This window comes from Solanum dulcamara, chromosome 6, assembly GCF_947179165.1.
Source record: "Solanum dulcamara chromosome 6, daSolDulc1.2, whole genome shotgun sequence".
NCBI classification, from domain to species: Eukaryota; Viridiplantae; Streptophyta; class Magnoliopsida; order Solanales; family Solanaceae; genus Solanum; species Solanum dulcamara.
Genome location: NC_077242.1, coordinates 1,670,187 through 1,742,275, shown reverse-complemented (window position 1 = coordinate 1,742,275; position 72,089 = coordinate 1,670,187). Strand labels below are relative to the sequence as shown.

General features: G+C 32.6%; 7 protein-coding genes across 7 annotated transcripts; 5 read left to right on the top strand and 2 right to left on the bottom strand.

The window, feature by feature from the left end:
* The first annotated feature begins 9,607 nt into the window (after positions 1 to 9,607).
* Positions 9,608 to 15,276, top strand: LOC129892171 (calcium/calmodulin-regulated receptor-like kinase 1). Its single transcript, XM_055967729.1, has 8 exons — positions 9,608 to 9,794; positions 10,561 to 10,930; positions 11,563 to 11,716; positions 12,350 to 12,476; positions 13,193 to 13,278; positions 13,503 to 13,574; positions 13,788 to 13,991; positions 14,703 to 15,276. Exons 2-8 carry the CDS (start codon positions 10,617 to 10,619, stop codon positions 15,036 to 15,038), a joined length of 1,293 nt encoding a protein of 430 aa, XP_055823704.1. The 5' UTR covers positions 9,608 to 9,794; positions 10,561 to 10,616; the 3' UTR covers positions 15,039 to 15,276.
* Positions 15,277 to 18,831: 3,555 nt separating this feature from the next.
* LOC129893213 (50S ribosomal protein L24, chloroplastic) lies at positions 18,832 to 21,263 on the top strand. The gene is made up of 4 exons (XM_055968708.1): positions 18,832 to 19,057; positions 20,225 to 20,263; positions 20,575 to 20,805; positions 20,934 to 21,263. Exons 1-4 carry the CDS (start codon positions 18,965 to 18,967, stop codon positions 21,138 to 21,140), a joined length of 570 nt encoding a protein of 189 aa, XP_055824683.1. The 5' UTR covers positions 18,832 to 18,964; the 3' UTR covers positions 21,141 to 21,263.
* Positions 21,264 to 26,844: 5,581 nt separating this feature from the next.
* Positions 26,845 to 29,588, bottom strand: LOC129893320 (uncharacterized). Its single transcript, XM_055968828.1, has 2 exons — positions 28,375 to 29,588; positions 26,845 to 27,671 (listed from the first exon to the last, which is right to left on the bottom strand). The coding sequence occupies exons 1-2, from the start codon at positions 29,048 to 29,050 to the stop codon at positions 27,040 to 27,042; spliced, it is 1,308 nt and encodes a 435-aa protein (XP_055824803.1). The 5' UTR covers positions 29,051 to 29,588; the 3' UTR covers positions 26,845 to 27,039.
* Positions 29,589 to 41,790: 12,202 nt separating this feature from the next.
* On the top strand, positions 41,791 to 42,306 carry LOC129891803 (probable histone H2A.3). Its single transcript, XM_055967285.1, has 2 exons — positions 41,791 to 41,979; positions 42,073 to 42,306. The coding sequence occupies exons 1-2, from the start codon at positions 41,791 to 41,793 to the stop codon at positions 42,304 to 42,306; spliced, it is 423 nt and encodes a 140-aa protein (XP_055823260.1).
* Positions 42,307 to 45,320: 3,014 nt separating this feature from the next.
* LOC129892153 (F-box protein CPR1-like) lies at positions 45,321 to 47,217 on the bottom strand. The gene has a single exon (XM_055967705.1). It carries the CDS (start codon positions 47,184 to 47,186, stop codon positions 45,903 to 45,905), a length of 1,284 nt encoding a protein of 427 aa, XP_055823680.1. The 5' UTR covers positions 47,187 to 47,217; the 3' UTR covers positions 45,321 to 45,902.
* Positions 47,218 to 50,834: 3,617 nt separating this feature from the next.
* On the top strand, positions 50,835 to 51,345 carry LOC129891802 (probable histone H2A.3). The gene is made up of 2 exons (XM_055967284.1): positions 50,835 to 51,023; positions 51,115 to 51,345. Exons 1-2 carry the CDS (start codon positions 50,835 to 50,837, stop codon positions 51,343 to 51,345), a joined length of 420 nt encoding a protein of 139 aa, XP_055823259.1.
* A 1,787-nt stretch (positions 51,346 to 53,132) lies between these two features.
* Positions 53,133 to 53,649, top strand: LOC129891800 (histone H2A.6-like). Its single transcript, XM_055967283.1, has 2 exons — positions 53,133 to 53,321; positions 53,416 to 53,649. Exons 1-2 carry the CDS (start codon positions 53,133 to 53,135, stop codon positions 53,647 to 53,649), a joined length of 423 nt encoding a protein of 140 aa, XP_055823258.1.
* Positions 53,650 to 72,089: the final 18,440 nt, after the last annotated feature.

Sequence of the window (72,089 nt, the reverse complement as noted above, 5' to 3'; positions counted from 1 at the left end):
TTCTTGGCGTGCAAAGAAGCAACCAACTGTTTCTAAGTCTTCCACAGAGGTCGAATACAGAGCAATTTCTTACACAGTTGTTGAGACTACTTGGATTTGTCATCTTCTCTGTGAGCTTGGAATTTATCTTCGTCAACCGGTTCGTGTATTTTGTGACAATGTCAGTTATACATATATATGTCGAAATTCGGTGTTCCATGATCGCTCCAAGCATATTGATGTTGATTTTCATTATGTTCGTAACAAAGTATCTAAAGGAAATCTTGTTGTTAAATATATCCCGACGCGATTACAAGTTGCTGACATTTTTACGAAAGGCTTGTCCTCCTCTCAATTTTGTTTTTCACGTGACAATCTGTCCGTCACTATATCTCGTCCAGATTGAAGGGGCGTATTAGGACTCTTATATTGATCAGATTAAGACTCTTAGGATTGTCCATTATATTGATGTATAAATAGGACTCGTAGACTTTATCATGTACATCTAGGATTCTTATATCTTTGTATAAATATATGACATCGGGCTCTTGATCAAGAATGAGCCATTATTAAAACTCTCTCACCTTTCAGAGAAAATGAAGCTCCAAAAGTCATCATAAATTACAATTTTTTCAATCAAGACTTTGGAATACTGAAAGTGATCTAGGTTCGTAATTTTACACGTGCAAATTAATAAAAAAATTATAAAATAAATCATGAATTTTCATGTCATCACGTGTCGGAGTTACGTATTCAATGATCATTAATTGAATCCCCTTCATTAAAAAATCAAATTATGTACTGATGAATTTTATATGTACGTAAATAATTTATCGTCTCATTAACAGAAAAATAAAGTTCTTTGTTTATCATATTATCGTTATAAGTTTGATTTCAAATTATGATCAGTGGTGGAGTTAAGAATTCAAATAAGGAGTCTCTAAAAAAAAACACTCTTATGACAAAGAGATTTAACAATTATGATATGCAAGATGCAAATGAAACTCACATTTACCTTATATACATAATATAATTTTTAAACTAATCTCTCTAAAGCTTTCATCTTTTTTGCTTTTTTAATAATTCAAATTTAAGATCTCAAAAGTAGAAGGTACTTACCACCAACCAGGCGACAACCCTTTTGGCTATGAGATATTAGCATTTCTCTTGATCACCTTATCTATTATTTTGTATCCGTCATAAACTTTATCCATAGCACATAAGCTTAGAATAAAAAGGCAAAAAAGAGTTCATGTTGAATATTTACCTAACTAAGGTCATGCCTTTGAAGCCAAAGATTACATGGTAATACAATATGGTACTGTTATAATGGTGGCTTGAGGAATGACATATTTGTATTATTATTTTGATTTAGGACCATGTAATAATAATTAATATACATTATGAACCAGACAAAGATACATGTTTTTTTTTTAAAAAAATATTCTTAGACTTAATATATGGTACTAATTAGGGGGGAAAAACACATAGAACACGTGGGTAACAAAAGACGGTAGCTATAATTAGCAGCATATGTTCTCACTTTGCATCATTATGGTCCCTCTAAGATATTATAGTACCCCTTAGACCCCACTAATTTTATGTTCCCACCTACATTTAAATTCTTAAGAGTAGTTTATTTGCATAAGTCCATTCAAACATACTTTTAGAAGTTTATTATGGAAAAAAATATCATTAATTTTTTTTTAACTATGAGTAATGAAAGCAAGAAACATTCTTTTACGGCTTATCAGTTCTATAAGAGAACGGTTCAACTGGTTAGGTGGTTTGGCACATTATTCACTGTGCTTTACTTAAAGCAATGTGCGTCATCCGGGTGATAAAAAAGAACCATACCCTATTGAAAGTGTCCCTGTCCTTGAATCATCAGGCTACCCTCGGATTCTTCCCTCTAGATATGTTTGAGGTGGGCGGGAAGGATAGAGCCCAACTTATTATATACGGATACGGAAAGTCTAGTAAAGTTAGGGTTTTGTTTGATCCAATAAAAAAATGATACATAATAAATATTTAGAAAAAATACAAAATAAAGAGAGGGTTGTTAGTTTTAAGCGTAAAAGAGTGAGCTAAAAAGGTGAACAGAAGAGTATTATTAGACCAAACAAAAGAGTAAAAGGTTGTTTTTAGACCAAAAGATGGATAAAGAATATGTTTAGACTTTTTTCTAGATTTATATTTTATATGTCAAAAGTTAAAAATTTTAAGTACCTAAAATCCTGTATATATAGGTGGAGTTATAACAACTACAATATAACGATGTAAAATATAAAATCGAAAACAAGTGATAATAATTTTATTGAATTAGATATATCAATCAATACTTCTTACATGAGGGCGAGTCCAATCTCTTTAGTAGTTCTTTACAAGCTCAATAAAGCACAATCTCTTTATTTAAAGTGAAGGGAAAAAAGTTATCTTTAACAAATGATGAAACTCTTATTTTTGCGATATTAAACATAACTTTATTTCTAAAAAAATCCTATCACCACCCCTCGATCGAATGCAAAGGTGAATTCATAATTTAATTTTACCTATTTTAACTATTAAAATTGGAATTTGTGTAATATTCTTAAACTTGAAACAATACCGTACAAGTATTTTTTTTTTGTGGCCTTTACCATTGCATATATATATACACACACTCACACTCACACTCTCAAGGTGTAAATAAAATTATGTGAAGGTGGAATGGAATTAACCAGTTTCTTGGGTAATATCAACAATATGATTCAAGGAAAAGAGTATTCTCCAAATTTAAGCAATTACCACGATGGGTTTTATTATTTCCACTAAAGGTGACAATTGGACGGATTGAACGAAAATGTGTCAGGTCAAGATGGGTTAAATTATCGAATGAGTGGGTTATTGATTCACCTAAATTTTAATTGGGCTAAAATGGATGGGTCGAAATAGATTAAACAATGGATCATAGCTCAACTCACTAAACTTGACCCATTTTTTATTAAGATATCAATAAATATTATCAACCAATCTATTAGTTTAATCAATAAAACAATTTGATTTTATTTTTTCGATTTCTCAAAATGATACAATTCAATGTTTCGAAATGATATTTAGTTTTCTAAAGGATGGGCATTTATACAGGTCAATGTGGGCTGTTATTTTCTAATGGGTCACTTTGGACATAACTCAACTAGTAAATATATATTGCCCAACCCATTCAAATTTGGAAAGATTACATAAATACACAACTTATTTTATCATATTGTTTAAAATTCCCTATCATTTGAAAAAATTACAAAAATCTCTACTCTCTCATATTCTCTGATACATCAATGTACGTGATGTATCGGTCGGATACATCACATATCAGGACGTACGTGATGTATTCGGAAGTAACCAAAAAGAAGGGATTTTGGGTAATTTATAAAAGAGTAGGGACATAATGTAATTGGGAAGCATCACTACGAAATTTAGGTAAAATTTACTTAAAATTTGGACGTGTTGTACTGGTCATTTGGGCTTAAGGCTGATTAATCTCCACAAATAAGTTGGGCCCAAGAGTTTTCAGACCCAACATAAAGCTTACTGGGTGTTCAAACTATAAAGGCCTAATTTGAGCCCAGAAGCTATAATCAATAGAGCAGGCCCAAATATTAATTTCATTATTAAACAGATAGACCAAGATAGATAGCACTGCGTCTCCATTAGAAAGTATATTATAAAAAAATAAGTTTAAAAAATTTAAACTCTTAAATGGAATGATTTTTCACAAAACCAAATGATTCAAATATTAGTTATCTGTTGTGTGTCCGAGTAGCTAACCTAGAAATTAAAGATGATAGGTAACCTGCAAGAGAAAATCGCAACAATATTTATATATTATCAGCATATACACGTATATATATAATTTAAATCTGCAAAAATTCGACGAAAATTCTCTCTAATACTTAGGAAGAGGGAAAATGGAGATCTATGGAGGGGAAAATAGAGTCGTGAAATTCCTTGTTTAATGTGGAATGGTTGAGATTCCGTTAGGTTCTACTCTTAATCACAGATCTTGTGTTTGAGTCTCTAGGAATGAAAAGAAATTATTCTAGATTTACAGTATCGTCCCTAGAAATGAGCTCACAATGCGCAAATTCAAATTTAATCAATTTCTAATACCTCCAAAAGAGAGAAAAATTGCACGTGTTTGCATGTGTTGATAACATGTTTCTTGGATCACAAAGTTATGATAATTTGATAGTATAAAGAAAAAAATTATAATTCAAACCCATATCCATTATCCAATGATGGAACTATTAAAGCAAAATAAAATCAGAACAACCGTTATAACTAAAACTAATAAAACTAACGTGTTCAATTTAATTCGATTTGCACGCTTAGTAAATTAACTTAATTAATTTCAAATAAACAACTTAAACCGAGAAACATAAATTTTATTTTCCATCCCCCTTAGCGGATTATCACTCCGAGTAAAATGAAGTACTCCCTTCATTTCATATATCTCCAGGTCAATTAGTGGAGTAGTCATATATATAGTGAAGGACAACCAATCAAGCATCTTTCATTGTTACATATAAAAAAATTATATAACATATATAAGTTAAAAATTATTTTTCATACGTATATTAATAAATGGTACGCAAGAATCCGCGTTACGGCTTTTAAGGGTATGCGGCGGAATTTTGGGCGTTGGCTCTCATTTTGGTCCCTTCTTTACGAAACAGTCATGAGTCATGACATTTCCCTAATTCCCCTTTTTTTAAAATTATATTTTCTGCTTTTGTTGCTTTATTTTGCTTTTGTTGCTTTAACATATCAATATTATTATATTTATTTATATGATAGAGGAACATATCCCGTCAAAAACATTCTGCTGTTTTATTAGCATTCTTTTCTGTAACCATTAATGACCTAATTTTCCTTACCTAGTTGACGTTTATACCCCCACCTCTCTATTTAGCTTGAAGTTACCAACCTACCCTCCCTTTTCATTTTTTTTTTTTATTTAGAAAGTGTTTGACTATGAAAAAAATTTATTTTCTTTTTTCCGAATTGAATTTTGGAAAACATATTTGGGCATTCAACTTGAAGTTGAATCTCAGATTTTTCAAGTATTTGAGAAATAACACAAAAGTATTTTCACTCTAAATTACTCACAAAAGTCAAAAACAACTTTAACTTGTATTATGGCTAAATACAATTAATTTTCAAGTATTTTTTTCCACTTTAAGCATAAAAATTACTTCTTTTCTAATTTAACAATGAAACATGGTTAAACGTCCACTTATACACTTTTTGTTTCAATTTATCTATTCTATTTTTTTTAATTCTTTTTAAAAAAGAATAGCTTCTTCCTTTTCGACAATTCTTAATTTCAAATTTTCACGTGACATATTTAAAACCACAAGACTAAGAAATATTTTGATATATTTGACATATGTTATATCTGACATATGTTTAATTTAATATCATAAGATTTTATATTTTTTTTTTTTCTTAAACTAGATGTTAAGTTAAAACAATACAAACAAATTAAAATAGACAGAACTAAGATATTGTAGTTGGACATTTTTAGAGGTAGATGTTGAATTCGTGAATCTTGAGGAATGGGAGTATGTATGTGATGTGACTTTCCTGCACGTCTTTAGATCCAAAGAGATATTATCATCAACCACGTTTTCTTCTCTACTCAAAATTATTAATGTTAAAATTAAAGGGTAAACAAAAAGTTCCAATATATCCACATGCATTATGTTCACACATCTACACAATATGTTATAAAAGACTATCGGAGATCATGAAAAGACACGATCATATACATATATTATTCACAAAGGAAATTTTGTTTTGTACAATTACAAAACGAACGAATCAATTAATAATCACCCATTAGTTACGTATCGAATATTTTGACATTACATTTTTAAAATCACAAGTTTCAAAAGTCTTATAATCACACAAATAGTATGATGACATGTTATTTAAGAACACAAATTCCAAATTAAAATCTTTGTTTATTTTTAAACTTTGTGTTCACTCAAATAGATTCATATCGCTTAAAACGTATAATTGGAAATATATATATAATTTCTAGGTCATTTTTGAATTTCTTTTTTTCTAGGTTAAAACTAATCTCCTAGTCAACTTCTTAGTTTAGACAATTAGAATTAGAAAAAAAAAATCAATCAATAAACACACATATGACGTATATAGCTAGAAAAACTAGAATAATAAAATAAAGCTATCATTTAAGTCTGTCTACTTACGTTTGTTTACATTGTTGATCTTAAATTTAAATAAAAAAGAAGGATTTGAAGATCAATCGAAAATAACATCACTATCCTAAAAACCTAAAAACAAGATTGCGTAAATCTTATCCTTCTCATATTCATTTGTAAAATTAGTACTCAAACATGGTCCAACGTGGGAGCTGGGAATGGATGTCATATCTTGTCAGTGTTTGAAATTAGTGTGTTTCAACTTTTATATATCAAATTCAACTTGGTTGGGTTAGGTTGACAGTTGATTACTGCCATTGCTATTTCTTCCAAAACTCATAAACCGTCTATATCTACACTTTATTTATTTATTTTTCGTATATCATTTCCAAACTTTAAAAAAAGAAAGGAATATAGTACTAATTCATTGGCAATGCAGATTAAGAGTCCTAATAAGTCCGACCAAACACTTATCACTCTCTAATAGTACCATTAAATGGCTATATTATTAATCAACCTTCGGCCTCCTAAAGATTCTGACTAATTAAGCATTCATACTTTAGTCAAATCAGCTTATAATAAATATCAAAGGGCTTGTAAGTTAAAATAGTCAAAAGGTATGCAGGATCGGTGCTCTAGTTGTTCTTGTACAAGTGGAATCAATTGATATTTCTTCATGAATTCACTTTTTTATATTTTTGAATTTTATAGTATAATTCTTGGCTTCGACATTAATACAGTTTTGAGATAGTACTACATCTAGAAGTGAAAATTTCAACCAAAATGACTTATCGATCTAATCCAACCGTATTGAATTTACCATTTATAATATGGGTAAAAAATGAGTCTATTCACTTTCAGTTTGTCCAAATTCAATCCAAATCGTCCATTTGTCACCGATATCTAAAATGAATAGCTGAGTTGCCCTTTATGGTTATTAATGTGCAGCATGAAATACAACCATAACATACACGAACTTTTACCAGATTAATTAGAATTAAACCTTGTCGGTTCATGTTGATTGGTAGATTAATTTTGTACTTTATTAGTACGGCTTTGATACTTCATATTTTGAACTTATGTACTAATTATTTACAGATATTTTAAGGGGGACTTATGGTATGATGTTTGATAATTTAGATAAATGGGTTGGTGAGGGTTGATATGACTTAATGTAATTTTGTTAGTAAGGTTTACTTTACCAAAAAAAAAATAGACAAGATTATTCATAGTAAATTTGGTAAACGGAAGTCATTTCCGGCCAGAATAGATATACATTAAAGTTTAATAATAATATTAGAAAGTTTGGAGATATTTTTATGAAGCCAAGAACGGAGTTGAGGTTACGGGTACTATACCTTAGTTTTGATTAAGTCTAATATTGTCTTTAAAAATTGTTAAATATGTACAAATAATTAAACTTAGAATTTAGTAATTTAAAAGAACTAAAATCTCAAACACATAGGTTTCAAATTCTAATTTTGTCCATGTATGCTAGTATATATGATACATTTAATGCTGAATTTAATTAATAATATTTAAGTTTGAGCTAATTAGTAACCTGAAGTTAAGAGTTAATTAAGATGATCATAATGAATAATACTTTTTCTCTCGCAAGTGAGGATAGTCCATTTTTTTTTCTTTCTCTTTTTAATAAAAAAAAATTGTGCGAAAACCTTCTCAAACTGTTTCTTTTTAAGAACCAAAAAAAATACATTTTCTGATATCTAACAATAAAAAATGACTTTATTATAAGAAATATTTATGTAGAAAATAAATTATATGACAAAATCAACATATGATAGAAAGAAAAATAACATAATACGAACCATTGCCACCAGCATTATTCAGTTTGAAAAAAAAAGTGGAAAGAATAGAAAAGAACAAAAATAAAATAAAATAATCAAACATCATTTTGAATTTCTCTAATTCATATATTTACGTAAATATTTTTTGAATTCCATTAGCGCTAGCTCTATGTCCTTTAATTTTCAATTTAGCTTTTCTATTTTGTTTATTCAACTGGGGCCATAAGATGTAATGTCAATCTTTTTGAACTTCAAAATAAGTTGCAACAATGTCTTATGAAATAAAATAAAATGTAGATAAAACTATCCGTTATTACTGTTACTAATTGGTAATCAGTAAAAAATATATAATGTAATATCTAATCATATTAATTTATCATAGTTTAATAAAGTAACGAGCTAGTTAAAAATGTATATAAACTAACTAATCATAATTAAGTAAAATAAATTTATAAGCACGCACATATTATATGTATATATTGATTTGATTATAATTTTTACCTTGGTAATCTCTGTGTCATTTGATGGAGTAAAATCTTGAGACAAAAATTGGATAAGCATTATTCAATAAAGGGAGGTTATGTACTTGTAAAAGTTAAAATGAGTTGCATGCTTAGCTAGATTAAACCCAAATAATGGTAAACGTGGATTCACTTTATCATGTAACAATGATAGTAGTAATTACACAGTTTTTAACCAAGAAAATAACAAAAAATAGCAAGAAGTGTACTAATGAATTCCAAACGAAGAAAAAAAAGCATATAAAGGTGTAAAAACGATTCAAAGATAAAATAAATTCAAACTTCGATAAATTTGATTTTTATTGACCATATTATCCACAGATCAATTACTCTATACATAGTTAGTTAGAAAATAGTAGTAAAGTTACATAAACAACCTTTATATAGTGACATCTTTTGGTATGGATATTTTGAAGGTTATTTCTTAAGTATTAGACATCTAACTTCTGTCCAAAATGTATCTCTCAATATCAAAGGTTAAAACCTTATCATGATAAATCATCAAAATCAAAGGTTATGAAAAATTTGTCAATTAAAACTTTTTATAAAATGAAAAAAGAAAAATACTTTTTCTTAGTAAATTGTATACGATATGATTCAGATTAATCCCATCAGTAAATTTAGTATACAAATTAAAAAAGAGAAAAGTTTGTCTCTCTCTCTCTCAATTTCTTTTTCCTAGTAACACAAGAAAAATAATTCACATTTATTTAAGGGTCCCAAAAGTAGCTAGACCATCATTAATTCTATATTTAATTCACCCCAAGAAGAAAAATACATGTTAATTTCAAAATAATTGAATTGTTTAAAGATGAATATTTAAATTTTTTTTCATATTTATTCTTTTATTTATTGAAGTTTTATATTTTCTAAGAGATAGATTACACTATTTTCAAAGTTCTATTTATAATTTTACAAAAAAAAATAGTAAAAAATATGATTCAAATTATCTGTTTTTCTTAATATATGTGCATTGCCTCACAAATAGAAGGAGTATTATATAAACTAAAAGGGCATTATGGGAATGTAAAATAATAATCATCATCTGTCACGCGCGTTTTAAAGTCTGTCAACGTAAAAAAAATGTCAGAACAAGTCCAGTTGCCAGAAACAACACTCTGCTCTCTTGCCTCTTGCAATTGAATTTTCCTGAATTTTCATTTTTCTCTCTTTCGGCAAATTCCAAACACGGTCTTAACCAGATTCCTTCCTTTTTTGTTGCTTCTCAACGTGGCTAGATCCTTCTTCATCACGCTTTGTTAACTGCTTCACTCAAGGTACAACAATGGAGGAATGAATATGCACTTTACAGTTTTTCGCCTGAAAAATTGCTCTTTCTGAGTATCCTTTTTTTACTTTTTCTCACTAGTTTTTAATCTGTACTAGTCTACTTTATGAAATTTGGCTTTTGTACGAATCATGATGTGTGTTTTCATTTGATTTGTTGTTTGGAACATGTATTCGTAGATTTTTCCTTTTGGCTGCTGGTGGAATAAGCTTAGTCGTAAGTTTTAGTGATTTTTTTTCATCATCTTTTTGTTGAATTTGAAACTGTCAAGTTTTCCGGCGTGTTTTGACCAAATCTGGATTTTCGAACTTCTTCTTATACGGTGCTCTGTTTGGAAAATAGATTTGTGAAAACTGATAAATACGTATTGTATTGCTGTTTATTGCTTCGGTTGGAGAATTAGCGGGAGGCATGTTCGAAATTTTTTAAGCTTTGAGCTGGATTATCTTTTGCAATTATGGTTTCATATATTACTTTTAATTAGCAAGCAAGCTTAATCTCTCAAGGCATGTTTTTGTTTTCATCTCGAAAATGGAGATTATTTTGATTAAAATTTTGTTTTATTATTTTTCTTGACTCTTGTATTGGGATGAAATTAGTCCGAATGGAGCTAAATTGATATAGAGGATTCATATGGTTGATCTCAACTAGTTTGGGATTGTTGGAAAATGTTGTATTAGCGTTTTTTTTTTCTCCTTGACTTTTGATGCTTGAGCCACCAAGTGCAGGATTTAACTATTTTTAATTTCTTACAGTTATTTCTCGATGGGACCAATGAATAGGTAGCTGAGAATCGAGGAACACGGAAGAGATGGAGAAGGAGTCATCTGGATTAATCATAGGCATCTCAATCGGAGTGGTGATAGGAGTGCTTTTAGCTATAGCTGCATTTTTCTGCTTTAGGAGGTACCATAGGAGACGTCCTCAGATAGGGAATAGCAGTTCTAGGAGAGCTGCCACCGTTCCTATTCGTGTAAATGGTGTTGATACATGTACAGTGTTATCAGACTCCTCAATGGGTACTGAATCACCAAAGTCTATCCAGAATGGCATGTCATTGTGGTTGGGGAACGTCAGGAAGTCGAATGTGGTTTCTGCATCCGGTATACTCGAGTACTCCTACAAGTATGTATCTTTGACAAAATGGAAAGAGTATTGCAACTCCTTAGTATGGTCTCCAATCTACTGCACTCTTATTGTTTGTGAAAAGGGATATTGAACTTGAGCAGTTTTGCTAAGACTATTATTTTATCACTGGAGAGGTTGTTTAAAATCAGTATTTATACTATTATAGTTGTTTCGATCACCGGAAGTAGAATAAAATAGAAGGATCCTACGAAATCCAAAACTGTCACTTTTATAGTAGCACTTGTCCCTACAGAACTTGCCAAAGCAGAAATGAGCCATTCTTTTTTATTCTCTCTATCACAGAAACTGTCTTAGACCATACAACTTCAAAGGTCGTCCATCCACTGTCAGGCTACTTTTAGATTTTCCCATTTCAGAATTCCGAACATTGTACTGTTTGGATCTCGTGCAAAAGTAGGAACATTATCCAGTAGCAAGACTTTGCATTTCTGTCTCATGGCAATATCCTATTAATGTATTTGATTCATGACTTTGCAATTCCGTTCGTACTAGTTAACATAAAAATTGCAGTCTTCAATAAATAGACCTTGCATCTTAGGGCCATGACTACATGCTGTAATGCTTTCGATTCTTAATTAAGACGATGATCATACACTACTCATGGGCAGGGATTTGCAGAGAGCAACCTACAACTTCACCACATTGATTGGTCAAGGGGCCTATGGTCCTGTTTATAAAGCTCAGATGTCTACTGGTGAGACGGTTGCTGTCAAAGTGCTTGCAACTGATTCTAAACAAGGGGAGAAAGAATTCCAAACAGAGGTACTCTAAACATTACAGAAGAATTCTTTTCAGGACGATATCCCGTGTGTTTGACAAGTCAACTTGTTCAAACATTTTGTAAATTTTGACATGAACACATGGAAAGGCCAGTTCACCAAATAACCAGTTGATAAAATATGGTGTAGTTGTGGAAAATGCATAATAAATTTACTTACTTTTTGTACCTCGTAAAATGTTTACCTTAAATCATGAGATATCACTTAGACAACATGGCAGTGGTACAAGCCCAAGTGATCTTTAATAAACATCTGGTTTTCAGATAAAAAGAGAAGGGTATATTTACTTCCACTTCCCTCATATTTTGATTCAGTAGCTGGTGAAGTGCTTCTGTGCTTGCAACTGATCATAAGCAAGAGGGGACAGGAAAATTGATGTACCCTCCAAACATGAACAATGCTTTCTCCAAATTTCACAGCACACTAAAAAAAGTTGAGGCAAATCCTAGCATTAGTAAGCTAACAAAACTTTTCATCAAGATATCCTCTGAGCCTCATCCTTTTATTCATATTTTGTGCTAAACCGTATGTATGCTGTAATAGCTGAACTACATTGTATGATGTAAATGTTTTTTTTTAAAACTAAATTGACTTCCTGCTTCTTTTGTTTCCACAGGTCATGTTACTGGGAAGGCTACACCATAGAAACCTGGTGAATTTAGTTGGATACTGCGCAGAGAAGGGTCAGCATATGCTTATCTATGTTTACATGAGCCGAGGCAGTTTGGCTTCTCACTTGTACGGTATGCTATTGAGAACTCTGTTTCATGATCTTAGTGGCAAGAGAAAAAGATTTCTTAGAGAGGCAGTTGTGTGCAAGGCATTTTCCTGCAACATTCTAAAATTTCAAAACATTTCTCTGATTGGATGATGCCGAGGTTGCCAAATATTGCATGCTTGTATGTGTACTTTTCACCTCAATTATGTGCATTGAGTAACATATATCAGTCATCCATTAATCAAGGCAAGAATTTCAAGAAGTCAGTTTGCAGTAATTGGAACTAAATTTATATGGGTAAACTAGATTAGTCTGTTTAGAAGTGTACTGCCACCAAAAGCAAGTTTTGGGTGTAGTCAGTCTTGTGCTAACCCACTGTATGATCTAGGAGTGTAGAATTGAGCTCCTTTCTGAACAATATTAGTTTATAGCAAGGCTCTCTATTGTCCAGTTTAGCGCTGCTGGTTCCTGACACTTGTGGTTGCACATTCACTGAATGCTAGGGATTGTTTATGTGACTATTAGAAGATATCCCACCACCTCAAATTGGAAATTTCCATTGTGTTCTGTGAGATTCATGATACACTGACATTTGTCTTTTGACTAGCATATGTACTCATATAATCAAAAGTTTTCATAGCATTTTAAAATATGGTAGTGTAGCCAGATATTTGTATCCAAGATAACCTCTCACATGCATGATAATATGTTAGTGTTTTAACAACGGAACGACATTGACAGATGAAAAGCTTGAACCATTGCTCTGGGAGTTGAGAGTCCAAATTGCTCTGGATGTGGCTAGGGGCTTAGAGTATCTTCATGACGGGGTAATCTTTTCCCGTAATTCGCATTTAATTGTGGACACGTGATTAATAACCAATCTCTCTTCTGTATCAAGGATCCTTGAAATAAGCACAAAATACCATTCACATACAAAATACATTTTGGGGGAACTCAATTTCTGAATCATGTGTATCCTAGTGGCAACTCTCCTGCTACCATATATTGCTGATTCACTCACCTCTTTCTACTTTGTTATTTCCTTTTTCAGGCAGTTCCTCCAGTTGTACACCGGGATATTAAATCATCCAATATATTGTTGGATCAGTCAATGAGAGCCAGGGTATGTGCAGTTGCTAAACTATATTTATTTTTTTCTCTCCAAAAGTAAAGTAAATGAAATAGATTTCTTTAGTTTTGATAATAATGAAATGGCAGACGTTGAGGTGGTCATACTGAAGATTATGACCATTCTGAGTTTATCATAATGAAAATGTAAATGTCATTTTGGGCTAATGGTACTAAACATAATTGCAATCTTGGGTTTAATACATAGGTTGCTGATTTTGGGCTGTCAAGGGAAGAAATGGTCAGTAAACATGTATCCAACATCCGTGGAACATTCGGATATCTTGATCCTGAATATATATCAACTAGATCCTTCACTAAGAAAAGCGATGTTTACAGCTTTGGGGTCTTACTATTCGAACTTATTGCTGGTAAAAACCCTCTTCAGGGGCTTATCGAGTATATTGAACTAGTAAGATCTCTCTCTCTTTCTCCTCATTATGTGATGTGAAACTTCTGTATTTTTTTTGTGAAAAAAGAACAATGATATGGTGACAACTAAGGGGGCCATAATTTCTTGAGCATATAGCTTTATGAGATTGCCTATGCCTTTGTTATTTAGTGTCTTTGCGCAATTTTTTGTCTTCCCCAGGTTGTACTTGGATGACTTAATCATATGTATGATGTATAGTGTTTACTTTCAAAAGAATGTTGCTTCTAGGTAGATGTTACCCTCTTTGATCTTGTACTACAAAATACAGTTAAACCTTCAGAGTACCATATTTCTGGGCGGACAAGTTCTTGGTGGAAAAGTTTGCAAGGACCTTGTTAGCCAATTGGTGATAATCTGGTGGTGGGTTATGAAGGGCGTTAGACTAAAACTTCACTAGGTGTTCCTTTCTACAAATAAGAGAAAATAGTATAACTGAAGAACGCACTGGAGTATGAGTCTTCAAGTTTCCTGCATCCTGTAGTCCATATCTGTGGTTGGCTTATCACTCTCCAAATGTATGTCACTACTCCTAACGTTAGGCACACATGTATAGCGAGCACTGATTTCGAGTAACTTTTGAAACCCCCTCCACTCCTCTCCTCTTCCCCTACAACCTCTTTTATCGTCCATATGTTTCTGAAGCCTATTCAATCTTATCGAAACTAAGATCCAAATGATTGATGATTGTAGGCCGCCATGACTACAGATGGAAAAGGTGGATGGGAGGAAATTGCAGATTCCCGTTTTGATGGGAAGTATGATCTGCAAGAACTTAATGATGTAGCAGCACTGGCATACAAATGTGTGAATCGTGCCCCCAAGAAACGGCCTTCCATGAGGGACACTGTGCAGATTCTGTCAAGAATACTCAAGTCTAGACACGAAAGAAAGCACCACAAGCGGTCTGCCTCTGCCACAGCAGAGGAGATTACCATCAATGTTGAACAACTAGATCATCGGAGTCCACTCTCTGGACATCGACGTGTGGAATCTATAGATAGCACAGCTGACTCATATGAAGTTTAACTCAGTTCTTCCATTTGTTTATTTTTTGTTTACTTCTTTTCATCTTGTAAAATTGGTCAGGTTGTTAGGTTCTTTATTTACAACACACTTTGTCTTGGTGAGTTCGATTGGGATACGTAGGGGTATGTTATAGTTTGAGTGTATGATAATTGATAGCCTTTGTTCCCAATTTTGTTCAACTTTTTGTAAATTTTTGTGGAAGGTAAATGAATGGTAGAAGAGGGACAATCCCACATCAGCCTTTTTCACTTCTATGAAAGTTCATATCATCCTCAACAGTAATTCTGTATGTCTTAATCTAATTAGTTAGGTGATTCTTCTCATCTGTTTTAGCTTTAGTAGACATAGTTATAAATATTTGCGTTGGCAAAAAGTAGTACCTGATAGAATAATCATGAGCGGAAATTAGCTTGGTCATCATTACTTTTTTTTTAAAGTACTCATTTTATCTTAATTTATGTGGTGTATTTGATTTAGCACAAAATTTAATCAGAAGACAAATAACCACTAGATTCCACAAAGAACTGGTGAACTAAATGGTCCATTTAAGAACACTTACATCTACATTAATATCCTGTTCAATCTAATCTATACTATATTAAAAGTATGAAGATTCTTAAAACGTTGATTGAACTTTTCGCCTTTCATTAAAATATTCTGCTTTAGACAAAATCGTTTTTTCATCCTTTTTCTTTAATTATTATATCATTATTTTAATAATATTAAATATTGAATAAAATATAAATTCTAAAATAATTGATCTAACTCCTAAATATTTGGTAAACCAAAATCAATCCTATCTAATTATGAAGTTGTTATATGTACTCCTAATCATGTAAAAACTAATAGGATACTTTAAAATATAATAACTAATGGTTGGGAAGTTCTAATTTGCCCTTTTTTCCTTTATTGAATTAAGTAATATTTTTTATGATTAAATATTGCATCTTCAATAAGATACACTTTTATTTTATAATTCAAACTCAATTTTTAAATATTATGTGATTACTCTTAAAAAAATATTTATTGAGACAAGGCATACGTGCAATACACAGTAAATTGTATCTCTTAAATTTTTCCTTATCTAAACTAATCTGTTAGGTTAAAAAGTTACATGCATTTAAGACTCCTTTTAGGTTTAGACTTATTAATATTATTTGGACGAGTAAAAGTAAATTATAAAATAAACCTATTAACATATAGAACGCTTGATTTTTTATATATATGGCGTGCCACTCCCTTATTTTTTACCTTTGTTTTTGTTATTTTTGATTACAGGTTTGTAATTTTCACACTCAAAAGAGAGTGTGGTTTGTTCTATGGCAGCAGATCGGAGAACAAAGTGATTTCTGGTGATCAATGCTGGTAAAGTTCACTCTTTCAATGCTTTATTTGGTTTTTTAGAATATGAATTTGATAAGAAATTTATAAGTCGTTTGGTTTGAATACGAGATTAGTTATAATGAGATAAGTTATACTGAGATTAGTTATGATGAGATAAGTTATCCTGAAATTATTTTGTATTGATTGTTTGGTTTGTTGTATTCAAAATAATATGCACGGCTTAAATTTGAAGAACAAATTGTTAGTTTACAAAAATACCCTTCACTTTATTTAATTTTTTTTATATTTTCTTTGCAAGCTTTAATTATTCATTCTTAAAAATAAAGCTTTCATCTTATTTAACTAAAATATTTTTGGGTGTGCATTCTTATTATAGTACCGTATGTATTTAAAAATAATTTTCATCATATTTAACTTTAAAATAGAACTTCTATCTTAAGTTTGTTAAAGTAAAAAAGAGAATTTATTATTTATATCACTTCATTTAAGCACATATCTCTCTTAAATTGTAAAATATTAAAGTTATCTTTAATTAATTGATATATAAAATACAAACTTTCAGGTGACTAAAAGAATATATATAATTAAAAATATGTAATCCAGTAGTAGATAAATCAAAATTTAATAAACATAAAAATTAGTCAAATAAATTCATAAATAAAAAATATATTTATATAGTTTAATATAGAAAAATATGAAGAATTATAATAAAAATAAGGAGTTGTGAAGGTTATTATATGTGGTATTAAAAATAATGTGAATATACGTGAAAAATGAGGTATAAAAAGATTTAAAGGGATATATTTGTCATATTACCTATTTTATCCCGGTACTAATTATTAATTCTGGGATAAGTTATTCCAAACTTGTCAACCAAACAACAAATTGAGTGACACTATAATTTTATCTCATGACTATTTGATGTTATCCTTCACACCAAAAGATTCCTTAATGGATTATTTTCTTTTAACTCTTTTTGATGATGGGATGAATAGCATTTTCTTCGTCTCAATTTATGTGGTACGCCATTTATTGAATTTTGAATTAATAGTACTAACATTGTCTTTTCTTTGTTTAGATTTAGAATCCACTTTAGGTTTAGCACACTCGGAGAAATAAGGTTATATACCTTGTGGCTGACTATAAATTTTTGTAATGCAAATTACAGTTGAAGATTTTAGTCAAACAACAAAATTTATACATACATGAATTTATCCAACAAATCGTAGCTTATTAGAGACTCAAAATTTATTTTCAATTTTGATTAATTTGTACTAATAGCTATTAGGATTAATATTATTTTCATATTTTGATTTTTCAGAATTTAAAATTGTAAACTTTACAAGACTTTACTATTCTTTATCAATACTTAAGACACTTTTTTAACGATTGATTCTCACAATTGTTTTCGAATATCAGCTGTATATATCAAAGTCAAGGTCATCGAAATAGGCTCTGTGAATTTGGTTGCTTCCTCAAAGGATTTCCACTATTAATGCTTAATTTTGTACGTTTGTTCTTTATTTTCTGACTTCAATTGCATGATAAATTTTGGTTGTTGAAGTTTATGCACTTCAAATATAAATAATTCTTTCAATCGGATATCTATTATATAGATAGGATAATTCCATCCTTAATCAAATATCTTAAGTTAGAACATACAAAATAAAGTCTTCGGTGATAACTATTTTACCCCAAATTGGGACTTTCATGTGAGAATCCAAATTAAATTAGACATGGGGTAAGAATTCAGTTTTTCGCCACTTCAAATTGTCATCTTCTGTTTTACATCCTTCATGTTATTGTTAATTTATTATAAGTATTTTTTTTATATCTTATCATATAGAGTGTGTTTTCGTATATCAATACTAACATAATTTTCACGTTTGATGTCAATGACAAAATTTTGTTTATTGCATGTAATTTTGCTTCTTAATTGTTATTGGATGGGGAGTTATCATGTTCCTATTTAAGTACACTTTTTATTTTAAAAAAGTGTACCTGATTTTTTAAAAATCTTTTGTATTAATATTATAACGTACATGCAATATTTTTTTATTATATAATATTTATTATTATTTAACGCTATGTACACGTGCACGTACACTTAACTAATTTTTTTAAAAAGAATCAATATTTTTATTTTATTTTTTAAATGGGAGCATTAGGGGCATGAGAAATATGAGAGAAAATTACAACATGGGAATCTAACTCTCAACAATAAGATAAAAAATCATATAATCAATCAGCTAATCTACTAATATTTCCAAAAAAATAATCAAGATATATTTTTGTTCAATTCACTTTTTATCTGTTTTGTCAAATTATAAAACTTGATCATTTCCCTTTTTAAATTAATTAGGATTACAAAAGCACTATTCCCCAATTTCCCCAAAGGAGCTTTATAATTGGGCCGGAGTCGACCCGTCATAGTCCAAATCACTTGGGTCGGGTGTCTGGACAGAGAGATAGAGAGAGAAGCTGAAGAAGGAAGGGGTTCTGGTTTTTATTATCCTATCCAAAAACTCTGCTCAGTGTTGTTTCTTCCTTCACTAAAGGATTTTGCAGAAGGGCTTTGGGTAATGGCGGCTTTGCAGAGCTCCTTCACTGGTCTCTCCATCTCCTCTACCTCTTTCTTTGGCCAACGCTTCTCTCCTCCTCTGTCCCTTCCTCTGGTATGCTTTATCATAACTTCCACAATTTGGTTTTGAAATAGAATTATCTCAAATGTCAATTTTTTTGTTTATATAACTGTCATCTGGTCCAGCTCGCTCACAACTTGACTAATTTCATTGGATACCTGTGTGCAACTAACTTTGTCCATCGAGTCTTAGACAAATGGGAAGAAATAAGCTAGTGATTTTGTCCTTGTGATTTGAACCGAGACCTCATAGTTGTCCAGCACTTCATTGACCACTAGGCTATGTCCTGTATTGCCTTGCTGGACAGAATTACTTGTTGCTTGTGGCAGTGATAATTATCTCGTGGAATTAGTCAAAGGTGTGTAATAGCTGACCCGGACACTAAGGTTATAAAAAATATATGTATTAGGGATCATTGGAACAAAGGTATCCATCTTCATTGCACTATTGATTAGAAATTAATTTTCTATTATTTGATTACAATACATTGTGGAATTTTTCTCCACTTAGTAGTCATTGCTAGCTGAATCCTTTCTCATATCATATGTTTTTTCGCCATTCTAAGTTTTGATTTTTAGTGTATTTCTAGCTGCAAGAGAATAATTTGATAGATAAAGACATCTACAATATGCTGCAATAGTTTCTCAAAAGGTCTTCAAAAAGTCAAGAATATTAAGCATATCCTAATTGGCTAACTTAAACTTACCCCCTCTGTTGCAATTGATGCTCTTCCAACATAGGTTGAACCCTGGATTTGACTTTATGGGTTCGGGATGTCACTGAACCCATTGACCATTGGGTTCAAAATTTTAATATTTGGACATATTTAGTAAATTTTCTTAATACATATACAGGGTCTTAGTTAAAGTTACTAGGTTCTACTAAACCCATATTATATATTTTCCCCTATGTTCCTCGATAATATAAATCGTTCTCAGATTATAGTTATCTGTTAAACATGTTTACAATGAGGGATCACATACAATGGTGAATTTGTTGTCAGTGCCCATATAATCACAAGCAATAGGAAGCAAAATATGGAATTAGATCTGTCTCCAGAAAATGCCCTTACTGTTATTCGGCTAATACTCTTTGGATGGATATCATGCTTTACACAGTTTGTCGGTATTTGGTGTGTCAATTGTAAATTTGGATAATCTTTAGCCACTTTAATGACAATCTCCATATGATGCCGTGCAGGTTACATCAACAGAAGGTCCATGTTTGATTACAGCAAAGGTTGGTATCTTGATTCATTTTTTGGTCCTTTAATATGTGTCTTCGAGAATAACATTTGCTGCAACTACTTTTATAGGGTTGCTGCTATGTGGTCATGCACTTCTTTTATAACTTATGACGTAATGAAGGAAGTACTCAAACTAACTCGTCAACAGCTTTTAAAAATGGCCACAAATGTTTGTATTGCTAATCTTCAGGACTAATTGTTACGAGTATGATATTCTTGTAGCTGAAACAACCGTATCTGAGAATTGTGATTAGAATTTGCTTTATCATTGAATGAGAGCTTCTTTTTAATGTCTATTTTGCAGCTTAAGCGATGGGAGCGGAAAGAGTGCAAGTCAAACAGCCTTCCAGTACTGCACAAAATGCATGTGAAGCTAGGCGATACAGTAAAGGTAATATCAGGTCATGATAAAGGTAAGATCGGAGAGATCACCGAGATCATCAAGCACAACAGCAAAGTAGTAGTAAAAGAAGTGAACTTGAAAACCAAACATGTGAAGAGTCGGAGTGAGGATGAACCAGGCCAGATAGTCAAGGTTTTATCTCAACTTCTCTCTTCTCTAACTTGCCTGAAAATTGTTATCTTGAGCTTTCCATTTCGTCGAGGCTGCATTGAATTCATCTTTGCCCTACCAAGAAGTAAAATTTTGTGTTAACGTTTCAGATTGAAGCTCCTATTCACAGCTCAAACGTGATGCTTTACTCTAAAGAGCAGAAGGTAGCCAGTCGAGTGGGCCATAAAACGCTTGACAACGGAAAAAGGGTCCGCTACCTCGTAAAAACTGGGGAAATCATCGATAGTGCCGAGAACTGGAAGAAAGCTGTCAAAGAAAAGGAAAAAACAACAGAAGCAGTAGCTGCTGCTTCCTAGGAGATCACTGGTCTGTAAATTCTAGTTTGATTTTGCTAATTTTGAACCTTCTCTCATTGATGTATTATGATTCTGTTATCACCTTCACCTTTTTTAAATCAGTAACAGAAGTATTTATATTAATGTGCAGAAACCAACATTAAGATTTTTCCTTCGAGTTATACGAATTAGTAAAACATATTTATTTTATGTTAGATATGACATCTTTTGTTGCACTTGAGCCGAGGGTCTTTCAAAAACAACCTCTCCATCTCCACGAAGTAATGGTAAGGTCTACATATACTCTACCCTCCCCAAACCCCACTTGTGGGATTCCACTGGGTATGTTGTTGTATGACATCTTTTAAATGATTAGTCGATTTTGGTACAATGGAACTCATATTCTTTTGCTCTTCAACAATAGCCCTCGAGGAGTGACATTGTATATCCTCCTCAGTGATAAGCTTGACTGTGAATAAGCAGTTTGTTTCTACTTCTTTCTAAGATGTGATGATATGCTTGAAGATATAAGAATCAAATTAATGCAATGCAAACGAAAATGGAAATGTCTTGTTAGGATGGAGGTAACAAAGTCCTAATATGGCAGATATGATAGAAAGTTTTATCTATATGCATCGAACCAATTATCATATGTCATGTACAAATTCAAGTCATATAGATATGTTGGCTAATAGGTATTTTTGTGCAACCATAAAGACCCTTCATAAGTAGGCTTTTGCTCAAATTCCCAAAATACATTTACTCAAGTTTTGTTTGCCTGTTTAATTAGTACAGTATTCAAGTTCCAAGTATTTCAATTTTGAAATTAGAACCCAATAAGAAGTGTCCAAAAAAGTACTAGTATTTCTTCACTTCTTTTGTTGTGTCTTTGCAACTTGAATACAACTCTGTTCAAGCAAATAGTAGCATAACAGTCTGCAGTGCATGACACATTGGGACCTTGAAAGTTTGAAAGTAACTCCACTAAAAATAATTTACTGTAATTTCAGAGTATAGTCACTCAAAACTTTTATTTTATTATATCAAAGTCATTAAATTATTTTGGAATTAGACATAAAAACACACTCAACAATGAGAATATTTTCGACTACACACCTAAACTACGTGAGGGTTCGATAATCCCCCTGAACTTATTCTCTTATATTATTTACCCCCCTTGAACATTATTTTGTATTATTTACCTCCTCCACTAATTATTTGATAAAAAAGAAGTTAAAACACAGTATGTACAAACATACTTGAGTAAAATTCTTTCAGACCCAAGTGATTGTACCTTCACTCAAACCCTTCGTCATCCATTGATAAAGTGAAGGTGAGCTTGTTCGGAAGGCTAGCCATTATTGGCAAGCAAGTTTCTGGTTTCTTTGTCATCATAACCGTCCTCGTCTTCATCGTTTTCTTCTCCACCTCGATCATCACTCCCTCAGTCGTAACCACTAAGATTCTTGCTTCTCGTCTTCACTCAACCTCATTTTCTTCCATACTAGAGTCTCAACACCCACAAAGTTCCCAAGAAAATCTTGGATTTATGTTGCCATTGAAGAGGACACTTCTTGTGATATTTACAGTGATCTTCAGACGCTTTATAATTCAGGTTCTTGTCCATTTATATATTGATGATTTTTTCAACTATTTGAACATGAACATGTGGGAATATTTGGTGTGCATGACAAGGTAATTCTTTGAACAGGAACATGAAAGCGCCCTCCACATCCCACTCTAAAATTATTAGTTCGAGTCATCAAGAAAGCAAATAGGTGAAAGATCCTAGAAAGAGATTAAAAAAAAGAGAAATTTTTTGAACCAATTTGATCATGATTTGCATTGAAGGGGATCAGTTGATGATGATGACGACGACCTCATTATCGTGTTTGTTAATCGAGGCTAGCCTTCTGAATAAACTCATCATCATTTTTTTAAAAAAAATAAAATAATCTACAATTGAAGAATCACACAAAAACCAAAACTGGATTAAATCACCAAAGTCGCTATCCCCACACGCAAAAAAAAAAAAAGAAAAAAAAAAGAAGGAACAGTCTAAATCAGCATTAATGAAATGCCAACTGAAATTCTCCCCAATTGCAGTTGCATTCAGTTTTCTCAACACAGATAGATAAAGAGTCTTTCCTATCAAAATCAGATGCAGAAATACTAATGAGTTGGCATAGCCATTGCAACATTTATTAACAGATAGCTACTGTTCAAAACCAAACCAGCAACGAAATGATTAATGAGAGGTGTGGTGGGATAGATACGAAATCTCGATCGAATTCTAAGTAAGTGGTGTTTCCACCTTTGATTGACCTCAAGCAAATGAATATCAAATTTCAGATGATTATACAAAAAATAAAACCATACTAATTACTTTTTAAGATATAAAAAATGATTTGTTACGCTCGCTCACAATTTGAATAAAAAGAAAATATCGTACAACTCGTGTTAGTATTTTATTAAGACCCCATATGTTATTTTTCACTGATCCCTTGTGAAAAGATTATCTAACTAAAATAATATTTGTAATAGACTCTAGTATCAAATTAGTAAAATCTTACTCATACCCCGATACTTACACTGAGTCACTGAATGTAAAGGCATCCTATTATGCGGTTTGGCCCCAAATAGTTTTTAGAAAAATTTAAAAAAAACTTGAGAACTAGGGTTTGGCCATATAGTTTGTCATTAATTGACAAATATATTTGGTAAATATCCCAAGTTCTAAAAAAAATCAGAACTTGGGAAGTTTTAAAATTTTTAAAAATTATCCTAAATTTTTATATTTTATAAAAACATCAATCATTTATTATCGGGAAGAAATTGTTCTTAGAATGTCGGAAGATTTTATAAAAGAATAGTTACCTCCTTTGGAAAAGAATAGTTTGAGTGACAAGATTGGAAAAAAATAATAATTTGTTTTTAATTCGATTAATATATTGCTCTTGCTCATATTGTTATTTTGTTGTTGTTGATTGTTATCAATTATGTTATAAGGTTTTTTTTTTAACGGAACATGTTCATTATAAAATGATAACACAAACTTATAGGTATTTTTAATAATTTTTAGAACTTACGGGTACAAAATAATATTTTTTGAAATAGTCAAATATTCTTGAGAAAACTTGTGGTCAAACGCATGGTGGCAAGATTGGAAACTTGGGGCCAAACGTTAACTATGTCTTGCATATACATTTTTTTAACTTCGATTAATTGATTCTTTAAAGTTAAGTATTTGGGTAGGTGTAAACACTTGGTATGTGTCATTTGTACGGGGAAAATGCTCAAATATGTCATCAAACTTTGAGAAAAAAGTTCATTTATGTCATTCGTTAAAAGTTTGATTTATTTATGTCATTGCCATTTGAGAAAAGGTTCATCTATGCCATTATTTTTTAACTCCGATTTTACAAAAACACCCAAACAACTTTTAACACTTTTCAATTAGAGTTTTGAATCAAATGTACTATTTTTGCTCCTTCTTCAAGAATACCAAAAACACATAAAGAACATCAAGAACTCTAAATTTTCAACTTCTTCAATTTTTCACGAAATCACTCAAATTTCAATAGTAACATCCCTCCAAGCTAGATATCAAAATCCAATATCTTTTGAGCTCGAATTCAACCTAAACCAACAATACACACTTAAAATTTCTTCAAAGTTTCAAAACTTTAACCACCTTTGATGGTAGAATTTTCTCCACAACTCCAAATTACTTGAAGTTTTGAACATAGACTCAAAAAAACACCATGTTAAAGTTCACTATGTCTATGTTCAAAATTTCAAGTGATTTGGGATTGTAGAGAAAATTCTACCATTAAAGAAGGTTAAAGTTTTGGAACTTTGAAGAAATTTTAAGTGTGTCTTGTTGGTTTGGGTTGAATTCGAGCTAAAAAAATATTGAATTTTGATAGCTAGTTCGGAGGGATGCTACTATTAAAATTTGAGGTGATTTCGTGAAAAATTGAAGAGTTGAATTGTTGGTGTTCTTCATGTGTTCTTGAAGAAGAAGGAGCAAAAAAAGTACATTTGATTCAAAACTCCAATTGAAAAGTGTTAAAAATTGTTTGAGTGATTTTGTAAAATCAGAGTTAAAAAATAATAGAATAGATGAACTTTTTCTCAAACGGCAATGGCATAAATAAGTCTTTTCTCAAAGTTCGATGACATATTTGAGCCTTTTCCCTTTGTATAAAAAATAAAATTCAAAATTTAAGAGCTTACAAATACAGAAATATAGTACTTTTTTCTTTCTAAAGAGACTAGAAAAAAGAAATTTTATCACCTAAAATGAAATTTGGTACCACTTTTATCAGGTCATATTAAAAGCAAGAGGAAAAAGTAGGGTCTCATGAATCTTGTTCGTTTCTCTGAACACCAGTAGTGATAAATTAAGAAAAAAAATGTGCAGAGAATAATGAAAAGAGGATCACAACATTTTTCCAGCAACATTAATAGCTCTAATAAGACACAGATAATATAGTCTGCCAAAAGAAACAGTGACAATGACTTATTATCTCCTTCATTTATTTCCTTTAGCATTTTATAAAGCATATGACAGTATAAACTCGAGGACCACATTTTGGTTGCTGCAAGTGGATTTCATTAAGTTGATGATATAACAAAAACATACTCCGTGTGATTTGTTCGCAAATCTTATCGCTATTTTTGTAGGTTGAGCACTTATTTTCTATAGACCCTCGACTAGAAAATCAATAATGATCTTCAAGTGTAAATCATGTTCAAACTCAATCAAAATGAACAATTTATTGGTGTTTATATAGTTGTATTAGTGGAAGTGGACAGTAAGAATTTTTATAGCCGACCCTAAAACTTGAAATTAATGTGTAGTTGTTACTTCATATTTGAGTGTCAAACCATAGTCTAACACCTAGGGCTATTCAAAATCGAATCGAAATCGATAACCAAAATCGAAAAAGTCCTTGACTTAAGAGTTTACTTTCATACTTTTATTCCAGGTTATCTCAAATTCTCAATTATTCTACGATATGATAATGTTTGTTTTCTAACAAGATGCAATCTATCAACTCATGTGCATCGCTCATTTAGTTTGTCACCTTGTTTTTAAAAGATTTTCAATGAATTTTTTGTGTCAAATCTTAACCGTTAAACCGATAACCAAACTGATAAAAATCAATAACCGATAAACCAATATCTTCAACAGTTCTATAACGAATTGACATGTCCACAAATTGATAACCCATAAAATTCAAAATCGAACCGGACCGACGATACACAACCCTACTGACACCTATGTCGGATCCTCCAAAAATGCACGATCTAACGACATAGCAACATAGGTGCCAGAAGCGTAGTTTACAAACTTCTAAAGCCTATGCAACCATTTGTTGTTTTTGAAGTCACAAGAGTCTAGTCCAATTTTAGATCAAGGATTCATTCTAAAAGCTGAAATGGTCCCAAATCTATAGTTGTCTATATTACTATGTACAATAAACTGCATTCTGTTACACCTATGCATCATACATGTATGAACTCAACCAAAAATTGTCAGAGACATAGAAAAAGGTAGTAGACAAGTAAGGCTTGCTCAAGCAATTGAATACATCATCAACCAATAGATCGAGGGCTCGAGTAACGGTGAAGAGCAAGTGGAAATACGATTAATTATCCTGAGGGGTGGGGTGATTAGAAAAAAAAGAAGGTAGTCACTCCCCACAAAGTCAACAAGAACCTTTCAATCAAACTTTTGGATCATCTCGCTTGGCCAAATTTTGGTAATAACAGATACAGAAATATGCAGGAAGTAAGAATATGGACTCCAAGAACCAAAACTTCCTGCAGAACATTTCGAAAAGAAAAGCATGTACGTGAAGCGAAATCTCACTACTAATTTAAACATTCTACCATGTCTTATTTTTTTTGCTTAGGCTTTGCAGATTACCACAAAACAAGGAAGAAGAGCCTTTGGATTAAGCAAGTAAAGCTCCTCTATGTTCGAGTATACGCCAACCTTACCTGCCAAAGAATCGAACCCGGTTTGGCCAGCCATTTCTTGAATGTTCTCTAATGGCCTATGCACTCGACCTGCAACTACTCTGCAGACAATCAACGCTTTTCTTAAGGATGGATCATCTTCACTCATCTCAATACATTCATAAGAACTTCCACTCGTGGAAGTGGTGAAGACGCCAATCCCACCTTTAAGTTCCTTCTTCGTGGAGAATCCATTTCTGATAATTCGACAGACGCAGCATTTATCAGATATACAGAGACTGCAGGATCCGTTCATGCCAAGGCCGCACGCCAAAGTAGTTCCATAGAACCTTAAAAGCTCATTGCCATCAGCTATACATCGAGGATGTTTCTTAGGGAGCTTACTTGCTTTGCTCTTCACCATCTCCCTATATTCTTCAAACCGAGCTAGAGTTTTTTGTGTGTTGTGAACTTTCAAGACCCTTTCAATCCGTCCAACTTGGCTCTCGGATTTTAACCAGCTTGAGCGACAGATTATTTCTACTATCTTCCTTGAAGAATCACCCTCCAAAAGTTCACTCACTGTCCATTTGAGCAAAAAGCAACAAGATAAGAAGCCTTTCAAAACCATTAAATCAACAAGTACAGAAAATGAATACAATAACGACAACAACAACTACTACGTCTCAATCCCAAGTAAATTGGGAGCAACACACCTAGGTGAGCACGTCCAAACATAGTGCAGTGTAATGCACAGAGAATTTCACAGTTAAAATTTTATGATTTCTTTTCCCTCCCTCCCTACACCACCAATCCATCAAAGCCAATCAATTTAGGCAGAAATTACTGATACTATCTCATCTTGACGCAAATTTCAAACAATTTGACTGAGAAAGGACAATCTTTCTAACACTAGAGAGATAGACAAGAAGTTCCAATTCCTAGGGAATGGGGGCTTTGAAGCTGCAAATGTACAATCTTGTGATGTAGGCTACACAGACTCATAAGGAAAAAAGGGGGGAAACAAGAACAGAAAGCAAAGCAAGTACATCACTTTTTTCCGATAGGTTATCTAAACATTCACCTTATTTTAGTGCGAGTTCGATTTTTCGCCCTCTAATCAATCCCCTATCCGTTTCCACTTTCCCTACCCCCAGTTTTTTTATTTTTTATTTTTAAAAAGTAGTACTTTTTTCAGACAGAGAATGAAAAAGGAAATAAGCTATAGCGTAAGCAATAAAACATGGATTTAGGAACAGGAATGATGAAAAAACAAGATTTTTACCAGCATGCTTAGAAAGATGATGTGCTTCAAGAGCTTCGCATTTCCCAAATTGTTCTCCACACTTATGACATGTGAACCCAGAAAAAGTTCCATTAACATCATTATCAAGTGAATGCCTAGTTTTACAAGGAAAACTACTAGTATGTCCTTCTTTATCAACAAGAAAAGATGCACTCCTCCTTGTAGGTGTTCCCACTGTGTTCCTACAACCAGAATTGAAATAATGCATTGTAGGGTTCCCTCCTGGACCTGGGGTACCAGGCCTTAAAGTACCCACAAAAGTTGAACCACCATTAGTACTCACCCCACCCCCACCCCCACCCCCATTAGCACTTTCTTGAAATCCATTAAAACTAGTGATTTTCAGCTCACATCTTGAATTACTCAGAATAACTTCATGAGTTATTGGATTAAGAAACTCACTACTACCAATAGATCTTGGACTACAACTTGGGGGTTTATCCAAATGTCTTTTACTTCCATGTATTACATCTTTGAGATTTGCTATAGACCTGGAACAACCAGACCTTCCTCCTCCTCCTCCTCCTTTTCTAGTCAAAATTGTGCTTAGCTGTTTTCTTGTTTTTGGGTCATGAACATCTGATGGCTCTGATTTACAATGCAAAGATCTCTTTAAAGAAAACCAAACTGCTGGCATATTCTTCTTCTCCCCCATTTTCAAGAATCTATCTTTTCAAACCTTCAATATACTCAAAAATGTAACTTTTCCTATACTTATAGTCAGATAACTTTCTAAAAGAAATGAACTTTTCCTAAAGTTATCATCTTTTTCTACCTCCATGAAACCCAAAAATTTAGTCAACAAGATTTTTTTCTATTCTTGGCTGAAATTATCCCTTATGAAAAAATGCTCCTTTTTAGCTCTCAGAAAACAAACCCACACAGCATCCTTCAAAATGCCTTGAAAAGATTGAAACTTTATGCAAATTAAAGTCAATCAAGAAAATCCTCACTAAAAACCCAAAAAAGCTAGTCAAGAAGATTTTGTATTCTTGGCTAACATTATCCCTTATGAAAATCCCTCTTTTTCAGCTATCAGAAAACAAAAGTGAACACCCAATAACCTCAAGAAGACAACCCCAAAAGAACATTGAATATATCAGAAAAATAAAAACTTTTCAAAAATTAAAGTCACCCCAGAAAATCTAATTAGAAACCCATGAAGAAGAAGTAGAAAAAGCTTAGAGGCAAACAAGAAGGAAGAGGATATTGTCAATTTAATGAAAAAACAAGAATCTATTGGGTTATTATTATTAAAGGAACAAGACAAGAAACATAACAGGCTTTTAAAAATTGACATAATAGATAAACAGTTGCTCAAATTTAGTATGAGATTGCAAGTAGACATATCAATTTTGAACATGGATATATATATAGACTATATAATTTATTTTCACTCTATCGATTTAATTTATAAAATAATCATCTATATAATTTTAAAATTTATATGTTACATCAATATTAAATATTCACAAAATACAATAAAAATAAATTAAAATATTTAATTATCCATTGATATTAAGTTAAAATATATAAATATGTGCTCTCGAAATTTGAGTGTTTATTTTATTAGCGAAGATTAAATTTAAATTTATGTTTATGTATTACTATTGATTTAAAAATTTGGTTCGATGATATTAATGAATGATAGTAACATAAATAAAGGTCCCAATATGAGGTGTGATACAACGGTGGTGAAATTATTTTATCTTTAATCATAAGTCTTGAGTTTGAGCTTTATATATAAAGAAAATCTTATTAAAAACTTTACTTTTCGAATGAGTCCTGTAACACGTAGGATTCAAATTTAATCAGAATTTTAATATAAATTTTGAGCACTAAATGAAAAACAAAAAAAAAAAAAACAAAGGTGCACACAGAGAGTACAAAGATTCAGAATAGACAGGCTAAAAATTGAAAATTCACTCTGACACTTGAAGAGTCACAGTCTCACTCACCTCACCTCATATTTTTGAATTGAATGAGAATCACATTTGAATTAAATGATATTACTATATCATAAATGAAAAAAATAACAAGTACGGTAATTAATAATATCACAAGTCTCAATGATTTTATTTTATTTTCCTATTTTAATGAATCCAACAACTAATTTTCATGTTAATGGTAAGCTCTCTTGTTATGTCCATTGTTGCAGGTTAAAGCTAAAAGTAAACCAACATTACAAGCCCAACAGTTTTATTGTTAGTATCCTTGTCGATTTTATTTTAAAATATTTTTGACAATTTAATGCAAATAGATAGTTTTAAAATAAATTCGAGCAAAATATATAATTTTTAGATTAGATAAAATATTAATTTCCAAAATTATATATACATATTTTATATATTTTTTCTCCCTATATATATATTTTATGATATATATATATATATTTATATTAAATTTGGAATTCACAAATAGATACGTAATTAGTAATAATATGAATAATGTTGCATGCGTAAGTTGGCTCATATTATTAATGTCAAATTCATAAGAAAGTGAGGATTGTAGTAGGTCGATAGCTAACGTAAAACTAATTAAATGATATATGATAAATTATCACAGTGCAAACATCATTAATTTAACAGTTGTAACTTGTATGAACCAATCTAATTTTTCAAAAAAGAATATAATTTTTTTTTTGATGTTCGATCACTTGAAATTCCCAAGCACAAATCTGGATAGATTAATGTCACTGTGCTATAGAATGTTGTACCTTTTCTCTTTAGGTGCAATAAATTATAATAACTTTATTTTATTTTGGACTATTGTATCTCCATTAATTTCCGAGATGCGGGAAAGCAATAATTAGCTTCGAATTCCAAAGACAAATATAGAAATAGCTTCAAAATTAAAAGAAGAGCTTATCATTACATTTGAACCCCATTTTCTATGCAAACTTTTCATTTAGGTCCCTCTTTGCAGGATATAAGCTAAAGTGACATATTTTGGACGACGAAAGTAAATTTTTTTGTCCCAATTAATATAATACATTTTTTTTAGTTAGTGTTAAAAAAGAATTATATATTTTTTCCTCGTAAATCATTTAATGATAGTGTTTAACTTTTGGAGTGATGCTTAAGCATGCGAAGACCAAGTTCTTTACCAACATTAGTGGTAAGTTTGACAGTAAAAATGTAAATCTACAGAAAGAAAACGTGTATAGAACTGAACATGAAAACCTCGTTATATACTCTAAAGAAAAGGATATCTGAGTGAGGTTTTTAATTTTTATGTCATCCAAGTAGATTGCAGTGTATAAAACTACATAAAATGGACCAAATTATGAAATTATTTATAAAAATATGGACTCAATTCAATCTATTTAAGTTTAATAGACCAGCGCTCAAATTATTTATCCGCTTACCCCACTTTCTCCTTTCTTATTCCGCGCATGATGTCGGCATGACATCAACATCACAACTATGAATTAATCCTCTATGATACTCTATCAGTATATTAATTCCATATCTGTGTCATATAAGATTGAGCTTAATCCCAATGTGATACTCCGTCGGTATATTGATTCCATATTAATATCATATAGGATTGAGTTTTTTTTAAAATAAAATAAACAAAAAACAATTAAGAGAAAATTATTAAAGTTACAATCTTATTTATTAAATTCTAAACTAGCAGAAAATATATTTTTATAATTTTTTTTCCTTTTTTGCAAATTAAAAAAAATTATATCTAAATTATGACTCCTTTTAACCGTTTTAAAATTAAAATATTGAATATTGAAACATATCTCAGTGATACAATAATTGTATGTAGATATACCTCAATGATATCATGGATGATTGAGTAATCTCATGAAAAGAAGGAGTTAGTGTGTGATGCCCATAGACTAGCTCGATCGAAGGATTGAAGCAAACCTTAATAAAAACACTGCTCAGTTACTCTTTGATACCACCAGAGTATATTGTACTTTGATGGTATCAAGGATGAAGAAATAGTCCTTCAATAAAGACACTGCTCCGTAACTCTTTGATACCATCAAAGTATATTCATATACTGTAATATATTGTGATGGTATCAGAGAGGAAAAAATAGTGGGCACTAACGTTAGCACGATGTTAGCGCGCGAATAAAAATAGATGTATGTCATTTTACAATAAAAAGGGGTATGAAAATAATGAATCATTTAAGAATAAATAGTTTACTTTAAGGGGTATAAATGTCTTTTCGCAAAATAATTCCTACTAATCAAGTCTCGGCCCGTTTTTCTATTTGGGCTACTTTAGATTTTAGTAGTTGGGCCTACAAAATACAACCCAAAGTCCAATTGTAAAAATATGGAAAAATTACATAATTACAAATACTTCATTATTGTTAAGTAAATGGAATGTCCACTTATGTTTTTAAATGAAGTGGGGCCCACTGAAAGTGGGCATCCCACTAAATTACTCCTATATAAACATGTCATATTGGCATGAACGGATGTAGAGAAAAAAAATTTCTGCTTCGTTATATTTCTTCTTTGTTTTCCCTTTCTCTGTTTCCCTTCCGTTTCCTTATTCTCTCCGTTAAAATTTGTTCAGATATAGAATATTTTATAACAATTATCATATTTATTATTATTATTATTATTATTATTATTATTATTATCTATATTTTAAAATATTACTTATCTTACCACTAATTAAGAGTTTCTTACCAGATACATGTATTTCTGCTACCAGATACACTAAAATAGGGAGAGAGGCGAGCGATATTCGGGAGGAAAGCGAGCGAGATTCATATGTATCCAGATGCATGAGTGACGAGTGAGATGGGAGAGAAGCGAGTGAGGTGATCAAGATTCGTTATGTACCCTAGATACATGCGAATCCACTTAAATACAATGCATCTGAAATGTATCTGATTGTCTCTGGACTTATTTGAATGTATCTGAATGCACAAATATATCTGAATGTATCTGGGCACACAAACACATGATAAGATACATAATATTGTAAAATAAATTATATCTAAGCAATTAGCTCCCTAAATAATGAGATTTATTTCAGTTCCCCTAATAAAATATTAGAATTGTCACCAGGTAGCTGCTTATTCTTTCACTGCTTAAAAAATTACTATAGTTTTTTTAAAAAAATTTATTTGAGTTTACCCAATGAATAGTAAATTATAAATAGCTCAATCAGACATTAAATAGGTATTTGATCATAGATTTTAGAAATTGTTGTACAGTCAAATCTCATTATAACAGTCATTTATTATAATAATATTTTATTGCAACGGTTTGATTTTTGCCAGAATTAATTTTTCATGATATATTTTATTCTCTATAACAATATTCTAAATATAACAACAGTTGTATTTATTATAGCGGCATACTCATCGTAAAATATTCAAATATTGTGATAATGTCTTATATGAAATATATTATGTAAAAATAACATATTAAGATATTTATGTATGGTATCATCATTAATATCATGCATATAGTAAATTTCAAGTAGGAATATTCATATATGACTTCTAACTTTACTAATGCACAAGTAAGTACTTTAACTATTCAAAACTTGAACAAATAGACATATTCGTCCTACATGACATCCTACATGACAAATTTGTATCCTATATGGCGTCCTACACGTTATGCTACGTAGGATATATGTGTCTACTTGTTTAATTTTATACAAGTTTAAGTGCCTACTTATACACCCCAAGTTGGAGGGCATAGATGTTAGCTGAAGCCAAGCTTAATGACATATTTATGTATTATGCCAACCATTTTTGTTAGAAAATTGTTATTCAAAAAATGCATTGACTTTTAAATAGTTGTCAGCTGAAATCAAGTTAAGGATCATACCGTCATATTTATATATTATGCCAAAATGATTTGATATTTTTATTACGACATTTTGGATAGTATTAGCATTGTGAGACTTGAACAATTTCCCGATATGTGAACAAATTTAGTGAAATATAGAAAATGTTTGAAAAGGAATTAAACAAAATTATTAGCAGCGGATGTTTGGAGAAGAAAATTATAAAAATATAAAAGTAGTATTCATTTTTATTTGAAAATGATACTTGAAGATTGAAGTTGTGTTGATGAATGGGAGTGAAAATTGTGGTCAAACGGTCATTTTTTTTCATCCTCTTTTTTCTTAATAGGCAATAACATAATGTTAGAAAAAGTTAAAGCGTAATACATAGATAATCCTTAAACTTGTTAGCAAATTCCATTTAGACACTTAAATTATTATTTGTTTCAATTAAATACCTGAATATATGATAAGGTGATTAAACTCCTTCAATTCAAATTTTAATAGTTTTTGTGTCCTTATTCTCAATTCCCATGGCGTAGATACGTTATGTACTTAAAAAATGTCACCTCTTTTCATATACGTCATACAAATTAATCTTAGTGTGCCGTAGAACTTTTTTTTAGTAAGTGATATATTTTAAATGATTAACTTATCTACGTGATAAATATTTAAAATAATGCGCAAAAATAACTTTCAAAATTTAAATTGAAGGTATCCAAAATAAATATTTTATCATATGTTTAAGTATTCAATTGAAACAAATAATAATTGCAGTGTCTAAACAAATATGCTCATAAATGGGCTATTAAGCCAAATATCAAGGGTAAAATCATCTGTAAAAAGTCTTTTGTTCAAATCCAAATTCAAACTCATCATAATCCTTTCTTTTTTGGCAACAGATTGAATTCATCATAACTCTTTTCCCTTTTTGGAAATAAATTAAATTCATCATAATCCTTAAAAGACGTTAAATGTGTTAACAATCCGATCCAATCCAATCATATTTAATTTGATCCAATTCAATCATATACAATCCGATCCAATCCAATCATATGCAATCCGATTCAATCCAATCACATACCATCCAATCCAATCCAATCATATACTTAATGAATAAAGTCAAAGGACTCAACACAATAGACACGTAAATTAAAATTTAGAAATATTTTACAAATCGACTCAATCATCTACAATACCAATCAAATCAATCAACTAAGTATTCAATCAGCTCAATAATAAACTCAAAGGACTCAACTTAACAAATATGCAAATTAGAATTTAGCAATGTTTTGCCATTCGACTCAATCATTTACAATCTCAATCAAACCAATCATATCATGCACAATCCACTCAATTTGGGAGTTTCTCTAACCAACAACCATCACCTATGAACCAGTTGTCACGCCCCGAGAGGGTACCCTAGGCGTGACCGGCACTCGAAAGCCATTTCTGACCTTCAAACGAACCACCTGGTCCAGTTACACTTTCATTCAATTACATTCTCTCTGCGAAAAACTCAATCACAGGAATACTATTCATAATTTAGGGCCGAAGGCCAAACAACTATCAAATCAATAAACAGCTTTGATAGAACTACTCAAAAGAACAATCAAACATTCCCACACTCTAGTCTATGAAGCCTCTATCAACAATTTGGGAGGTGCCAATGACAAGTCCATGGCTACCAACAATCAAAATAAAGAAAATAAAACAAAGCTGTAAGGAAGATCTCAGCATCCTCCGGAAACTAGGAGGACGCACCAACTAGCTGGGAGTGGGTAGATCTTCAACTGTGCGCCGGTTGATGATCTCTAGTACCTGTCTCTGCATCATGAAATGATGCAGGCCAAATGACGTCAGTACATGGAATGTACGAGTATGTAAAATGGCCGAATGAAACAAACATCAAGGAAGAATCAAATCAACTCAGAATCTCAACTCAAGAAAAATAACAACTCAATCTAGTGTCCTAAGTCTAAACAAAAATATGGGTTAAATGGGACCAATCATATACCATTCAACTCAATCCGACTCAGAGTATTATCAAGACCTATATGAGAGTTTCTCTTATCCGACAACCATCACTTATGAGCCAGTGATAGTACAACAAAATGACATTGTTGTCGCGTCCGTTCATACTTTGCCAGGGTATGAACGAATCAACCAATCATGGATCCCATCGATCAGTCAAGTCCTATCATTTCAGGACAATAAAATGGGAAACATCCGACTTTAACGGTTCGATCTCATGGGACGCATTCCGACTTTAACGGTTCAATCCCTTCCTACATTGGCGGCGTAGTTCATGGGGTTCGAGTATGGACTATACTCTTACCCACTCGGCGCTCAATACTCCTCCCAAGACTCAATGCTCATAAAACTCTATCCAATCAACTCAATCAAATCATATCGACAAGTCTCATTTACAACCTCGTCAACTCATCAACTCTATCACAATCAAATCTCTCCCAATCATACTATCCGATCAATCCCAATCACATCTTTCAAGAGTAGATTAAATATGCATTTATAACAACATACAAACCTATCCAATCGTTCCTCTATTTATTTAACAAATCTTTTGGGACTCATCACAACTCCAAGGTTCTAAATCAACAATTCAAAGTGAGAAACCACATATAAGGAAATTAACATATTTAGCATAGTAAACGTAGTTAAGAAAAAAATCAACGAAATATATATATATTCAACCTCTCATCTCAATCAACTCATACCAACATCACTTTCTTGACTCCACAACATCAACATAATTTTTTTTTAGGGTAATAGATGAAAAAGACCTTGTTGGACATAAATCTATCATTAAACTCCATTCTTATGAACAATAAATCTTAAGAAAGATGTAGGGCACATGGGTGGACTCAACCCATGTTTTGGGTAGCCTTACATACCTTATTGAAGACTTTGAAGAAGACCTTGATGTTGGGTCTCCAATGGAAGGCTTGAATTCTTGAAGCTCTTGGAGGCACTCTTTGTTGGAGAAGGATTTGGAGAAGAAGAAGAAGAAGAAGAAGAGAGGGAAATGTTAGGGCTTTTAGAGAGAGAGAGAGAGGGACTGAAAATGGTCCCAAAAACGTCCCAAGGCAGATACATATATAATTTGGGAAAATTCCCAAATTGCCCTTTCTCCAAAAATCTAGAAAATAGGCCAAAAACACTCTTGGCGCGATAGTGGCGCGTCTCGCCACTGCAGCGCCAAGTCGAATAGGCTTAAAAACCCTGCAACCCAGTAGTGGAGCGTCACGCAAGGGACCAAACTACTGAGGCTGTTTTGTGGCGCGATAGTGGCGCGTCGCGCCCTTGCAGCGCCAAGCCCATATTTTTTGGGTTTTAGAAAATAGGCTTGAAAACCCTGCACATCTCGTAGTGGCGCGCCGCGCTAAGGACCAAACTACTGAGGCTTGTTCCTGGCGCGATAGTGGCGTGTCGCGCCACTGCGGCGCCAAGCCTAGGTTTCCAGTAGTTGTCACCCAGGCCTGAAATTCCTATAGTACCCGTCCGTCTTAGGATCGTCATATCTTTTGACTCCGAACTCCAAAAATTACATTTTTGGTGGCGTTGGAAAGAAGACTCGACGACCTTTAATTTAATAGGTTGTGGGCCACCCAGATCGTCATATTTCAAATGCTATGGCCGTTAGAAGTCGACCCTTATACAAACTCCCTCAACAACTTACCCAAGACGAATCCTTTTGGACTTAGCTTGGTTCTAGGGATCCTTTATGACCCCACATCACCTCTAACACTCTTTAATTACTTAGGAACTCATCCTAACTCATGCATACGCTTCACAATAATCGAGTTCGACCCTACACGTATACAAGAAAGGTCCGAATCTTAGGGAAAATATTTGGGGGGTGTTACACCAGTGATGTACAACAAGCCGATGTTTTTGCCACGTCCGTCCATACTTTGCCAGGGTATGAACGAATCAACCAATCATAGATTCAATAATTTATATGAATTTATATACAAAACTCAATAGAAATTATAGATAACTCAAGAACTCAACTCATGGAACCTCAAACTCAACTCAACTCAAATCAATGAAGATGTAGGCTACATGGATGAACTCAATCCAACGTTACCTTACATACCTGGAATGAAGATTGTCTCACAAAAAATAAAAAACATGGCTTGAAGATCTTGAATCTTTGCTCTTTTTCTCCTTTCTAGTCTCTTCTCTCAAATCTCCTAAGGTGAAGGAGAGGAAAACTCTTTGTATATTATGAGGGAACTGAGCTTTTTGTCCCAAAACGGCTAGGGTTAAGCTTTGGGAAATGTGGAGAAAAGACCAAAAAGTCCCTCCCAAAAATATGAAAACTGGCAGAATTTGAACTAAGTTGGAACAGGTCCGCGTTGTGGACTTGTTCCACCATTGTTCAATTTTTGCTAAAATTTTAAGTTGAAGCAAAAACTGGCCAAGTCCGCGATAGGTCTGCGTCGCGGACTTGTCGCACACCTCTCTGGTCGAATGGGCATAACGTTTTACTCCGAACTCCGAAAAATGCAATCTTGGTGGAGTTGGAAAGAAGACTCAAAGATCTTTAATTTGATAGGTCATAGGCCATCTAATTCATTATATTCTAGGAGATATAGTCATTTGAAGTTGACCCTTATACGAACTCATACGAAAACTTAGCCGATAGAAATTCTTTGGACTCGACTTGGTGTTACAGATCCGTTATGACCCTAAAACACATCTAATACACTTAAAATACTTAGGAATTGATCCTAACTCATATATACAACTAGAAGTCACCGAGTTTGATCCTACATGCACATGAAGAATGGTTCGAATCTTGGCGAAAAAAATTTGGGGTGTTACAAAGACTTAGCATTAAAGTTTCTATATTTCAAGATTTGATATGAGAAATTATTGTAGCGATTAAACTAAACTGATGAAATAAAAAATATACCCGGTTAATGTTAAGAAAAAAACTTGACAATTATATTTCTTACAACACCATCTTACTAGGGTTATGCAAATCTCAACTAGTCTATCATCATGAATGTGTATGAAATTTGCGTAACCTTGATAAAATAATATCCTGAAGATGTTGAAAAGAAAATTATTCTAGGATACTGTAAACAAAATTTCTTTTTGGCAACAAATTCATTTTAATCCTTTTTTTTGTTTTGGCAACAAAGTCATCATAATCCTTTTTTTTTTTTACAACAAACTCGCAATTAAATGTGTCAGCATCTTGGTTATCCACCATTGATTTGCTCTTTCATCCAACGGCGTACAAGGTCGCCTTCTCATTGACTGGGTTATGACCTTAGTGGGCTATAAAATACCAAAATCAAATTGCTCTTTGAAGTCACATACACACATAGCAGTTCATTTCTTCTGCTTCATTAAAGGACGGTAAATTAAAGGAAAAACCCTTGATTACACTGCTGCAAAAAAGTGTCATTCCCGTAGTAGCAAAGCAGGCCTTCAATTCCCAGTTGGCTGTTGGGAATGATGATGAACTGGGCAATTTGCTTGAAGATGCGACGATTGCGAATGGTGGTGTTATGCCCAATAGTCTGCTGCTGCTGCTGAGGAGGAAGATTATTGAATTGTTAGCTTATATAGAAATCTTTATGAATGAAAAATTTAGCCAATGAAGTTGTTCTTCATATAAAAACATTTATAGTTGTTCCCAATATCCTTTTAAGCATATCAAACTTTAAAAATTGAATAAAACTTTATTTCTCATATGTTCACTTTTTCGATATGTATACTTGTTTTAGTTTCTTTCTCTCTAGTGTTCTTTTTTGGTTTGTTGTTAATATAGAATTATTTCATTTCTGATATATTCATTTCATGATGTATATATACTTGTTTTAGTTTTTTCCTCTCTAGTGTTCCTTTTTGGTTTGTTGTAGCCTTTTGATTTAGGGTGGTTTTTTCAACCTGTGTTGGGAATACTAATTAACACCAGCTTTTTGCTGTTTGAGAATTGAAAACCTCAATGGATTTGTATTTTGTAACATGAAAATATTTTTTTTAACAAAAAATAACTGAGGATGGTGAAACCTGCATTAGAGTTTCTATATATATCTATTTGGTATGAGAAATAGTTGTTACAATTAAACTTAACTGATGAAGCAAGAAATATACATGGTTAATATAAAAAAAAATAAAAAATCTAACGTAGTGTAAATGAAAGTTTTTCTATAAATATATAAGAGATGAAATATTATTAATCTGAATAATGATCTTCTGATAAATAAATTCTAACTAAAATCTCCTTTTTTTCCATATAAAATTATATTAGTAGTATTATATATGTAATATGAACCTAACTAATTTATCTTCTAAAATAGGCATCTCGATTATCTTTGTTCTATATTGCTGGATGAGTTAGTAGGTCGTTGTCAATCTAGCTAACACGAATACAAAATAGAGTTATTTTCAAATTTTTGTGACTGATTTGTAGTAAAAATTATAAAAATATGATCAAACATGCACTTAATTTCCTTTTCCATCCTCTCGATACCTAGCTAATAGGCAATAACATAATGTTAGAAAAAAAAAACCAAGGCGTAATAACTACAAACTCCCATCAAACTCATCAGTTATTTTTTTTAGACACTTGAACTATTTCTTGTCCCAATTGATCAACACCTGAACATATGATAATGTGTTCATATATATATATTAGACACTTGCGATTTAAATTATGATTTCTAGTGTGTATCTTCGATTGTTCAATCCTTGGATAATAAGCGGAGCGGCTCAAACATTGGTCAAAAGCCAAATTCAAATGGGGACCTTAAATTTTATTTTATTTTTTAATGAAGTTTATTATAGTCAATTCATTTAATATTTCTTCAGACGTATAGTATTCTAAATTTGTTAAACTTTTAGTAATTCTTTCCTTTTATATGAAAAACTTATATTTTTTATAAACAATACTCAATATTTCTTACTAAAAAATATCTATAATCTATTATTGCTTAAAAATAAGGACTTTCAAATTAGGGGGCCTAAGGCTATTGTCTTTTTTTAGGCTTGGCGAGCAGATAATTAGTTAGCCATTTAAAATATCTTATCTCCTTTCATACAAATTAGTCTTAATAACTCGTAAAACTTCAAGTATGTTCAAAGGTCTATTAAAGTCAAAATATCAAAAATAAAACTGTCTCCAAAAAAATCTTTTGTCCAAATCCAAAACTCATCATAATCCTTTTTTTTGGCAATGAACTCATCATAATCCTTTTCTTTTTTGGGAAACAAATATCTCATAGTCTTTTTTTTTTTTTGGCAACAAACACATCATAATCCTTTTTTATTTTGGAAACAAACACATCATATTCCTTTTTTTTTGGTAACAAACTCATTATAATCCTTGAAATTGACTAAATGTATCAGCATCTTTATCCATCGTTGATTTGCTCTTTCATCTAACGGCGTACAAGTTCAATCCTCGTGATTGTCTTCTCATTGGCTGAATTATAACTCCTGTGGGCTATAAATACCACCAGACATCTTTAGGAACTCACATACACACAGAGCAATTCAATTCTTCTCCTTCATTTCTCTCTTTCTATCAATCGAAAGGCAAAGCCTTTTTTTTTTCTTTTTGAAGTGAAAAAGATCAATGGCAGGTAAAGGAAAAGCCGTTGGTTCTGCTGCGGGGAAAAAGTCTCATTCCCGCAGCAGCAAAGCCGGCCTCCAATTCCCTGTCGGTCGTATCGCCCGGTTTCTGAAAGTTGGCAAGTATGCCAAACGTGTTGGCACTGGAGCTCCAGTATTCCTTGCTGCTGTACTTGAGTACCTTGCAGCTGAGGTGAATTTCTCTACTTCTTTTTTTTTAATGATCATATGTCAAGTTTTTAGGGTTTGTGATTACTAAATTTTATATATCTGGGATTTTTTGTAGGTACTTGAAGTAGCTGGAAATGAGGCAAGAGCTAACAAAAAAACTCGGATCAATCCAAGGCATCTTCAGTTGGCTATTAGGACTGATGATGAACTGAGCAAATTGTTTGAAGATGTGACGATTGCGAGTGGTGGTGTAATGCCAAACATTCAGAGCATTCTGCTGCCTAACAAGAAGAGTAGTTCTTTAAAGGTCGCCGTTGCTGCTACTGCTGAGGAGGAGGAGGAGGATTAGACTGATCATTCCATCTCTAGCATCAGGATGTTTGCTTTCATTAATCTCCTTGTATTCATAGAAATCTTTATAATTCTCTCGTATACTTGGATCTTAGTATTATCTATTGTTTTATCTGCTTCAGTTATCACATTAATTGTTATTTTTCTTCAGATTTTTCGCAACTATATTCACTTTATGCCTTTACATATATACGTTGTTTTTTTTGTTATATTTTACTTGAGCTAGGGGTCTATTAAACATACCCTCTCTGTTTGTTGGGTTAAAACAATGTACACATCATAAAATACTTTCAATTCTCATATGTTTATTTCTAGATGTGTATACTTGTTTTAGTTTTTTCCTCTCAAGTGTTCTTTTTTGGTTTTGTGTAGCCTTTTCTTTTTTCTTAATTGTATTTGTTTATTGCTCACATGCATTGTTTCTTAGCACGCTTTATTAACAATTTTTCCAATTTTGAAATACAATTTCACTTTAGTTTGAAATTTCATGATCAGATATTTGTAGTGAATAGATCTAAAGTACTGTAAATGAAAGTTTTTCTATAAGAGATGAAATATTTGTAATCTGATCATGATTTCATGATAAATATAAGTTCTAAAACCTCCTTTTTTCTGTAAGAGATGAAAAAAAAATTAAATGCCCGTTTGACCAGAATTTTCACTCCAATTCATCAACACAACTTCAATCTTTAAGTATCATTTTCAAATAAAAATGAATACTACTTTTATATTTTTATAATTTTCTTCTCCAAACATCCGCTCCTAATAATTTTGTTTAATTCCTTTACAAACATTTTCTATATTTCACTAAATTTGTTCACATATCAGGAAATTGTTTCATACTAATAGGAAACTTATTGTGCTTTACTTTTCATCCTTCATCAACAATGTAGAGCAAAGATAATCAAGATGCCTATTTTAGAAGTAGGCAATAACATAATGTCAGAAAAAGTTAAAGCTTAATACATAGATAATCCTTAAATTTGTTAGCAAATTCCATTTAGACACTTAAATTATTATTTATTTTAATTAAATACCTGAACACATGATAAGGTGATTAAACTCCTTCAATTCAAATTTTAATAGTTTTTGTGTCCTTATTCTCAATTGCCCATGGCGTAGATACGTTGTACTTAAAAAATGTCACCTCTTTTCATTATACGTCATACAAATTAATCTTAGTGTGCCGTAGAACGTTTTTTTAGTAAGTGATATATTTTAAAGGATTAACTTATTTACGTGATAAATATTTGAAATAATGCACAAAAATAACTTTCAAAATTTAAATTGAAAGTGTCCAAAATAAATATTTTATCATAATTCAATTGAAACAAATAATAATTGAAGTGTCTAAACAAATATATGCTCATAAATTTAAAGGGCTATTAAGCCAAATATCAAGGGTAAAACCGTCCGTAAAAAGTCTTTTGTTCAAATCCAAATTCAAACTCATCATAATCCTTCTTTTTTGGCAACAGATTGAATTCTTCATAACTCTTTTCTCTTTTTGGAAATAAATTAAATTCATCATAATCCTTAAAAGACGTTAAATGTGTCAACATTTTTATCCACCGTTGATTTGCTCTTTCATCCAAAGCTGAGTAAGAACATAATTGAATAAACACAATGCTAAATCATCAAACATTTAGGGTTTAAGAAAACATCATAAAAGAGGAATTGAGAAACCTTTGGTACTCCATGGATGGAAAGGAATCCATGGATGAAATTTTCATATACCTTGATTATTAAAGCCCTAGCAAGCTCTATCAATGGAGACTTGGACTTGACCTTGTTCTTGACTTGAAAGGAAAGCTTGAGAGCAAACTTAAGAGAGAAGAAATCCTTTGACTGAGTCCTTTGAAATTTATTTAAACCCCTCTAGGTAAGCTAAAAACGAATTGGTATTGGGATTAAAAGATTGAGCAACGACTAAAATATCCTTGAGAAATAACTGACACCACCCCCCTTCATGAATATACTGTCCGTACAAGTTACCACAGACTGTATGAGTGTCCCTGGAAAGGGAAAGGGAAAGGTTTGGGCTCCTGAAAGTGGTTTTATACGGAGAAGTCTATGGCCGTACACGTCTGATCGTGAACTAAAACCCCAAGCTTTCTGAAGTTTTCCCCCATACGGACCCTTTCACGATCCGTGAACTTTGCCCTTGGTGTAAGAATATGTGAATGGGATTGAGAGATATTATTTGCTTTCTTAGCTGCCTCCATTTCTGTGCATTGTTTAAATTCCCCCCTTTAAGCATAAAAAGTCCCTGAATTGTTGTAATCTTCTGTAGCTGTACTGATTTGTCATAATTCATGACTAGCTAGTAAAACAAGGTTTTATGGCATGGTAACGTCCCTAGCATAGTCATAAATCCTAATTATATACACTAAACATTGATTAAAACTTCATTTCCCGAATTAGTACACTTAGGTGTTTATTGGGCTCGTGTGAACTTGTATGCATAGACCATGAACTAATATAAGTATAATACATAAATATGTCTTTTAATTTGACCTTATTTATATTTATGCCTTCTAATTTGGGTGTACACAAATAGACACTTAAATTTATATAAAATTAAACAAATAGACGCACGTCATACATGACATCCTACATGAGAATTTGTATCCTATGTGGTGTCCTATATGTATTATGCCACATATGACTCATGTGTCTATTTGTACAACTTTATAAAAATTTAAGTGTCTACTTGTGCAAATCCAAAATTGGAGGGCCTAAACTTAAAATAAAGTCAAGTTAAAGAGCACATATACGTATTACGCTACTAATATATGATGGTTACATTATTAAAAAAGATAGATCGCATGAGATTGTAACTTCATATCTCCTCTAGCTCCATCTTCACCAACAAAAGCTTTCTTCCTTTCACCAATGGCTCTTGTCGTTACTTCGAGAAAATAACCTTCTCCATTAATGGCAAGCAACTCCACCCTTCCCCCATGCCTCACCATTTACATACATAAAAATAATTTCTTACCATATCCATTTCAAGCTCCATTTTATTGAAATTTTTTCTCATGCAATTCCTTTTGGCTTTCTTTGAGTTTTTCATTAAATTCAATAAATAAGAAAAAACATAACTATTGCACCTGGTTTTTTTTAACTATTAATACTCAACGATCATAAAAGTTTTCACTTTTATGTACTCGATTACATTAAACAAAACTTCATAACGAAATCCACTTTTCCTAGAATCCCGTGTTCACAAGTTTTTCAATCTACTTTCATAACCATAGCAACCAAATATTTTCGCCACTGCTTTCTTCTAATTCAATCCATTCTTGCTAATATCAAAGTTACTAGTAAAGTGATCAAAAAAAGATACAATCCTTAATTGGCCAAATAACTAAATTAATGAAAGGATATTGCCAAAGAAATTAATAAGCTATTAGCAACAATAGAAAAATAAAATTATTTCACAAAAATACTAAAAATGGAAAAAGTCAAATTAGGTCTCCATGAAGATGTGAGTTATAGTTCTCCCTAAAATATGCCCTTTGTAAAATGCATAAAATAAAACTCTTAGAAATCATCACTTACATAGTTGCACTTATCACAACGTCTGCTTCTCTATTCTTGTAGTGTCCTTGATTCATTTTGTGAAAGCGGACATACTAGACTTTGAAAGAATTCCGTCAAAAGACCATAATCAAATTCACTAGTCTGTGCATATCTGATTGAGTTATCCTTTGGATCGTATATCATGACAGTACCATGAAACATAAGCAAAAAATCACCTCTTTTTGATAAATAAAAAGAGTGAGCAAACAAATAATCCACAGGATTTAGAGCACAATTGATGGTAAACATCTTTATCCAAGATTCTTTGTTTTCATACTCCTTCATAGCCCACACATCCATATGAGTAGTTGAATTATTACAAATCGCAGAAAGATTACTTCCCAACACTCCCAACACGAGAACTTCACCTTCTTCTCCATTGTAAGGGCGCTCCACCATTCTCCATTTCTCATTAATCAAATCAAAAGAGGTTATGCTCCAACCGCTTTTGATATCAATATTAGTAGTCCAATAAAACTTCCCATTTACAAATTTACCCGAGCCAATTAGCCGCATCACATTTCTTGAGCAATGTATTATTTGCCAAGAATCATTCTTTAGACTATATATATCGACCTCTTGAAAATGAGGTAGACATCCAACAATAGAAAAAATACACATTACCTTGTAATCATCATGAATCTCATCATATCCAAAGCCATATATGCAATAACCATCATTCTTCAATTGAGTTCTAAAATCAGGCAATTTCTTATACCTTCTTATTGCTGGATTCCATAAAAACACTTCGTTTGCCTTATTTACAAGACAAACCAATCCATTGATAAAACCCTCAATCAAGAAAGATATACCAGAGTTTTTCATGTGATAATCCAAGTCAAATTCCTCCATAACAGGACAATCCTCAAGATTGAATTCTGGTTGGGCTATCCTCACAATAACCTTATGGTTGGTGAAGTATTTGTTATAAGTAACTGATAAACTCAGATGGTACTTGATAAACCTAGGGCTACAAATAAAAGCATGCCAGGATTTCGAAACAGACTTCAATCGCAAGAGAGATTTTACTGGAAGCTTTAAGAAAATTTTAACAACAATATCATTTGGCAGATCAAAAGGGTTTGTGAGGTTGCTCTGTTTTAGGTGTTGATGGGAGGTTTCATGGTGTTTTCTTGATAAGTTTAACACCTCAATTTCGGAACTTAATTGTTCCTCTAATTCTAGATTTCTCATGTCTTCTTGCTTAATTAATTCATTATCTTGTTCACCAAATTCTGAATTTTCTTGCTCTACTTCATTATTCTCTCCCTTCAATTTTTCTGCAGAAAGCATTCTGGATCTTTATTAATATTGGAGCTGATAAAAAAAAGATAGAAAGAAAGAAAGAAATAGACAAGCAAGCAAGAAGAACTTTTACTTGTTTTTGAACGAATTGAGAATGAAGAGATAGTTCTTTCTCTTGCTAAATTTATAGATAATTCGTATCACTAAAATTAATAAAATAGTGTACTAAATTTTATTTCAGATTATCTCTCATAATATCAATTTATGATTGGATTATGATGAAGTTATTAAAGATGTAATCAACAAAGTTGAATGAGCCATTATATGAACAAATGTTCAAATCTTAACAAAGGCTATAAATGCTAAGTGACTCTTTTTTCATCGATGAGAGCTACAGATAATTTCAACATTAAAAAATTAGTCTTGTTAGGAGAAATGGTCAACAATGGAGTAAATTCATTCTTATCAGTTATCGCTCTTAGTAAAAAAATTCAAAATAAACATAAATACCACCTCCTCTACATTTTCTACATATTATATGACAATGACATATATATATATTGATATATTCCTCATTTAAAAAATGGTATATATATATTTTGGTTGTTTAACAAATGATATATATATATATATAGATCGCTACCTAAGAAGTGATGTATATTTACTCCTCTTTTTAATAGATAGGATTTTAAAAAATCCAAAATATTTTTTTTTTAAAATTTCAAAAAATATTACTATGACTTTAAAAAATTATCTCACCCATTTTATTTACTCCTCCACCAGACCTAACTAAACAAATTACTCCTTTTATTCAGACCCGACACAAATTTATTTTATGAATGTGTAGAAGATGGATTGTTCTTTTTTTTCAATTTGGCCAGGATTCGGATGTGTAAGAAAATGGGTGAGTTAATTTTTTAAGGTCACATGATAGTTTTGGAATTTAAATAAATCAGTTTTAGATTTTATTTTAATTTAGTAAATACAGGTCTATTAACAAATTAAAAGGTAAAATGTACACCATTTGTTAGACGATGAGGGTATTGATCCACCATTTTTTTAACAAGGGATATGTGCACTTTAAATCGAGAGATATATTTGTTCCTCTTCCCTATAAAAATAGTTAATTATGCCCAATTTGTTATTAAATGATTCACATTCTACCTACATGGGTTGTGGTGCAGTGGTGTGACTGCTTCACTCTTAACATCTAGGGTTCGAGCCTTGAGTATGGAAAAAATCATGTTGGAAACGTCAATTCTGAATGGGTCCTGAAGTGCGCGATCCGAATTTAGTCGAGACTCCATAGACTCCGTACACCGGATGAAAAATCAAAAAAAAAAAATGATTCGCATTCTTAAATCGACTTATGATTAATCATGGAAAATTATCGTGCTATGTCTACATAGGCTGTTTTTGTTGTTAAATCAAATTTATTCTTTTTATAGTGTTTGGTTACTATTTCTACTTATAAGTATTTGGTATATTCATATCAAATTTAATTTTTTATTTTATTTGGAAATCAATGTTTGAATATGAAAATTTAAGTTCAACTAATTGAATTTGGATTTCAAATTTAAGAAATAGCTTATAACCTAGGTTTCATAAAATGTTCTCTTCTCTCGTTTGTAAAAAATATAACCAAATATAATTACTCTATCTTCAACTCTAACTTCACAATTCCAAATAAAGTAAAAAATATTTAATTTCTATAGCCAAACGTAAGTCGACTTAGAATTATGACATACCGAGTAAATACTTAAATAAGTGTACTCAAATCAAAGGAAAAAAAACTCTATAACATGATATTTCAAGATTATAAGAAAAATTTAGCAATGATGAGTTTCCCCTCCTTTGTTCTTTATTGATTTCAAAAATGAAAAGAAAAATAGATGCCATTATTTCTTTAAAGGTTACCATATTTGTTCTATATTGAACAACTTTTTCAGTTATTTCTAAACATTTTTTATTTCTTTTATTTACATGATTACTATGTCTGTTTTTGAAATATACCTTAAGTGATAATGTGAAAGAGGTGGTTTGTCTATATACTGATAACAAACAAGAAAAAGGACTATGAACACCATGGCATGAACTCATGATTTTTTCGCTAAATTAGATATTGAATGTACATTTGAAAAATAAATTGATTTAATATTATCTGCTAGCCTCCATACTTTAGAAAAGCTAAATAATATATCTAGTTAAATATTGAGTTATTTATCTAAAAAAATAGAGATTAATTTTCACTTAATACTATCTTTCTATAGTGGTGCACCCATGTTCTAGAAATCCTAGATCCTCCTGTATTTCTATGCATGCAGACAAAAATACTACCTATTGATAAAGTTGTAAGAAATGTTTAGCAAAAACACTCATATGTTATGTTTAAGTAATGGAAGTATAGAAAATATACTTCTATATATCGATAATATAAAATATTTTTTTACAAGGCAAACAACTTAATGATCTGTTCATCTATTCCAAAGGTCAAAAAATCCACCACCATACAGATATATATTTAAAGAGTATATAAGTGATTATGGTTGAAGCACATGTATATTCAACGTAGTCAAAATAGTTTTAATTTCCAACATAAGAATTTAACTAAAGACGTTTTTTTTGTCAGAAGAAAAGGACGAAAAAAGGAACTGTTTATTCGTAAGTAAAAAAAAGAGAGTCAATATTAAAAACTCCCATCAAACTCATCAGTTATTTTTTTTAGACACTTGAACTATTGCTTGTCCCAATTGATCAACACCCGAATATATGATAATGTGTTCATATATATTAGACACTTGCAATTTAAATTATGATTTCTAGTGTGTGTCGTAGATTGTTCAATCCTTGGATAATAAGCGGAGCGGCTCAAACATTGGTCAAAAGCCAAATTCAAATGGAGGGCTTAAATTTTATTTTATTTTTTAATGAAGTTTATTATAGTCAATTCATTTAATATTTCTTGAGACGTATATTCTAAATTTGTTAAAATTTTAGTAATTCTATCCTGTTATATTAAAAAAATTATATTTTTTATAAACAATACTCAATATTTCTTACTAAAAAATATCTATAATCTATTATTGCTTAAAAATGAGGACTCTCAAATTAGGGGGCCTAAGGCTATTGTCTTTTTTTAGGCTTGTCGAGCAGATAATTAGTTAGTCATTTAAAATATCTTATCTCCTTTCATACAAATTAATCTTAATAACTCGTAAAACTTCAAGTATGTTCAAAGGTCTATTAAAGTCAAAATATCAAAAATAAATTGTCTGCAAAAAAATCTTTTGTCCAAATCCAAAACTCATCATAATCCTTTTTTTTTGGCAATGAACTCATCATAATCCTTTTCTTTTTTGGGAAACAAATATCTCATAGTCTTTTTTTTTGGCAACAAACACATCATATTCCTTTTTTTTTTTGGTAACAAACTCATTATAATCCTTGAAATTGACTAAATGTGTCAGCATCTTTATCCATGGTTGATTTGCTCTTCCATCTAACGGCGTACAAGTTCAATCCTCGTGATTGTCTTCTCATTGGCTGAATTATAACTCCTGTGGTCTATAAATACCACCAGACATCTTTAGGAACTCACATACACACAGAGCAATTCAATTCTTCTCCTTCATTTCTCTCTTTCTATCAATCGAAAGGCAAAGCCTTTTTTTTTTCTTTTTGAAGTGAAAAAGATCAATGGCAGGTCAAGGAAAAGCCGTTGGTTCTGCTACGGGAAAAAAGTCTCATTCCCGCAGCAGCAAAGCCGGCCTCCAATTCCCTGTCGGTCGTATCGCCCGGTTTCTGAAAGTTGGCAAGTATGCCAAACGTGTTGGCACTGGAGCTCCAGTATTCCTTGCTGCTGTACTTGAGTACCTTGCAGCTGAGGTGAATTTCTCTACTTTTTTTTTTAATGATCATATGTCAAGTTTTTAGGGTTTGTGATTACTAAATTTTATATATCTGTGATTTTTTGTAGGTACTTGAAGTAGCTGGAAATGAGGCAAGAGCTAACAAAAAAATTCGGATCAATCCTAGGCATCTTCAGTTGGCTATTAGAACTGATGATGAACTGAGCAAATTGTTTGAAGATGTGACGATTGCGAGTGGTGGTGTAATGCCAAACATTCAGAGCATTCTGCTGCCTAACAAGAAGAGTAGTTCTTTAAAGGTCGCCGTTGCTACTGCTGAGGAGGAGGAGGAGGATTAGACTGATCATTCCATCTCTAGCATCAGGATGTTTGCTTTCATTATTCTCCTTATATTCATAGAAATCTTTATAATTCTCTGGTATACTTGGATCTTAGTATTATTTATTGTTTTATCTGTTTCAGTTATCATATTAATTGTTATTTTTCTTCAGATTTTTCGCAATTATATTCACTTTATGCCTTTATATATATACATTGTTCTTTTTTGTTATGTTTTATTTGAGCCAGGGGTCTATTAAACATACCCTCTCTGTTTGTTTGGGTTAAAACAATGTACACATCATAAAATAATTTCAATTTTCATATGTTTATTTCTAGATGTGTATACTTGTTTTAGTTTTTTCCTCTCAAGTGTTCCTTTTTGGTTTTGTGTAGCCTTTTCTTTTTTCTTAATTGTATTTGTTTATTGCTCACATGCATTGTTTCTTAGGACGCTTTATTAACTATTTTTCCAATTTTGAAATACAATTTCACTTTAGTTTGAAATTTCATGATCAGATATTTGTAGTGAATAGATCTAAAGTACTGTAAATGAAAGTTTTTCTATAAGAGATGAAATATTTGTAATCTGATCATGATTTCATGATAAATAAGTTCTAAAACCTCCTTTTTTCTATAAGAGATGAAAAGAAAATAATTAAATGCCCGTTTGACCACAATTTTCACTCCCATTCATCAACACAACTTCAATATTCAAGTATCATTTTCAAATAAAAATGAATACTACTTTTATATTTTTATAATTTTCTTCTCCAAACATCCGCTGCTAATAATTTTGTTTAATTCCTTTTCAAACATTTTCTATATTTCACTAAATTTGTTCACATATCAGGAAATTGTTTCATACTAATATGAAACTTATTGTGCTTTACTTTTCATCCTTCATCAACAATGTAGAGCAAAGATAATCAAGATGCCTATTTTAGAAGTAGGCAATAACATAATGTTAGACAAAGTTAAAGCTTAATACATAGATAATTCTTAAACTTGTTAGCAAATTCCATTTAGACACTTAAATTATTATTTATTTTAATTAAATACCTGAACACATGATAAGGTGATTAAACTCCTTCAATTCAATTTTTAATAGTTTTTGTGTCCTTATTCTCAATTGCCCATGGCGTAGATACGTTATGTACTTAAAAAATGTCACCTCTTTTCATTATACGTCATGGAAATTAATCTTAGTGTGCCGTAGAACTTTTTTTTAGTTAGTGATATATTTTAATTGATTAACTTATCTACGTGATAAATATTTGAAATAATGCACAAAAATAACTTTCAAAATTTAAATTGAAAGTGTCCAAAATAAATATTTTATCATATGTTTAAGTATTCAATCGAAACAAATAATAATTGAAGTGTCTAAGCAAATATATGCTCATAAATTTAAAGGGCTATTAAGCCAAATATCAAGGGTAAAATCGTCCGTAAAAAGTCTTTTGTTCAAATCCAAATTCAAACTGATCATAATTCTTCTTTTTTGGCAACCGATTGAATTCATCATAACCCTTTTCCCTTTTTGGAACTAAATTAAATTCATCATAATCCTTAAAAGACGTTAAATGTGTCAACATTTTTATCCACAGTTGATTTTGCTCTTTTATCCAACGACGTGCACGGTCAATCCTCGTAATTCATGTCTTCTCATTGACTGGATTATAACTCGTGGGCTATAAATACCAAAGTCGGATTGCTTTAGGAACTCAGATACACCCAACAATTCACTACTTCTCTCGAGTCCATTGATCAAAAAGAAAAACTTATTTTTCTGTAAAAATAATAAATGGTTGGTAAAGGAAAAACCCTTCCTTCGACTGCTTCAAAAAAATCTGGTTCCCGTAGCAACAAAGCCGGTCTCCAATTCCCTGTTGGTCGTATCGCCCGGTTCCTCAAAAGGGGAAAGTATGCCAAGCGTGTTGGTACCGGAGCTCCGGTATTCCTTGCTGCGGTCCTTGAGTACCTTGCAGCTGAGGTTCATTTCTCTACTTTCTTTCTCTTTGATTTTGATATGTCAAGTGTCTAGGGTTTGTGATAATTGAATTTTACATATTTGTGATTGTTTGTAGGTTCTTGAATTGGCTGGAAACGCTGCGAGGGATAACAAGAAGACACGGATCATTCCAAGGCACATTCAGTTGGCCGTAAGGAGTGATGATGAACTGAGCAAATTGCTTGGAGATGTGACGATTGCGAATGGTGGTGTTATGCCAAACATTCACAACATTCTGCTGCCTAACAAGAAGAGTAGCTCCTCAAAGCAGGCCGCCGCTGCCATTGAGGAAGAGGAGGAGGAGGATTAGATTGATGATTCCATTGGTAGTATCAGGCTATATGTCCTTGTATTGATAGAAATCTTTCTTATGAATGAAAAATTTAGCCAATGGAACTGTTCTTTATATCAAATACTAAAATTTACATAAAGTAAAAATCACTATTATTAGGAAATATGAAATTAGCTACAAAATTTAGTATCGGTTATCCTTAGCTACTTAGTCTCTAAACAAGTTCTACCTATTTGGATTTTTCATATAATTCTGTCACGATTCAAGCTAGATCCTAAATGTGACATGATGATTAAAATTCTGAGGGACTCTTATTAAGCCTCTTAGCATACATAGAATGGCATGAAACTACATGAATAAACGAAATTATGGAAGATAAGTCTCAAAACATAGAATCTTGATAAAAGAAGATCCCAACATAACATGTGAAATGAACAACTCATATTAGTCGCCTCTACTAACATAGACGGGGGTATAAGACATGCCCTAGATCACCCAAACCATAAGGAATAACAAAAAGTCTGAAAATATGGAAATGACATAGTGGTTGCACCCTCGAAACATGAGGACTCACCAAAACTAGCAACTCTGAGTGGAGCCTGTATCAGCCAAAAAAATGGGTAGGAGCGTCGTGACCTATATTATGAAATAATATAGGCAAAAATATATATTAGTACATGGAATGTACTAAGTATGGAGAATATACAATGCATAACGTAAATCATAATATTGCAATGACCAAGCTGAACATAGTTAAAACCTTTAGAAGCATCATCTGAATCATAAAACATGGTCAATGCAAAACTTGTAAGAACTCACAATCAACATAGCTTAGAGAAGTCATAAAACTTTGTGAGAGATACCTTTAACCTAGATAAACCATGAGAGCTATATCATGGAGTCCAGAGGTTGTCATACTTGTCAGGTAAAGACCTTTAACATGAGCTATATATTGATCCACTAGCTAGCTAGGCTTAACTTATCCATTTAGGACATCCTACGGTGGCACGTCGTTAGGGGATCTAGATGATTGTTTCTAGTTCACTCGGTGCTTAGTAAACTCTCAACAAGAACATCAATCAAAATCATAGCATAGTCATGGAAAATGGTAATAAGCTTATAAAATCAAATTCATCATAAATACTTGAAAATCATAAGAATAGCTCCTTAAACCATATCATTAACCTCGACCCAATGAATCCATAAGAAATACTTAATTAAAAACATCTACATCATGATGAGCATTTCATATAAAATACCACTTAAATTGAAAGTGGCTTGATCAGGGAAAATCTTCATGAACCTTCATGATGAGATCGTGAACTAGAACCCCAAGCTTTCTGAAGTTTTTCCCCATACGGACCCTTTCACGATCCGTGAACTTTTCCCTTGGTGTAAGAATATGTGAATGGGATTGAGAGATATTATTTTCTTTCTTAGCTGCCTCCATTTCTGTGCATTGTTTAAATTCCCCCCTTATAGCATAAAAAGTCCCTGAATGGCTATAATCTTCTGTAGCTGTACTCGTGTCTAAATGATGAAAAAAATTCCCTCCTCCTTTGTTGTGATGCAAAAAATTTCTGCAAAAAATTTCCTCTTTTCTCAGCTTCTAATAGAATGTGATACAAGGCTCCCAGATCAGTCCAATTATCCTACCAAAAGCTTGTGTTGCCTATTCTTATTTGATCCAAAGATTGTCCTTTTGTGGACAAACCCTTAATTTTTGCCAACTTTCCTATGTAATGTTTCGAGCCAAAATTGTTATAATATATGGATGAGGTAAACTTTTAATAAATGGTAAAATTAGACGAAAAAATTGAACCTTTTTCCTTGCACCTATAAGAAAGTGAAAAGCTCGGACTCTTATTAGGATTAGGTTAAGCATTATAAATATACTTTTAACAAATTTACTACATAAAAAATACAAGGTTTTTAGATCTTTAGTTGCCAATAAATAAGAAAGGGGAACCTAAGGTAGTAACCACATGTAAGTGAAAGACTTGGGCTTCTGCTAGGATTTTTTTTTTGAAACCCCAGAAAAATCTGCAGTTGCTACAACTTCTGCCACAGCCTCTGTCCTTCGGGTGAGCACTGGGTAAACCCCTCAGTGTGCAATTGCTCGTAAACCACATAGGAGATGTACACCGCACTAGGTAAACTCAATGCGACGAGCTAGATTGAGAAGGAATTAGGGGGATTCGAAACTGCGATCTCCCTTGTGGAAGCCTCCCCTCAAACCAAATCAACCACACCCGAAGGTGCCTTCTGCTAGGATTAGGTTACAACAAAACATTATAAATCTACTTTTCGACTAATCCAACACATGAAAAAACAAAAGGTTTTTGACCTATGGTTGCAAACAAACAAGAAATGGCACCTACCGAGACTAAACATAGATACATAAGTGTTTACTTGTACACACACAAAAAAAAAATCAAGAAGGTGATTCCAAGCTTTATCATCAAGATTCAATCAGCCGGCCGCATATGGATAAATTGCTCCTTAAATAACTCAACTTCCTGAAAATTCAACAATAGTAAAATGAACTTATATTTAATATTTTACTGATCTTTCATAATTCATGACTAGTAAATCTGTGCTTATTTGAAAAACGACAACACATAGGAATGTCCTCAAGCATAGACATACATTTTAAAGTGCACTAAGTATTAACTAAAACAAAATTTAATTTCATAGTTGTGGCGAAAGAAAAAGATTTTTGTTTTAAAAGTCTATACACGTAAGTTGTAAAACCAATTTCTTTTTTTACATAAGAATAATTTGCTTAAACTTTTGCCTTCAGCCTACCGGCATGGTTTTTACTACTAAAGTGAAAGAAAAATTTAATCTTTGATTGACAAAATAACTAAATTAATGAAAAGATAGGAGCGAAGAAATTTAATAAGAAATTAACAACAACGAGAAAAGGTAGTTTTTCATGAAAATAAGCAAAAAGAAAAGATCAAACAAGATCTCCATGAAGATGTGGGGTAAAATTCTCCCTAAAATATGCAATGTTTTTTCTATGATTCGATAAATTGAGAAAATACAACAGCACTTTGCAAAATGCATACAAAATTGAACTCTTACAAAACATTACTTACGCAATTGCAATCATCAGAGCTTCTGCCGCCTTCGGTGTTGTTGTATCCTTGGTTCATTTTGTGAAAGGGGACAAACTAGACTTTGAATGTAGAAATCAGCCAAAAGTCCATAATCAAAGTCACTAAGATGTGAATATCTGATTGAGTTATCCCTTAGATTGTCTATCATATAAGTGGCTTTAAATATAAGCAAAAATTCACCTCTTTTCGACAAATAAAAGGATTCAAAAAGAATATATTCCGCAGGATGTGGAGTATAATTGATGATAAACATCTTCATCCAAGATTCTTCTTCCTCATACTCCTTCATAGACCACATATTTAGGTGAGTTGTTGGATTATTACAAATCATAGAAAGATTACTTCCCAACACTACCAGCACGAGAACACCATCCCTGCAGGGCCGCTCCACTTTTCTCCATTTTTCATCAGCCAAATTAAAAGAGGTTATGATCCAGACCCTTTCCACACCAAGACTAACAGTACTAGCCCAATGAAGCTTCCTATTCACAAACTTACCTGGACTAATGAATTGTGTCCTATTCCCAGGAAAATCAATTATTCGCCAAGAATAATTCTTTAGACTATACATACTAACCTCTTGAAAATGACTTCGACGACCACTAATAGTACAAATCCGCACTACCTTATAATCATCATAGATTTCATCATATCCAAAACCATACATGAAACATCTCGCATCCGTCCATTTATTTCTAAAATCGGGCAATTTCTTGTACTTTCTTATTGCTGGATTCCATAAAAACAATTCCTTTGCCTCATTTACAAGACAAATTAATCCATTCACACAACCCTCAATAAAAAAAATATTTACCGGAGTTTTTCATCACATAATCCAACTCAGATCCCTCCTTAGCCCTATGGTTGATGTTATTATTTGCTTAAAGAAGAATTTTTACCGAGAATAAGGAGATGATTGTTTTCTTGCTAGATTAAACAATACATAAATCTCAAAAGCTAGCCATTTAATCGACTCAGCAAACTCATAGCTTGGTGTTAGTTTTTCCATTAACGTGGCTTGAACATCAGTGACATCGCGTATGTGGAGGCACTAATTAAGAACAAGCAAGCAGGTGAGACTTGAATTGTCCTGTTCATTTATATGAGATCAATCATTTGCCATATCTGTAATGTACCACCTCCACCAGTACTTTCACCATCATTTGAGACACTAACAATACATCCCAGCGGAAGTCACACCTTATCAATATATCCAGCAAGACGAAGGAATAAGCCTGGAGGAGATGTTGGAGCTTTTCTACCAGCAGACTGAGCGAGTCCTGCATCTTACCAAGTGATTTATCCTACCCTCCAGAGAGCACAAAAGGCTCAGAAGGGCACATTGTGAGAGCAAATTCAGCATTGTCTTGATGTCCAGTCAATATTAAGTCTGGTCGAGAATTATTTACTTCCAATGTCACATGACGATTAGGCAAAGACTCAACATCCCAAATAAGAACATCAGGACTTTCAGTGTGGGTGGCCACTATTTTTCTATTCTGAGGCAGTTCCCTCATTCAATTCACCTAACCGGGATGAATATATAATAGTTTTGAACTTCTTTACAAAAGGTGAACGTGCTTCTTCGTTGCACTGAGATGTGTGTTGTGCTGCTGCAACCCTTGGTTTTACAACTATTAATATCTTGAAATATCTGCGACAAAAAATTGCACTTTAATGGGCTTCAATTCATATAATTCAGACACGGGACGCTTTCCTTTTTCTTCAACTTCTGGAAACCCAAATTTCAATTCAAATGCTTGGAGTTTTCTTTTTTCCTGTTGCTTTTTGGTCCTCGGTTTCGTCTACTTGGACAAAAGGTCCCAAGCTACCAAAAGCAATAACAGAAATTTCAACAGCTAAACTAAATCCAGGATAGAAATTAACTTCATAGATTCTCCTTGCCACTTTAGGTCTCAGTGTATACCGATTAAACATTGAAGAAAGCCGGATGCACTAAACTCTCGTTGCATACAGGGGTCTTATGAAGGGTCAGACAATACAGCGTCCATTATAGAGATTGTTCCAATGGCTTGAACCTATGACTTCCTAGTCATAGGATGACAACTCGTACCATTATGCTAAGCCTCCCCTTCAGTCATACAAGAAAAAACTACTAATAATTTATGCTCGTGTATTCGAGACTTGATAGACATAGTTAAGTAATTTGATCTTCTCATCTACTCAAATCATGATTACTGAATTAGTTGAGGAGCATATAAATTGACTCAACCATCACATTCAAAAAAAGCTTTTCCACTGACTTTGCATTTTCGACCAGTAACTTTCTTTCTGATATCAGGCTTTTCCACTGACTTTGTACAATGTGTGTGGAAACAAAACAAAAAAAAAATCTTAGCTAACTAATTGTTCGATTAACTCGCAGAATCAACTTTGTAATGAGTAGAAAAACTTTTAGTCCGAAATATCCTAATGCTGCTGTAAAGTTTATCTAAAGATTATCAGATATATAGTAAGATAATCTCCCTGTTGATAATGTATCAAACAGAAATGGGCCGTCTGTAACTGATTACCCCCTAATTGCTGTTGCTGATTACAACTTTGTCGCTGTTGCTGATTACCCCATAGTCGCTTACACAATTCGAATGTTTCTCTATCAAGAGGCCGGGTCATCTCGGGATTATCTCCATCCATTTGAATAATATCCCTGAAATTAGACTCAAATTCCATGATCTTCATCTTTAAAAACTCTTTGAGGAGTTTAAAATTGGGGATTGAGTCCATGACGTACTTCAATAGCTCATCTGAGGGAGGATGTGGGATATTCCCATTGTTGTACTTGTAATTCCACATGGATCTTAAAATCGCCAAATCCCGATGATCATCAATAGCAATATCACTACTAGTTTGGTCTTCAGGTGTGTTAGATGATTCTCCTTCTTCGAATTCTTCTGAAAATTCGGGCTCGATGGGTTCCAACTTGCATGACATCGGCCGTTTTCCTTTTTTAGCAGCTTTTCTTCTTCTTTCTTCTTCGTCCTCTTCTTCTTCGTTGTTTTCATTTTCTTCTTGATTTTCATCATTTTCTCCATCTTCATCTCCTTCTGATTCTTGATTTCTACTTTCATTTTGTTCAGAATTTTGATGATTGACGTTATTTCCCGATCCTGCATTCTGTCTGTGTTCTTCTTCTTTTTCGTTTGGATCTTCATCTGTTTCTCCTAATTGATTCTGTCCAGGTTCTTCTTCTTCTCCTCCTCCATCCAATCCCTCTGTTTTTCCCTCCTCTGCTTCTTCCTCTGTTTTTCCTTCCTCTTTTTTATCTTCTTCTTCATTGTTGTTTTCTTGATTTCCATCCTCTTTTTCATCAGCTACTTCAGAATCTTGATTTCCATTCTGTCCATCAAGCTCCCTTGGCCCTGCTTCGTCTTCTTCTTCATCAGTACCTAATCTCTTGTGTCCATTTTCAGGAACTGGTTCTCCTGCACCTATCATTTTTTTTTGCAGAGAGAATCGATACAGAAAGATTTTACACTTTTTTCAAATATGAAGTGAACTGAAGAAGACGGTTGACTGCATTTATAGTGAAAAGATTGTGTATAACAGAATCGGCTTTAATTTCATCGCTATGTATTTTATACACTTACATAATAAAATTAATTAGTGAAAAGATTGTCTATTTAAAAAAAAAAAGGTTTTAACTTCTACTGCTATATCTTTTATAGAAATAGACACTTAAATTTTACCCTCTAATTCAAAATTAGTATTTTACTTTTAAGGCTTTTCAATTTCTTTGCACTTATTCTTAGGTAACACTAATGGCAAAAGATTATTTTCTGTATTTTTATTTTTTTGGAGTTTGTCATTTGGTATTCGGTATTTGTATTCGAATTCGACTAAATTTAAATTCGCAAATTGCAGAGTCCGTTTCTAGGAATGACGCTCCCAATAAAATTTCAACCATCCCATCGTAACCATGGAAAACATTCGAGCATATTTCTATAGTTTTTTATTTGGGTATATTTGTTTAAACAAAGGAATTATCACTTGTAATTTAGGTCACGTTTGGAGAGGGTAAAAAGAATGGTGAAGTAACTTTTTAAAGCATGTGGCTTTTTTGGAATTAAAAAGCAAGTTTTACTTCTTTTTTTTAATTCAGTAAATATAAGTTTGTTAATAAAAATGGTAATATGCACCATTTGTTAGACGTTGAGTAGATATGCATCACTTTTTTAACGAGCTTATATTTCCTCTTCTCCCTATTAATTAATGTGGTGAAAAAAGTTATTAAATTGAGATTAAAGATAAATAAGGATACTGTAGACAAATTACAGTTTTAGTTGCTAATATTTTCATTTCCTTGCAACTGTTGGAGCTGATAAATAAAGAAGCAAAAATAAAGAAAATGTTGGAGATAAAGAAAGAAAGTAATTTGTATTACTAAGATACTATACTATATCTCACTTCAGGTTACCACCAAAAAAATAGTTCACATTTAGAAAGAAAATTATATGTTATTATCTTTTTCAAAATGGGTTGAAAATATTTATGTATCGAAATTCTATTATTATTTTTTACTCTATTAGATTTTTTCTAAGTGACAATTTATGATGGGACTACCGTGAATTCAAGATGTAACTTCATGGTCAATGAACAAACATTTAACGTCCACAAGAGGAGAAGAACAATTCACTATATAAATATGAGAGTACAAAACATCGAGAGAAACAACCTCACACAATTCACTTGGAATACCAAGAGATTCACACAAGTGTTAATGTAATACTTGTGTCTCACAAAACTCTTAAAGCCGCTACGACGACTATATTGTGAATGCTACGAAGTTAGAAGGAATGAATCTATATTTATAGAGTCATAAACTTTTTTCTACAAGAAAAAGGACTACCCAGATATGGAGACTTTGTGTTTTCCTTTAAGAAAAGGAAAATCCAATTATTCTCGGAAAGTCAGGGCAAACACCCAACATTTGATATATAGACTTGTAGGGTACATGTATAAGTGGGAGTATCGACCATATATGGTGAATTAATTGAGGTGGAGGCAAGCCGTCTTGCCGCCACCATTACTTAAGAAAATCAAAAGTTGGCAAACCAAATATGAAGCTTACAAAACTTGAGTGGAGCTGGTGGTAGATATCAAGTCGGGAAATGATGTAAATTAAAAGAGGAGCAATTCACTTTCCTGATGGATGCAGCCTTCAAAGGAATTTCTGGTCTTGCCAATTCTATTATTTTATTCACCTGGGAGAACGATGGATTTTATTTATGGATACTCAGTAAGGATGTCGATGTAAGAAGGATTGTTCCTACTGCTCGGGTGTAGGTTTTGTTTGTATTTACACCGATAGAGTATGTAACTTAATGTAGGTTTTGTTTGTATTTTCAAGAGTTAATCACTTCAAGGAAGGATTTGTTATGCGTGGGATTATAAACCGATAACTAAACAACATAACTGGTGTGTTGAATTTTATACATAGCAACTAATAAAATGCTACCAAATATTGTACTAGTTATGCTTGTTTCAATATATGAATAATTTACTTCTAGCCAAGAACCAAACGACACACAAGTGTTCCTCTTCCTTGCCCAGCCTTCACCCTCTCTACGAAAAACTTGTTCAATTGTCAGACTTATCATTTGGAGATTTTAAAGTTTTTTCATTGTGTAATTTCCTTAATTCAGAAGATATGATTTTGGTGACAATTTTTGTTTACGAAGCTGATAACTTTAACAGAGTGTTTTTGTTCTAAATTATAATGATTTATGCATTGTCGTTGTTCCTTGGTGGATCATAAATTGAAGCTCGATTCTATGCTGTTTTTCAGTATTGATCGAAGCATTCAAGTGATACTTCTCCATATATACGGACAATGTATCTTTTCTAGATTTAACCATAGCTACTAATTCTCTCATTTGGGCAAAATGAGGGTGTTCCCTTGATTTCACTAACTTCCCTATTTACTCTTTATTTGATCATTTCTAAGCTTTCACACAATTGTTTTTTCAGTATCTGCTGATTTTGTTAAACTATGTCATTCCATTGTTATTTTTTTTACTTCCTTAAAAGAAGAGAGGATTAATTAACATATCTGCTTCTGTAAGTTGAAGACAAGATATCAAACTTGGAAAAAAGGAACATTTTCATATCAAACCAAAATCAAATCCCACAATAAATTTTCAACTGAACTGGAAAATACAAGCAAAAGCATAAATAATTCAAAATGTTGCTATATGAAGACTTGGACCTAAAAAATATTAAGAATGGATCAACAGCTCCAGTTTCTCAAATTGTCATCAGTTTCATCTATCTCTTAGTCAACTTGATAATAGTATCCAAAATTAACCCCATAAACCCATAGACAAGTTGAAAATTTCGCCATAAATAGGGTGGATTATAACTGGGTCATATCCTGCCATTTTCAAAACAATTAAGAAATGGTTCTCTAACATAATGATCTCAGCCTTCAATGCCTGGCCACGAAATTTCAAGTTGGGAATTGAAGCCTCGATGTAATCCATAAAATTCTTTGAATATCTTTGAATAATTAGGATATGGAATCAACCCATGATTGAAGAGGTAATGATAGATACACTTCCCTTTTTCTCCAATTTTTGGACATACACACTTCAATTCATACCGTTCAGATGCTGGGAGTTTTCTTTTTTCTGTTGCTTTTTGGTCCTCTATTTCGACTACAACTTTATCTTTTGCGGATTTAGAGATGATTGATTCTTCATTTTGTAGATCGTTGTTGAAGTGATCATGTGGAGGAGAGGAGATAGGTGATAAAACTGCTTCAATTTCAGATTCTTGATTTTGCTCTGAAGGTAGCATTTTGGACATGATGATTCTTTGTGAAAATGTTGGAGCTGATAAAGAAAGAAGAAAGAAGATTTGTTTACTGAGGATGAGGAGATGGTTCTTTCTCTTGCTAGATTTATAGCTCTTCACTTGACCAAATTCACTAAAATATTAATTGTACTGAATCTCACTTTAGATTTCATACCATAAAAGTAACAGTTCTTTCCATAACTCTATGTAGAATGTTCACAAAAGATTATTGGTTTGTTAGGCATTAAATGAACCTTTGAGACAGACATTTACAAATCTGTCATGATTTATGGCTAGAAAAAATTGGCTTATATGGAAAATTACAACACATAGGAATATACTCAAGCATAGTCATACATCATCATCATCATGACGTCATATATTATACTCGTGGGAAGCTCTTAACTTCATAGTTGAATTACAATTTTACCCCTACACTAAATTAAAATCTAATTAAATATTTAATTGAATAGTCATATTTTGTGACACCCCGGAAAATTTTTCGCAAATAATCAAACATTTCTTCACGTATGGGTAGACTCGGGCCGGAGGACTTGTAATTCTACATGTGAGTTAGGATTAATTCCTAAGTATTTGAAGTGTGTTAGATGTGTTTAGGGGTCATAAGGGATTTCTAACACCAAGTCGAGTCCAAAGAACTCCAATCGATTAAGTTTTCGGACGAGTTAGTATAAGGGTCAACTTCAAACAACCATAGCTCCTAGGATATAAAGAACTGGGTGGACCACGACCTACCAAATTAAAGGTATTTGAGTTTTCTTTCCAACGCCACCAAGATTGCAATTTTTGGAGTTCGGAGTCAAAAGTTATGACCATTTTACTACGGACTAGTACTGCAGGAATATTCAGGCTTGGCGCTCCAGTGGCGCCCCACGCCACTATAGCGCCAGAAAACAGCCTCAGTAGTTTGGGGCTTGACGCGATGCGCCACTATTAGGTGTGCAGGGTTTTAAGCCTATTTTGGCTTGGCGCTGCAGTGGCGCGACGCGCCACTATAGCGCCAGCAAGACTTTTGCCCAAATTTCCAGATTTTTGGAAGAGGGGCAACTTGGACTTTTTCCAAATTATATATACACCATCCTTGAGCATTTTGGACCATTATTTTCAGCTCCTCTCTCTCTCTAAAAAGCCCTAAATATTTTCCTTCTCTTCTTCTTCTTCTTCTCCAAATCCATCTCCAACAAAGGGTGCCTTCAAGAGTTTCAAGGATTCAAGTCTTCCATTGAAGACCTAACATCAAGTTCCTTCAAAGTCTTCAAACAAGGTATGTAAGGCTAACCTAAAATATGGATTGAGTTCTTTCATATGCCCACAGATGTGTTGGTTAGGAGTTGTGAAAGAGTTGCACCTTCTAGAAAGGTTTTCTTGAAAGTTTTTCCTAAACTATGGAATGTTTTTAGATACAAATGGTTGATTGATGATTTTAATGACTTGAGTTACTAAATAGTTGTCACGCCCCGGGAGGGTACCCTAGACGTAACCGGTACTCAGAAACCATTTCTGGCTCCCAAGCGAACCACATAGCCTGATCACACATCCGTTCATTCATTCGATCAGCGGAAGACAAAAGAATAAAGAGAATATTCAATGGGCAACTCAAACCTCAGCCTAACTCAAAGAATAAAGGCCATGGGCCAACAAATTCAACTCTAATATTTGTCCTTATAAATAGTTTGACAAGAATAACTCGATCGACTCATCACTATCTAGTCTATGAAGCCTCTATCACTACTACCTAATTGGTGCCAATGACATGTTCATGGCTACCTCGAATCAAAATGAAAAGGGCTAACTCGATGCAAGAATACACAGACGGTGTCCTCCGAATGTAGGGGAGGACTCACCACCACGCTGAGTGCGAATAGATCCCCAATGATGCTCCTATTGACGATCTCTCAAACCTGTCTCTGCATCATGAAACGATGCAGGCCAAATGGCGTCAGTACGTGGAATGTACTGGTATGTAAAATGGCAGAATGAACATACCTCAAGGAAGAATAGCAGCGGTCCAAATATCTCAAATTGAAAAGATAAGAGAGACTCAACAAGGCGTCATAAGTCTAAAGTAATAATACATTTTTAGACAAAGATCAATCATATACCATACAGTCCAATCCAATCATACACAATACCGTTCAATCAACTCATTTACAATTCGATCCCTTTCAATCATGTACAATCCGATTATATACACTCAACTCAACAATTAACTCAATAATCAAATCCAATCTAGTCACATACCATTCCATTCATTCCAATCACATATTCATCTACTCCAATCCAACCGTATACAATCTACTCAACATTCAACTAATACAATCAGCTCAAAGGACTCAACTCAGTAAATATGCAAATTAAATTATGCAACGTTTTACAATTCAACTCAAAGGACTCAACTCAATAAATATGTAACAACTCACTCAAGTGTCCTAAGTCTAACAAGAAATTGTGTAGACCGGACTAACTCATAAACATATAGCGACTCACTCAACTCAACTGACTCAAAGTACTATCAAGACCTAAATGAGAGTTTCTCTTAACCGACAACCAACACTTATGAGTCAGTGAAGGTACAACGAAACGACGTCGTTGCCACGCCCGTTCATACCTTGCCAGGGCATGAACGACGAACCTCATGGATCCAATCCAACCAAGTCCTATAATGTCAGGACAAATCTCTCGGGGAAGCATCCGACTTAACGGTTCAATCCCCCCTACGTTTGGCAACACAGGTATTGGGTTCGAGTATGGACTGTACTCTTGCTCAATTCGGTGCTCGATACTCCTCCCATGACTCCATGCTCATAAAACTCCTTCAATCATCTCAAACAAGCCCTCACGGCTAGTTTCATGTGGAACATTGCCACCTCATCAACTCTGTTCTCATTTCAACTCAATTAACTCATAATGACAAGTCTCATTGGACCTTCTTTCAAATCAACTCATCTCAAATCATCAAACTCTTCTCTTTAAAATTTATACAATCTCGACTCAATGAATGTAGAAAATGTTATGTACATCAAAATATAATTTCAACTCCTCAACTCAAACTCAAAATAAATACTTTAATGTAAAAATACTCAACTCATTTAAAGGCTCCTCTTACTCAACTCATACTTAAACTCTTTTCTAAATCAAAGATAAAACTAATAATTCTTTAGACTCAAAATAGTGTATAAGTAGTTTATGCAAAAAGGTTCACAATTAATTTATTTAAAGCTCCTTCTCAAAAGATCATTTATTTTCAAAGCATTCCTAAGACTCTAATCAACTCAAATTATGCACATCACATACCACAAACTCACATTAGACTCCAATCCACTTCATCACATAACATTCTCATCAATATACCTCTTCATCAACCATTCTACATATATTAAATAAGCACCATTCACATCATCACTCACATCATCACCAAAACATCATCATCACATCATCATCATATATTATCATTTACATCATAATCAAACATTATCATCACATCATTGTCAAGTATCATCATCACATCAATCATCAAACATCTACTCCAAAATCCTTATTTTTGTCCTATGTTCATTTTATAGAAGCAAAAAGGGACATTCTTAACTAACCAATTCATTCTTTTCATTCCAATCAATACATATATACACACAACTATCTATCTCAACCTCAAGACATTTAGGACAAGAAATCTCATCTTGAGTTCATGTGAATGAAACATGGACCCATACTCTCAACAAAACTCAACTCAAGAATATCGTCAATACCTATAAATCTATATACAAAGATACATTTGTAGCCAAAAATATGAAAGATAACTATTTAGTAACTCAAGTCATTAAAAACATCAATCAACTAATAGTACTTAAAAACATTCCATAGTTTAGGAAAACTTTCAAGAAAACCTTCTTAGAAGGTTCAACTCTTTCACAACTTCTATCCTACACATATATGGGCATATGGAAGAACTAAATCCATATTTTAGGTTAGCCTTACATACCTTGTTTGAATACTTTGAAGGAACTTGATGTTAGGTCTTCAATGAAAGACTTGAATCCTTGAAACTCTTGAAGGCACCCTTTGTTGGAGATGGATTTGGAGAAGAAGAAGAAGAAGAGAGGGAAAAATATTTAGGGCTTTTTAGAGAGAGAGAGAGGACTGAAAAATGGTCCAAAAACGTCCAAGAATGGTGTATATATAATTTGGAAAAAAGTCCAAGTTGCCCCTCTTCAAAAATCTGAAAATTGGGCAAAAAATCTTGTTGGCGCTATAGTGGCGCGTCGCGCCAAGCCAAAATAGGCCTAAAACCCTGCACATCTAATAGTGGCGCGTCGCGCCAAGGATCAAACTACTGAGGCTATTTTCTGGCGCTATAGTGGCGCGTCGCGCCACTGGGGCGCCAAGCCTATATTTCGCCCAGGCCTGAATATTCCTGCAGTGCTAGTTCGTAGTAAAATGGCCATAACTTTTGACTCCGAACTCCAAAAATTGCAATCTTGGTGGCGTTGCAAAGAAGACTCAAAGAACTTTAATTTGGTAGTTCGTGGTCCACCCAGTTATTTATATACTAGGAGATATGGTCATTTGAAGTTGACCCTTATACTAACTCGTCCGAAAACTTAATCGATTAGAGTTCTTTGGACTCGACTTGGTGTTAGAGATCCCTTATGACCCCTAAACACATCTAAAACACTTCAAATACTTAGGAATTAATCCTAACTCATATGTAGAATTACAAGTCCTCCGGTCTGAGTCTACCCACACGTGAAGAAATGTTTGATTCTTCGCGAAAAATTTTCCGGGGTGTCACAATAGTTATTTTTCATATCATTAACTACAAATGTATCTTTGTATATAGATTTATAGGTATTGACAATATTTTTGGAGTTGAGTTTTGTTGAGAGTATGAGTTCATGTTTCATTCACATGAACCCAAGATGAGATTTCTTGTCATAAATGTCTTGAGGTTGAGATGGATAGTTGTGTGTATATATGTATTGATTGGAATGAAAAGAACGAATTGGTTAGTTAAGAATGTCCCTTTGCTTCTATAAAATGAACATAGGACAAAAATAAGGACTTTGGAGTAGATGTTAGATGATTGATATGATGATAATGTTTGATGATGATGTAAATGATAATATATGATGATGATGTGATGATGATGTTTTGATGACGATGTTAGTGATGACGTGAATGGTGCTTATTTAATATGTGTAGAATAATTGATGTAGAGGTATATTGATGAGGATGTTATGTGATGAAGTGGATTGGAGTCTAATGTGATTATGTGATATGTGATTTACCTAATCTGATGTGGTTGGAGTCTTATGAGCATTTTGAAAATAAATGATTTTGAAACCATTTTTGCATAAACTATTTATACACTATTTTGAGTTTAAAGAGTAATTATTTTCATCTATGATTTGAAAAGAGTTTAAGCATGAGTTGAGTTTGAGAAGTCTTTTAATTATTTTGAACACAAGTATTTTGAGTATAAGTGAGTTGAGTATTTTTACTTTAAAATGTCGATTTTTGAGATTGTATAGATTTTAAAGAGAAGAGTTTGATGATTTGAGATGAGTCGATTTGAAAGAAGGTCCAATGAGGCCAGATTTGATTGAGTTTTGAAAAGAGTCCAATGAGACTAAATGAGTTGATTTGAAAGAGTCCGATGAGACTGAATGAGCATTTTGAGTATTTTACTCATTTGATAGATATGAGCATGTTGAGTCTTGGGAGGAGTATCAGCACCGAATTGGGTAAGAGTATAGTCCATACTCTAACCAATAAACTACGTCGCCAAACGTAGGAGGGGATTGAACCGTTAAAGTCGGATGCTTCCCCAAAAATATTTTTTCCTGACATTATAGGACTCGGTTGGATTGGATCCATGATTGGTTGATGCGTTCATACCCTGGCAAGGTATGAACGGACGCGGCAACAACGTCGGCTTGTTGTCCTATCACTCGCTCATATGGTGATGGTTGTCGGTTAGAGAAACTCCCAATTGAATGGATTGTGCTTGATCTGATTGGTTTGATTGTGATTGTAGATGATTGAGTTGAATTGTAAGACATTGCATAACTTAATTTGCATATTTATTGAGTTGAACCCTTTGAGTTGATTGTGAGTTGATTGCATTGATCGGATTTGATTAGATGAATTATGATTTAATAGTGTACGATTGGACTGGATTGGATTAGATGATAGGTTGATTGGGTTGAATGGAAGGATATATGATTGGATTGGATCGGATCGTATATGACCGGGTTGAACCGATTGTATACGATTGGATTGAATCGGATAATATATGATTTGATTGAACTGTATCGTGTATGATTGGATTGGATTGTATGATGTGTGATTGGTCTTTGTCTAGAAATGTATTCTTACTTTAGACTTATGACGTCTTATGTGAGTCTCTCCTACCTTTCTGATTCGAGATAGTTGATCTGATGTTATTCTTCCTTGAGGTATGTTTCATTCTGCCATATTACATACTTGTACATTCCACGTACTTACGTCCATTTGGACCTGCATCGTTTCATGATGCAGAGACAGATTTAAGAGATCGTCAATAGGAGCACCATTGAGGATCTATACATACTCAGCGTATTGGTGAGTCCTCCCCTACATTCGGAGGACACCGCTTATGTAATCTTGCATCGAGTTAGCCCTTTCCATTTTTATTTGAGGTAGCCATGAACTTGTCATCGGCACCAATTAGATAGTAGTGATAGAGGCTTCATAGACTAGATAGTGATGAGTCGATTGAGTATTTTTATCCTTGAGTTATTCTTGTCAAACTACTTTTAAATGACAAATATTTTAGTTGATCTGTCGGCCCATGGCCTTTATTCTTTGAGTTGGATGGGTGATTTGAGTTGCCCGCTAATTTATTCTTTATTTTTAAACTTTCCGCTGAATGAATGAATGAACGGATGTGTGATCAGGCTATGTGGTTCGCTTGGGAGCCAGAAATGGTTTCTGAGTGCCGGTTACGTCTAGGGTACCCTCCCGGGGCGTGACATATTTTATTTACGTAAAGGCCAAATTAGAAGTCTAACATTTGCATTGTAATTCCTTAGTTATGACATTATAAATTTCCTTAGTTATTTCTAATTAATGCGAATTTACTCGAGAAAATTGAGTAGTAGGTGACCAAAAAAGTGTTCAATTAAAAAAATTAGGGATTACACAAATCTCATAGTATTAAAATCTAATTTCATCCTATTCTTATTTTTTCCAAACTATAAAAATCCCTTAAATTTAGTGGAATCTGAATACATCTCAAAACGTCCTGATACATCGCGTCTCGGTTTCAGATACATCCCTCAACGTTCCAATACATCGCATCTCGATTCTGGATACATCATTCAATGTCTCGATACATCACATACGTCCTAATACATCACATAAAGTGATGTCCTGACTGATACATCGCGTAAAGTGATGTATCCAAGAATAAGAGAGAGTAGGGATTTTGTAATTTTTTCAAATGGTACGAAATTTTACAGAATATGATAAAATAAGTTGTGTGTTTAAGTTATTTTTCTTTAAAAAGGTGACATTGACTTGGTCAAATGGGATTAATGAAATACGGATCTTATTTGAGTGATTAAAGACTTTGAGGGTGCATATTAGAATTTCAAAGGAGGAGGTGATGGTGATGATAGAGGAGGGAGAAAAATGTGGCGGCGGTGGTGATGGAGTAGGAAGAGGAGGTGGCGATAGTAACGAGGAGTTGATGGTGGTGAGGGCGACGGCAGCAGTGGTAGGAGGGGTAGGAATGACGTTGGTGGCAGAGGGGGTGGGTGGGGTGGGGAGGGGATTGGGAGGGCCTTTGTGTAAATAATAAAACTTGAGGATTTTAAAATTAGTGTTATTAACACTAATTTTAAAATTGTTACCTCTACTCAATAATTAAAACTTGTGTCACTTTTTCTTAGTTTTCAAACTTTTTTGTCACCTTTAATAAAAAAAATCCCAACTTACCCACCAAAAAAACCTTTTCTTTCTTATCCTAAAACTATGAAGAAATTGAGGAGTTGCAACGAAATCATCTGCATAGTTAACAGACTATATGGCATACTCTTCATTTCTAATTAATGATGCATGAAAAATTATGAGCATCTCAGAATGTGGAAAAATTAGTTAATTAAAGGATCTTTGTTTCATTTGACAAATACATTAACTTCATTTAATTAATTCAATACCTGGAGCATTTCATTTCTCTGATCCCATTAGTCTTTTACAGTGAACTGAAAAGTGCAATGCAAACTACTTCTAACAACTTCCGGTAGAAATTGGTACGATTCAATTCAACATTTTGTTCACTCGGATTTGATTGTGTCATAGCTTTATAATTCGGATTTGATGATCAGTTCATCTATTCCAAAGACAGTACATAGCACGTTAGAGAACATTTACCTTCAATTCTTAGTTAATTTGTCTCTGAGGATTTTCAAATATCCATCTGATTTTTTTCGCCTACCTCAAAAGAGTTACATCCATCTG

Bases quoted from the DNA above. Each gene is read 5' to 3' on its own strand.
- LOC129891800 (XM_055967283.1), top strand. From the start codon at position 53,133: ATGGTTGGTAAAGGAAAAACCCTTCCTTCGACTGCTTCAAAAAAATCT. The intron at 53,322-53,415 runs GTTCATTTCTCT...GATTGTTTGTAG, and splicing joins TTGAGTACCTTGCAGCTGAG to GTTCTTGAATTGGCTGGAAA.
- LOC129893320 (XM_055968828.1), bottom strand. From the start codon at position 29,050: ATGGGGGAGAAGAAGAATATGCCAGCAGTTTGGTTTTCTTTAAAGAGA. The intron at 27,672-28,374 runs GTAAAAATCTTG...TCAAATGGACAG, and splicing joins TCATCTTTCTAAGCATGCTG to TGAGTGAACTTTTGGAGGGT.
- LOC129891802 (XM_055967284.1), top strand. From the start codon at position 50,835: ATGGCAGGTCAAGGAAAAGCCGTTGGTTCTGCTACGGGAAAAAAGTCT. The intron at 51,024-51,114 runs GTGAATTTCTCT...GATTTTTTGTAG, and splicing joins TTGAGTACCTTGCAGCTGAG to GTACTTGAAGTAGCTGGAAA.
- LOC129892171 (XM_055967729.1), top strand. From the start codon at position 10,617: ATGGAGAAGGAGTCATCTGGATTAATCATAGGCATCTCAATCGGAGTG. The intron at 10,931-11,562 runs GTATGTATCTTT...ACTCATGGGCAG, and splicing joins ATACTCGAGTACTCCTACAA to GGATTTGCAGAGAGCAACCT. The intron at 12,477-13,192 runs GTATGCTATTGA...CGACATTGACAG, and splicing joins TTTGGCTTCTCACTTGTACG to ATGAAAAGCTTGAACCATTG.
- LOC129893213 (XM_055968708.1), top strand. From the start codon at position 18,965: ATGGCGGCTTTGCAGAGCTCCTTCACTGGTCTCTCCATCTCCTCTACC. The intron at 19,058-20,224 runs GTATGCTTTATC...GATGCCGTGCAG, and splicing joins CTCCTCTGTCCCTTCCTCTG to GTTACATCAACAGAAGGTCC. The intron at 20,264-20,574 runs GTTGGTATCTTG...TCTATTTTGCAG, and splicing joins CATGTTTGATTACAGCAAAG to CTTAAGCGATGGGAGCGGAA.
- LOC129892153 (XM_055967705.1), bottom strand. From the start codon at position 47,186: ATGCTTTCTGCAGAAAAATTGAAGGGAGAGAATAATGAAGTAGAGCAA.
- LOC129891803 (XM_055967285.1), top strand. From the start codon at position 41,791: ATGGCAGGTAAAGGAAAAGCCGTTGGTTCTGCTGCGGGGAAAAAGTCT. The intron at 41,980-42,072 runs GTGAATTTCTCT...GATTTTTTGTAG, and splicing joins TTGAGTACCTTGCAGCTGAG to GTACTTGAAGTAGCTGGAAA.